The sequence below is a fragment of the Pseudonaja textilis genome, chromosome 1 (genome assembly GCF_049901715.1).
Source record: "Pseudonaja textilis isolate UNSWEBS1 chromosome 1, rPseTex1.2, whole genome shotgun sequence".
NCBI classification, from domain to species: Eukaryota; Metazoa; Chordata; class Lepidosauria; order Squamata; family Elapidae; genus Pseudonaja; species Pseudonaja textilis.
In genome coordinates, this window is record NC_141990.1 from 46,034,335 (window position 1) to 46,095,282 (window position 60,948).

Here is a 60,948-nt window from a genome sequence, read left to right on the forward strand (position 1 = left end):
CTGGGCTTGTCAACCAAAAGTTGGAAGTTCAAAACGTGAGCATCGCATCCCCCAGCTCCTATCAACTAGCAATTCAAAAGCATGCAAATGCAAGTAGATAAATAGGTACCACTTCAATGGGAAGGTAACAGCATTCTGATTGCCTTGGCAAATAGTCATGTCAGCCACATGACTCAGAAATGCCCTTGAACAATGCTGGCTCCCTCAGGAAATGGAGATAACCACTGCCCTTGGGTTGGACATGACTAGACAGGAGAAACCATTACTTTTACCTTTTTAAGAATAATAAAATAATATTCTCAAAACTGATGCATGCATTTCTATTCCAGCAACCTAATGCAAGGGAGGGAAATTCTGAAGCCTCACAATTTATTAAACTGAAGTGGTTAAACTACAGTAAAAATTATAAGCTCAAGCCTTAGAAAAATTATAAAAATATGAAATGAGAGAGCTGGAAGAAAAAAGTATCTAATTACTCAAAATTTATATTAGAAAATAGCTAATCCCAGATAGCCTGATGACCCTTTATCTATCAATGAAACAGCATCAAAAAGTTGAGCTTCACCCAGTACTCAATTTTTACATCATTTTAAAGTCATTTGTAATTACTATTCTGGATGCTATTGCAAAAATATTTATTGATGTTAGTTATCATAGAAGAAAAAAACTGACTTACTTTAAGCAATCTGTGTAGAGGAAGAAATAAATAAAAGATCAAAATGTTTCTCCTTTGGGATCTTTGCAGGGGCATCCATAGTTCTGTAGGCTATTTTCATCTCTATGATCTTGCTGAGCTTTTCTTGTGCTATTCATATTCATTTTTGACTATTTTCTCTTAGGAGAAATAATCACAGAACAGCTTTTATTGTACAGCCCAATAGAAGGTGTCTTCCTTTTGAAGATATGTTTATTGCACACAGAATGGAAAAAGCAGCAGCAACATCATTACTGTATTGGTCAAAAACGAGCATCTTTTTGGCAGCTTACTGTTTATGTCAAGAAAAGAAACCACTAAATGAGATGAGTTGGCCACCTAAACCCGTTTAATATAGTATTTGCATAATGAGATAAAAGCAGGTGTCTGCATTCTTAAATCAGAGCTGAAACTAAGCAAAGCAAGTAAACTTCCAGTTTTGCCAAATGCATCTTTAGATGTTCAAGCTTTGCATTATTCATGTATAGCCCAACAAAAAGTACCAAGACAGTTAAACTGAAAGCTAAATGAAAAATTTAATTAACTATCTTGCAGCACATTCTTATTTTACTTAGAATATTAGATTCCATCCTCATTACTTAATATGGAAAATCACCCTTAACAGAATAACAAAATAACAGGGTTGGAAGCGACCTCTTTCTTCTAGTCCAACTCCTTGATCAAGCAGGAAACTCTACATTCCAAACGTCTTCTTAAAAACTTCCAGTGTTAAGAGTATCTACAATTTCCAGAGGCAAGTCGTTCCACTGATTATTCTGTCAGGAAAGTTCTTAGTTCTAGGCCAGGGGTTTTCAGTCTTGGTGACTTCCAACTCCCAGAATTCTGGGAGATGAAGTCCACAAGTCTTAATGTTGCCAAGGTTGGAATCCCCTGTTCTAGGCTGTTTCTCTTCTTGATCGATTTCTATCACTTCTTGTCTTGCCTTCAGGAGCTTTGGAGAACAGTGTCACCTTTTTTTTGTGGCAGCCCCTTAGATGTTGGAACACTGCTACCATGTCACCTCTAGTCCTTTTCATTAGACATAACTAATTTCTGCAACTGCTCATGTTTTAATCTCGTTACTTAATCATCTGTTGCTCTTCTTTGCATTTTTTCTAGAGTCTGAACATCTTTTTTATATTGTACTGACCAAAACTGGATGCAATATCCCAAGTGTGGTCTTACTAAGGCATGATAGAGTGGTACTAACACTCATGTTGCTCTTTGTTTAGCCTAGGTTGCCCTTGACTTAGGATCACAATTGAGCCCAAAATTTCTATTGCCAAGCACCTGAATTTTGATCGTGTGACCAAGGGGATTCTACAACAGTTGCGAAAGCCTGACTGTACAGAACTGTACAATTATAGAAGTTCTGTTTAGAATACTAAGATTTAGTTTTTAGATTTAGAGTGCTGAAATAGATAGTTCTGTTTTCATATTATTTCCTGTTCTTTGGGAACTAGTTTTTGTTTATTTAAAGCATTTGTAACCTGTTCTCAGTATCTGATGTTCCTAGGTCAGTTTACATGTAAGTGGGATGGGTGTTGGGGAATTGCTCGAGTTTCATAACTGAATGGAATTAAGACTTTTCCAGATTCAAATTAATCAAATGCTGCTTGAGGCAAAGAAGAAACAGTTCTTCCCATCCTTTCATCTATCAGAGTGAATTGATAGCTGCATTTTACTCCCAGCACTGGTGGCTCCATGGCATTCTCTTTTGCATCTGAGGTAGCTTAGCAGAGGCCTTCAGGGAAGAATATGTGTCTCATAGGATTCTGTTCTTAACACAAAAAGTTATTGTTGAGATACCCTCCTCAAAATAACCTGCTTCATTGTCTTTTATGGTGGGACAGCTTGGTCTTACCCACACAAAATACAATTCATGTTACCATATGCCAGAATCAGGAATCCCATTGAAATCTTCCCATAAGTCTTGCTTACCTTCTTTCCAGCCCTATTACAGGTAATCCTCCACTTGCCACTCATTTAATGACCAAAGTTATAATGGTGCTGAAAAAAGTGATTTATGACCATTTTTCACAACTGTTGCCACATGGCCAAGTGATAATAATTCAGACGCTTGGCAATTGGCAGGTCTTTATAATGGTTGCAGTGTGCCAATGTCATGTGATCCCCTTTTGTGACCTTCTGACAAGCAAAGTCAATGAAGATTTACTTAACAACCATGTTACTAACTTAACACCTACAGTGATTCACTTAACAACAGTAGCTAGAAAGGTTATCACAGGGGGTAAAACTCACTTAACAGCTGTCTTGCTTAGCAATGGAAATTTTGAGCTCAATTGTGGTCATAACTTGAGGACTACTTGCATAGGATTCATTTGGCATCCTGTTTTTTTAAGCACTTCTTGTTCAATAAATAATTTATGTAAATAATTGTTTAATGTTACAGATTACCAGAGTTGGAGGGACCTTGTAGGTCATCCAGTCCAACCCCCTGCCCAAGCAGGAGACCTTATACCATTTCTGACAAATCTCTTCTTGAAAGCCCTGCAGTGATAAAGCTCCCACAACTTCTGAAGGCAAGCCATTGTATTGGTTGATTGTTCTGTCAGAAAATTCCTCTTTATTTCTAGGTTGAATCTCTCCTTGATCAGTTTCCATCCATTATTCCTTCCCTGGCCTTAAGATGTTTTGGGAAATAGGTTGGCCCGTTCTTCTCTGTGACAGCCCCTCAAATATTGGAACACTGCTTGTCGATGGTATACTCTGCCACAAGATGGCAAAGAGATGCTCATAGACACAATAGGTAAACTCGCCATGAGTGGGGTAGAAGTAGTACTGGAGAAATCGGAAGAATTGTTGGATCACTATCTACCAATGATGAAGGAAGAACTTGCTCAAATAGCACAATCTACACCAGAAGGGACCCCCCTGCCACTGAATCCCAAGGTTATTTTGTGCAACTTGGTTCCCTATCAACTAAACTCCAGAATTGTGCCTACAAGTATGCTGTGGTAAAAATGGAAGCCGCCAGGGAAAACATCCAGAATACATTCAGCCAGTTATGTCAAGCCATTGGACAGATAGAACATACCACGCAAGATATCCTTCAGATACCCTAGGAAGAAAAGGAAAAGCTCCAGCAGATGGAATGTCATAGCTTGGCCGTGAGTTATCACATCACTGAACAACTGTAGATTGCATACACCAACTTGATGGGAAGCACCCAAGGTCTGCCTGGTATCTTTCAGCAGAATATTGAGTTGGCTCTCCATAGCATTGAGGAACTTCAAGCTACCTTTCCCGGGGCTCAATCTTTCAAAGATCTTTCTAGCAGCCTTTATGATCCAAAGCAAGAAGACAGCCGGCATGGCCCAGACCTACACAGACGATATCTTGGACTATGTGTGCCAGAACACTCCATTATCCTGGTGTGTGGGATCTTTTGTTCCTGCACTCAAGAATACCTCAGGTGACACAGAGTCTGTAAAAACTAATGAACAGGAAGTGGAAACTCTGAAACCAGAAACTCCAAAGGAAACTCAGTGACTTAGTATTTAGTCCAGATGGTGGCATGCTATTCCTGAGATACAAAGGGAGTGTACAAACGCAGTTGTAGATTCTCAGGGGGGGAAAACTGAAATTAACATGATTGAAATATTCCTGTCTTCCAATTTGTATCACAGTGGAGTTGGGAGCACAATTATTCCAAAGGAAAGATACGTGTTAGTTGATTTTCCTAAGGACTTCACTTTGAGAAATAAAACAACTGATTCATGTTGTAGTACAACTTCATTTTTAAGCTTCCCAGGTATACTGAATGGCACCACTGTAATTCTTTGATTTGAAATAAATGTCATTGCACACACAAAAAATATTGGAACACTGCTGTCATGTCACTCCTAGCCCTTCTCTTCACTAGACTAGCCATGTCCAGTTCCTGTAACTTTTCTTCACATGTTTTAGTCTCCAGTCCCCTAATCCAGTCTCCTGGTTGTTCTCTGCATTTTTTCTAGAGTCTCAACATCTTTTTTTATAGTGTGGTGACCAAAACTGGATGCAGTATTCTAGGTGTGGTCTTACTAAGGCTCATTTATTTATTATTTTGTGAGTAAGTAATCAGTGAAAGCTTGTGACCTGATAGTTATTGAAAAGGGGGAAATTTAAGCAGAGCATTAAATTCTCACTTTAAACATTAAAAATCTTATTTGGACACTATATTATTTCTGAGATTCAGCAGCACTGCCCACACACTCCTAATCATTCTTGTGGCAACTAACCAGCTATACTTTAAAAATCAAAAGAATAAAAGAAAACAGAAGAAAAAAATCTAGGACACTAAGTTTTGTTTCTATTACTTACTATATAGAAAATGCTGAGCCGAGAACTCACTGCCCTGGTTGCTGTTGGGCTACATCTATCCGTATTCTTCAGTGCTTGCTAGGACTGCTAAAAGTAGTCATTACTCAACATCTGGCAAACCTCCCAGTCCAAGACTATGTGATAACAGCTATTCCTACTCACTAGCTGGTGGAGAGGCAAGTCAAATCTTTATTCTCAGACAAAATCCTCTCTCTATAATCTGGATGAAATCTAAGTTGGAAAAAAATGATTGAAAACTTGCACAATTTCTTTCACAGGGAAGCTTGGCCTGTGCTTTCCAAACAATGAAGTACTCATGGACATGGAAAAACATCTCCCACTGTAGTATGTTTGGTTCACCTTTACAATTTTCTATTGCTCATAACAAGAAAAAGGCCTGTTTTATAATAGAAGACATTTGCAAGACTAGATATGCCAAACACCACTTCTTTCATATTCCAATTGCTTCTTACTATATTCCTATCAATGAAAGTTGTTCATAGAAAACATACCCAAAGATTTTACTAAAAACAATTGGTGGAGATCCAGTCATCTTATTGAATATCGTGAGTTGCTGGACCCTAAGCCTTAGGGAGCAAAGAGTCCTGACATAGGTTTATTATTAGAGTGTTACTTATATGACATGTGCAGTAATAACTGTTAGGTCATATCAATTGTTACTTGTTAATGAAGGCATGATGATTTTCTAACGTCACCAAATCCTGAGTGTGAAGACATACAAAAGCGTGCTTTGGTACACATTGTTTATATTTATTAGGACATATGTGGTAAGTGTATGTTAATGTCTTTGTGGTATTTGGTCTCGCAGGACAGGAGCCTTTCTCTCAAAGAATTATGTCCTGGAATGCAGTCATGCCTACTTATACAGGCCCTACCATTTGAACATTAATCTTGCATTTAATAAAACTGTATCAATGAATATAGGAGTAGTACATATATAGTATATTATTGTGGGATCAAATACAGTATGTGTTTCTAAATTTAAAAAAATATTCAAATAGCATCTTTCTTCTGAGACCATTGTTTCTCAACTTTGGCAACTTTAAGATAGGTGGACTTCAACTCCCAGAATTTCACAGCCAGCCTGACTGAAGTATTCTGGGAGTTAATATCCATCCTTCTTAAATTGCCAAGGCTGAGATTGTTCCAGAGTCTAGACCAAGGGCGTCAAACTCAAACCATCACGACAGCATCACATAATGTATCAAGACTCGCCCCTTGGCTTAACCAGGTGTGGGTCAGGAGTTTAACAGCTCTGTTCTAGACAAATAGTAGAAGCAATTGTTATATATATATATATATATATCAAACTAGTGTCTTTTCAGTGCCAGAAACATCAGAGAGAAATCAGAGACCTACTTGATTATAATTTCCTGAAGATATTAGAGGAATCATGGATGGCAACCAATTGGCAGACAAAAGACAAAAGATTCAAAAAGCCAATATATCAGACTGCAGCAAAGCAGACTGTGTAAAATGTGAAGGCCATTCTGGTATTCTGAATTTGGAACAAGATATTCAGTATTTAAGATTTTCATCACAAGATGAAGACAAAATAAGACCTATTTGTTCCACAAAGTTTAAGTCCTAATTTTTAAAAAAGGCATCTCCAACTATGAAGAATGTATACAAACCAATTAAACAAAGAGCTGGTCCCTATCTTTCTTGCTGGTTCTAATTAAAGTAGTAATAGTAGATAGTTTTGATCCCTCAGGATACAAGCATTTGAAGCTAGCCCTACATTCCACAAAGCAGCTTCAGAGAACATAGAAGCAGGAATGTGGCACTATACTACTTTTCTGTAGCTCTCTAAAGCAGCCGTGTTGGGGGTTTGCTGACGAGGGCTACATCCGGCATTCCAGCACGGCCCTATTATTTCCCTTTCCCTTCCCTCTAATGCAGATCATGAAAGGCATTTCAATTTGTAGTTGTATAAAAGGAGATAATGCAGCATTCTGACCCTGAAAATTCAAGGGCATGCCAAGCAATTACCTGAAACACCAAGCACAAAGAGTTCTGAAATATATATATATATACACACATTGTATTGCTTTCTATGGAGTCAGCGTTATTACTGTCAAACTCATCACTTCTGGCCTAAAAATAATATTGTGCTACTCCTATGATCTGAAATTAACAAATGTTATAAGTATATAATTTCAACACAAGGTTTCAAGAACAGCAGGTGACCCAAGCAAGCAGGGATAAGGTAAAAGATCAGATATGAGCTGTACTTAATTGCATACACAGCCATGTATATATTCCTTCCTACACACTTTTTACGTTCTTAAATTGGATCATTTGGTCCTGTTGAACTCCAATGGGTTATTGCAGAATAAACAATTTAATCATATTATATTCTGGGTAGAGAAATACTTTTATTGAGTTCCTGAAACAGCTGTCTCCAGTTTCTCCTGATTCAGCCATGAAGAAGGCACAATAATCTTTGTATTTTCCACTGCAAACACTGTAGAATAAAAAGTCCAATGCAGTTTATACCGAAACACCTCAGTTGGAAGTGTCTCTTGAAATTAATGGGACATAACTAAATACCATTTTACCAAAATCACAAACATTATCCATAATGAAAGAGCCACCAGTGCTTTATAAATGCTGAATCACATTAAATAAGTAGTGCAAGATCGGAAGATGTGGAGAGACCTGGCCCACAGGATAATCAAGTCAGACACAACTGAATGGACATATCATTATCATCGTAAAGACAATAAACTAAAATTAGTGGTTAACCTACATTACACTAGCGATACCCATTTCTGTTTTAACAAGCCCTCATTCAGAATTTGTAATATTTTTCTATCAGCAATATCTGTAATGGACCAGGACTGTATTCCTGATGACTGTTTAAAAACAACAGTGAACTTGAGTGTCTACTTATTTCGTTTAAACCCAGATATTTTAGAAGTAAGTTAATCTAATGTATCTCCAGACAATGTACATCTAAACTACCATTAGTTTGTATCTATATCAACAAATGAGTCTTTTGAATTATAGCCATATCCATCTAATGAATAGCATAGATAGAACCTGTACCTATAACTTTTTTTTTTAAGGAAAATGAAACCCTCTGTTCACTTTAGAACCAGGACAAAAAGGTAAGTGCAATTAAGCTGCACTTCATAAGAATTAATTTAATGTCTTTCTTTTTCTTACATTAGTAATCAATTGATCATGTCTCAAAAATTAGTTAAAGTGTACCTTTAATACATTTGAATGACACACTAATGGTCTACTTCATCTAATTATGATGTTGAAAATATACATTATCTTAGAGTGAACTATGGATGCTGCCATAATACATAATGAAATGTATTTTAGTTTAAAATTACTATTATGTGCATGTTATGGCATTTATATAAATAATATAAAATTTGCTTTTCTGGTTGTACTTCTACCCCATTCAAAACAAAAGATAAATATAATGTGGTTTTATATTTTTATTTTATATACTACTCACCAAAGCTGGTTCTCATGAAATTTGGGAAAACAAAAACAGAACAAAAACAGAAGAATATATATCTCAAACTCAGCACAGACAACTGTTGTTGGTTTGACTTTGCTCTTAGAAAAAAAGTTACAGTCCAGAAAAGACAACATTTGGTAATTAGTGTACAGGCCTGAACGTGTAAATTAGAAACTGGTTTCTAGGAATGGTTTTGTATTATAATGATGCAGTCACACAGTATTGATGTCAAGCATTCGAAGAATGATAACACAGAATTCTTCAAAATTATTATAAAACTGTAATGTGATCACCTGAAACCCTGTTATAGTGCCAAACTGCCTCTTCAGTTAAACTCCCTATGACAGTGACATATTTCAACAAAATGACAAATTTAGTAATGCCCTTTACAGTTCAGAGAATTTTACAACAGCTCTGGATTCTAAAGCAGATTATCTTCCTTTTTTTGTTTTGTTCAGTATTCAGGTATTCTGTTTGGTGATTAAGCTAACTTCCTCTTATTCTTCCTATAAGCAAAGCATCTAGGTAGGTGCTTGGCATGTATGTACACAAACTGTCCCACACACATTTCCAGTGCTTCTTTTTCTCAGATGAAAATAAAGGCCTCTCTGAAAATTAAAAATTACAAAAAAAAAATCATTTTGCCAAATCTATGGCAACTCGTGTACTTCAATGCTGAAAATCCAGACCTTTCTGAACTGCTAATAGCTCTCCAAAATACTAGCTCTTAGAAACAGCATCTACATTTCTTTCTAGCTATGCTCTTTATCACTTTTTAAAAGTGCATTTTGAGAAAGAAAAAAAAAAGAAAGAAAAAGACAAAAAAGACATAATAACAACAGGAAACAGATCAATGACATTCCATTTCTGAAGCACCCTTTCAAGAGGATATTCACAAGAGGTTCAAATGACAAAAACATGGTAAAAATAAATTGGTCTATGAGGTATGCACAATTTTTTCAACACTTTGTGACACCACAACTCTTATTGTAGCATACTTTTCCTTTTCTTGTGTTATACAATACACGATCTCTCAGTTAGACAGTATTCAAAATATTTTTTTTTAAGGAAAAAAGCTACTAAACAGGTATCATGGGGCAATCACAATACCATAGCCAGGGCTGTGAATTATGTTAAACAGATCCAGCATAATTAATTACAATACAATTTGAGTTGTGCAGATGAAGGATCTCTACCACAAGACTTGCAGTACAGACTACTGAAGAAAGAGTTGCTGAAGATTTGGAGTTTTAACTACAGTGCTGAATACTACCGGTGATAAAAGCATTCTCTGTTACAGATATTCACCTCTGATGGCTGCATAACTGCATTTCCTGTTAAAATGCTGAATTTGCTGACATCGGTATGCTGAAGTCACCCCTTTTAAAAATATGGATAATTCTTAAAATATATCATTCGGTCACTATATTGTTGATCCTTTCTTCTAGTGGAGTTTAAAATCCTCCCCCAAAAGGAGAGAAAGTCCATCCAGTATGCTCCTTTCTACTGGCATATTCATATTTGAACACATAACATGATGCATTCTGTAAAGTACCCAAGTTCCTCATTGTGTCCTTAGGTCCATTCATTCACCTTTTAAAAAAGGCATTCATAAAAATACTGAAGAATGCAGTACCACATACCACCTGACAAAAATGCAAATAACTGTACAAGAACTAGCCACAAATTGCTAAGAGTCATCTCTCGGGAAACAACTTCGGTCTGTCCTTGCAGAGGAGGGAATGTTCCTGAAACAGAAGAAAAAACAAAAAACCCCACTTTGTGACAAATTCAATTTTTCTGGATTTTTTCTCTGTATCATGGAATTGACAAGAACTCAGGGCACACCAGATATAACCCTGGCTCTCTTTTATGATCATCAATACATTAGGAAGCGGTTGTGTTTCCTATTTGCAAACATTTTCCTATCTGGAGTAATTATTGTTTATATATCTTAGTAATGCTTACTCCACTAAGTCTAACTAGTTTTACCAACATTTTGATTTCTTATCAAATCCTAGTCAAACAATAGAAAATGAATGTATCTTTGTTTAATATCTGTTTGGGTAAGCATTGGGATTTAGCTTCAACTCTGATTAGCATCAGAGCTGAATTCCTTGACCTTGAGATAGGGTTTCCTTTTCAAAGAACCCACACAGACAAAGGAATCAGAGTAACTTCAATAGATCATTTTGCTCACAAAGCAAGATACTGCCTCAAATCTAACTGGAAGGGCTTTAGCTATTATACAGTTTAAAAGATTCTCTTTGAATTTTTCTAAAATTAAAGAAGCAAAGATGACATTTCTGCAATGAAACAGCATGGACTATTATTTAATTGTAAGATTAATGTACTATATATGCATTTATTTGAATAATAACATTGTTCAATAACTCATTCACCAAGTGTCATTGTCTCTTAACGAAACTTTAAAAGTTTATGACAGCAAGAGAGCCATAGGACAATTCTGAATAACTGTTATTTTTCTAGCCAACAGAATGTTTTTAAATAAATCTACAAGCTATGAAATAACTCGTGGTTTCTACTAGAGATTTCTTCTTTGTTCCATATATTAGGCATTGTCAACAAAAGTCTAATAGACATCAAAACTTAACAAATTTATTATACAAAAGCTTTAATCTCTATGTTACAGATGTATATTATCTCAAGAAAGAAGACTAACCCAAACACAAATCCATTGCGTGGTGGACCAACAAAATGAGAATATAAATAGGAGTTGTATATCAGGACAGCAACACCTACATGGATTAAGAAATAGTTGTTGGTGTTACACAGACAATTCTTACATAGTACCTGTCTTGTAAAAATGTGACAAAAGACCCTCCTTTTCAATGAACCGTTGATATAACCAAACAGTGAGTGCTTCAGGATCGTTGGGTACATCCTTAATTGGAAAAATTCTGCATTTAAAAAAAACCCAGAAAAGTGAATTAGATATATGAAAAAAAATTATTTTCTAAGATGAATTTCACTTTTGCTTTGAACTCCATCAGGATTTAGTACATGTTCCAATATTTACACAGCTTATTTCTTAACAACAATCTGTAACATTTATTAGTATTATTCAAGGGAAACATTTTTTAAATTATTGGGGAAGTTGAATTATCAAATGACTTCAATTTCAGGTTAAGAAAAATAGTCATTAATTCTGGCTTTCAGTTCAAACTCTAGCATCTGGCCTATATTTCACTAAAAGCTGCATTTTATTTTTTCAGAGACCTCTACATTTTGTAAACAAAAAAATGTCATTTAAATCTCTTGTCTGGATTCTGAAAAAGAGAATCAGCAATTAAATATTCACATATTGTTGTTGTTAGTTGCGAATGCGATGAGATGTCCGACTCATCACGACTCCATGGACAACGTTCCTCCAGGCCTTCCTGTCCTCCAACATCTTTTGGAGTCCATTTAAGCTCATGCCTACTGCTTCAGCTCATGCCTCCTGCTATCCAGCCGCCTCATTCTGTCGTCCCCTTCTTCTATTGCCCTCAATCTTTCCCAGCATTATGCTCTTTTCCAGTGAGTCCTTCCTTCCTGGATTATCAAAATTGATAATCTCCGAAATTATTCAAGCTCTGATTTTATTTTCTATTTGCCTCGGTCTATGAAGACAAGTACTATGAAAGAAAAATTAACATACGCAATACTATTTCCACCTAATGCTTCCATGTATGGCTTCCATTGTACAATTAGTATGTTTCAAGTCATGGTGAAACATGAAAAAATTATGCCATTTGCTACTTGTAATCTTCTGTGTTTCAAGTCATGGTGAAACATTTTTCTTTTACTTTTCTTGACAAGGATATGATGGAATAGCTACTTAATTTTATTTAAACTCAAAATCTGAGCCAATCTAATTCCAGTATTATATACAACAGGGGTGTCAAATTCAAGGCCAGCCCATGGGCTGCTTAGATCTGGCTTGCGGGGCCGCCCTGGAAACAGCAAATGACCAACCCATGGTGCCTCTGCCAGTGAAAATGGAGTTCAGGAAGATTGCGCATGGCCTCCCAAGCTCCATTTTCACTGGCAGAACATTCAGGCCACCAAAGGTGCCCCAACACAAGTGACATCGAGCTGCCCCAGCCCGCCCCGAGGTCAAACACAATCCTGATGTGTGGCCCTCAATGAAATCGAGTTTGACATCCCTGATATACATCTCTTATTCTTAATTTTTGTTAAGTAATACTGACTTGAACACAATGTTATCTTTTTAGAACAATTCTCATAGATGATTTCCTTTTGGCATCTGGCATTCCCAAACTGACCTCTCCTCTTGATTTATGGGAGATGCTTTCCTCTCGTTTTTATTGTTTTATTCCTATCTCCTTTTGTTTTACAGTATTGCTTTATTCCTCCATTTTGGTTTCCTGAAGGTAAGCAGGCTGGGAAGTAACTGAGATTCATCATCTATAGTAATTTTAGATACTTTATCTATGAATATGTATGCTTACATCATCTGCTGCTTATGCATTAGTCTCCCCTGTCTTTCTGACAAGCAGGCAGACCCTTTATCAGGTGGGGGTCTCTCTCCTATTCTTTGGAAGGAATCCCACCAGCATGTGTTGTTTAATAGGCACTTCAATAAGCCTTGATTGTTTTGGATCCTGCATTTTGATTCCAAACAAATAAAACATATTCCTTCCTTCTGTCATCAGTGTATTAAACTTTCTCCCTCAATCTACAAAGCAATGATTTCCTCTTTATTGCCTAGTAAAATACCTAAGAGTGAAAAAAAAACCTTCCATGCAATAAAAAACCAAAGTTTTTTTAGATGTTACTATAATAGCATAGTCCTCAGAGAAACAGCTTTATTACCCTAGTAGAAGAAAGCTAATTCACTGAATGAAATGTTTCTTGTTCATTTGAACCACTACATATCTGTTTTACTCATGTCACTGCCAATTTCTGATTCTCATAATTCTTGCCAGGAAGATACTGAGAAGTCATGAAGTAGCTGCTTTTGTTAGTAAGCTCTCTAACGCAAGTGCCTCTGGGCTTCTCTTATGTAAGCCTACTGCTAATAGTATATGAACTGGTGATCTAAGACTTAGGCATTCAGAAACATCTTTCATAATCAGAATCTGTTTGTACTGTCCTTTTTGTTGGTATGATTCTTTATCTCTAAAGCCTTTCTAGTCTACTTACAATTGATTAGGTTGAAAAGTTTTCAAATTATAGAATAAACTATATTAGTGCATACTGTGTTATATTCCAGATGTATCCTATTTTGGGAGGCAGTTGGAATCATAGATTTGAAGGTACCATTCATCTATTAAATCTCAATAAAAGAATTCTCATGTTAGAAAATTTTAACACAGAATCACAGAATTGGGACTTGACTAATATAGAGAGTGTTTTGTTCATTAGGCAAATAACAGGGTTGTGTGTTTACTTGTAATATAGAATCATATTTTGCTACTTAATAAAGATAACTTTGAGTTTGCTGCTATGCCAGGGACACTGCAGCACATGGTTTAGGAACCTTTAAGGGCACCGTGAACTGAGAAACTTTGGAAACCTCTGTTGTAGGATATAACAACCAAATCTTGAAAACGTGCAGATGCTTCCCTTTACACAAAAAAAGAATCAAAGTGGAGTTATTTTAAGTCTCTTTCTCATACTTCCTCCTTTCCTTCTAGTTTACTGATTCTTAATGGCTCTCCTAATAGCTCTTGCACAACCTTGACAAAACTATCTCTGCACTCCTCTACAAACATGGAGCCAAGAGACAACTAAGGGTTCACTTCAGTATTATCTACAGGTGTCACACTGGGACCATATATAATAAAATACAATATACCTAACAACTGTATTTTAAATCCTGTAAGCTCCATTTATTTATTTTCTAATGGCTAGTACTACACAGTCATGATAAGTTATGATTAACTACAATTTCAAGATCCTTTTTACATATATTGTTACTAAGCCAGTGAAATATTTGATATTTTTCCATTTGATTTATTTTTTAAGAATTTTGAATTTATTTCTATTAAATTTCACGCATCTCAGTCCACATCTCTTTCCTTAGCTAAACAACGTAATTTTGAATGCTGTTGCCATCTTCTAGATCATTAAAGTTATGCCACCCAGTTCAAACTATTAAGGAATGTGTTAAATTGTACATGACCAAAACTGTATGCTGTAATACCATCTGGAGTTTACCCCAATTTATTTCCAGAGACTCAAGCAGCTTAAAGAATGACTATATGAAAATAAAGAATAAAAATCAATCAAAACAGTACACCACCATTTGGGTTACATAATCTTATTCATTTTATCTGAAGAACCATGATTTTACAGGTCTCTGAAAACAGTGTATATTGAGGGGAGTGAGGTGATAGCTGGATATCCAGGGAAAAATTGCCCCAAAGGAGGGGATTTATTCCTAAGAGGTCAATAAAATCCCTGAAAAATGCATCTCCTTGTTGATGGTAGTCTCAGAAGGCTTTCTCTCCCACTTTTCACTGGACAGGAAAATTCAATTTAGAGAAGGCAGTCGCTGAGATACACAATTTGACAAAGAACTTGGTAATGAGCACTGGCTAAATGTTCAAGTCAGTTTAATCTATGTGCCACGACCTTACATTCAATCAGCTTGCTAATCAGGATATCATGGAAACTATAAAGGCAAGATGGATACACAAACACACACACACACGCACACACCACCTTTATTATAATAGAGGCACAGAGCTATAAAAAACAGGCAAACACCACGTCCCGCAAAGGCCATTCTAGGTGGGAGAGAAGGTCTACCTATCCACCAAGTACTTGAGGTTAAGACTCCCTAGTAAGGAGTTGGGGCCAAAGTTCATGGGACCTTTCCCCATAGTAAAGGTCATCAACCCAGTCACAGTGCAACTGAAGTTGCCCCGACTGTTAGCGAAAATATACCCAGTATTAAAACCCATGGGGGATCGACCCTGAGGCCACCACCTCATGAACCCCCAGACCCCGTGGTCATAGGGGGCCAAACCCATTTTGAGGTACAGCAAATCCTCGATTCAAGGTGGTACAGGAGACAACTCCAATATTTAATCAAGTGGAAGGGCTACCCTTTATCAGAGGCATCTTGGGGAAACAGTAGGAACGTCCAAACTGATCGCCTTAAGATGAGGTTCCATGCAGAAAACCCAACCAAACCTGGGGGAGGGTTTCGCAACCCTAAGTTCTATACCTGTAATAAATTTCTTTTCTTTTTGTGTTGTACAGGTCACCTTCAGGAAGTGAGGGGAGTTGAATGTCAACTAAAAAGATATTCTTTTTGGTCTTTTTAGCTGCCAGAAAAAGGGAGTGGAGGGAAACAAGGCATTCCTTACATGCCTAGATAATACTATTTATGCATTAAATCTCTCCCAGCTTTTTAAGATCCACTAGTATGTGCTGTTTAATAAAACACTGCAGTACACCCTGATTATTTCCTTTGGGCCCTGCGCTTGATTTCACACCAACTTTTACAAATGTTGGCAGAAGGGTGATGGAACATGCAATCCTGTATTTTACAAGACATCAGGAAGAAGACAACTATTATTTAATGTTAAGTGCTAACTAGCCTATTTTTAAATTACTGTTTTGTAAGTTGCAGAAGCTGGCAGCATTGAAAAGAAATTTAAAGAAAATAAAGACATTCACTCTTTGATATTCTCCCTATATTTTTAAATTAGCTGAGACAAAGCTGAAAAAGAGATACACCTAGAAACACAAATAGTATTTTTTTTCTTTTTTTACACAAGTAATTATTGTCATGTTATTTCAAGTTGTTTAGCTGAAAGTTATTATTGGCAGTTTATTTTGGTTAAGATTTGATTTACCATCCTCACAAACTTTGTTGCTGTTGCGATAAATGTTAAACATGTAAGAAAAAGTGACAGAAAGAGCTGTTCCAGGCAGGGTTTTAACCTGTTTGGGGTCTCCTTTTGTTTTATTCTTGTTTTATACTTATTTAACTCTTAGGAAGTTTTCTTTTTGTGTTGGTGAGCTTATCACAGATATCTTAAATATGTTTACTATTACATATGCATAAGCCTAATCATATATAAGTTTATATACACAGGGGCTTCTTCCTCAAGTCTGGACTTGGAACAGTAACTGACTAGCTGCATACTTATAGCAACCAGTATTTAAAATATACTTTCCAGCATTTCCAAATGCAAAATTGCCTGCCCGAAAAGTAAAATGCTAACTGTAAAGCTGCTTATGTTTTTATAGAATTGCATGTTCTGAGATGTCCCATGAGGAAAATTTCAAATCCAAGCCTGTTAAAATGAATTGAAGACAGAAAGTACATTTCATACCTGTAATGTACATGAGTAATTGTTGGCCGCCTGTAGCCAAGAATCCATGTCTGAATGTCTATAGGCTCAGCTTTGGGATATGCAATAGTTGTATCTATCACCCACTGAAGACCTTTCGATTTACTTTCTAAAAAAGGAAATTATAGAAGAAAGAAAACCAAAAAAAACAACACTTTTAATCACATATATCATTCTAATATAAGATTTCAATAAGGTTAACTTTCTAGTAATTCATATCTAAAAGACCAAATCCCACATATTATATTCAAAATGTTTATTTCTTAACTTGGATAACAAATGGAGAATTCTCTTATTCTGCAAAATGCTACCTACATACATTGGCTCGATATAAAAAATTGTCCTAATTTCTTAATATGCCATGAAATAAATCAACACTGCAATGTAAAAGAAAAATGCTTTAAATATATTATATGGTGATTTATGTTTTTATTATTACAGTATATTTTTAAATTTGTTTGTTGCCCATCTTGGCAGCTCAGTGTTAATGGAATTGTTCTAATATAAACTTAAATAATAATAATAAAATAGTGGCTGAAATAAGATTTTAAAAAATCCATGAGCACTGGATGTGCATTATTTGGTGTTCTAGCAACAAGTGAATGGCTAATAAGCCAAGCACTTAACTCAAGCTATAAATGCTAAGCGCTAAATGTATGTTTGTGTATTCTTTCCAGGCAAAAGAACTGACATCAGGCCAATAAGTAACTTTAAAGTGCTTGCAATTTCTAGTATCACTAGCTTAGCTCTAAAATCTATTTTCAGATCCAATTTCTACACAGGAATATACGAAGTTTGGTTCTGGTATACTAGAACATTCTTTCTCCCACTTCTGTTTGCAAGTTAATTCTTGTAATTCATGGTCCTTTAGTAAATATGCCTTTGACACACAGAATCCTTATGTTTAATAACTGTTTCACACAAAGCTGATTAATGTAAATGATACATTTCTTAATAACTATAATATTATAGTCTACATTCCACTTAAATCAGCATTTTCATCATCCCCTATATGGTAATTAGACAGAAACCTTTACTTTTTACCTACATCACCTTGCAAGTCCTAGAAGGGTAGAGTTGACCCAGAACCTGTTCTTGACCCAGAGCCTGTTGTTGGGGAAGGTATGTGTTGCAATAAAGCATTGTATACAGGTTTGCTATGATGTGATGTGTCAAGTCTTTAGAGAGCAAAGAAGCGGGGCTATAAACATTCCTCAAATTGAAATTTTCATGAATATTCTTGTCATAACATGAGTATAGTTATTTCACTACACCAGTATTGTACCATTTAGATACAGTCCGATGCATATGGGAGGATAAAGTATGTTAATATAACTGATTTAATGCCTTAACAATAGCTACAAAATCATCTATTAATCTCATTTATCAATATTGGAACTGCTACTGATTTTCTGAAAGCCTCTGTTCTTGCAGTACCCAATGACCAAAGGCCTATTCAATACAAAGGCCAACACTGGACTTGCTGAGACACTGTCTCAACTGTGCACCTTTCGGAATGTTGGCAGTGGGTAGCAGCTCAACAATACATTAGGAGGAAGAGACAGACATTATAGGAATTTGTGCAGAAATTAATTGAAATACATTACAAGTTCTCATAGGGTTATACCCACTCTAATTTAAGTATTATAACTACTTCAGAAAGTTAACTAAATAAAAATCAGTATTAGGAAATATGATGAGGAAGGATATTCAAAAATAGACTACAATTATTATCTATGGTAAAAGTTCAAGGGAATGCCAAATTGCAAGACTGGTGCCAAAACCAAGTTACATGCTTCTTTTTTTATTGCCATTAAGTTATTTGTCAACTCTTAATCACAGATAGGCCTTTTCAGGATGAGCCTAATCTGGCCTGCCAAATCTTCCAATGGTGCACCCATCACCAGTATGGTATACTTGAATCTATTAACTTTGCTTCTAGTTATCCTCTTTTTTTGTTCCATTTTTTTTTTTCAGCATTAGGACTTCTCAGGGGATCTGCATCTTTGCAAGATATGTTCAAAATATGATAATTTGACCATAATTATGTTTATCTTGGGTGAAACTCTGAATTGATTTATTCTGTGATTCATTTGTCTGATTTCTAGGGTATCCAACAGGAATCTTCTCCCACACCACAGCACTTTTTCTACCCTGCTTCTTCAAAGTCCAAATTCCATACATGATTTTGAACTTTTTTAGTGGAAACATGTCACAACATTTGAATATATTTTCAAAAGCCTTCATCATTATCCTATCAAATGCTAATTTATGACATACTTCTGGATTGCTGTTTCCTTTGCTAGTTTGTTATTGATAGTTAATCCTAAAAACAGAAATTATCCAGTATTTCAGTATCATTTGACAGTTCTACAATTGGTTGCTATAACTGTTGTAATCAGTTCAGTTTTCTTCATATTTAATTATATTCCAATTTTTTAAATGTGCTCCTTGACTTTCATTATTACAGCTTCCAGATCATTTTCAACCAGCATACTAATATCATCAACTGTAAAAGTCATTGGTGTTTTTTCCTCCAATTTTAAAACTATACTTATCTTTTTTCAATCCAGTTTCTCTCAATATATTTTCAATGCGTAAACGGAATAAATAAACCATGTCTCATTACTTTGCCAATTCAGACTTATTTTATTTCATCATCTTCTGTCTGGATTTGGTTACCTAATCTATATATAGATTTTTTAGTATTAGATATACTGAGTTTCATTTTCCTAAGGACATCCCACAGTTTGACATAAGTATTCTGTGGCTTTCTCAGTTACTAACATTTATCAGCAAAGATGTGCTTGTTCTCTTCGAACTTTACTAAAGTCATTTGGAACATATCACATCTGCCTTTCCAGGGCTCTAATCTTCATTGGATTATCCTGAGGTTTTTTTTTTTCTGTGCTAGCATGCAAAATAAGGATATTGTATGATAGAATGGACATTTGGTTAAGCTTCCTTACTTTGGTACTAGTATGTATATTAACCTCTTCCAATCTTGGCCACTGTGTTGTTGTTTTTTCAGATTTGATACCTTAGTATGATTAGAACCTTTACTAATTCTTCTATTGCCATACATCTATAGATATTCCATTAATTGCTATAGTTTTCCACTAGGCATGCCCATTCAATGTTGAAAATTCCTTTGTTGGGAGATCTTTTGGAAGTGCTTTTCTGAGTCAATTTTATGTAAGCTCCTCAGAGACGTCTGAACTGTGAAATGAGCAAATTAGACAGACAGACAGATAGAACACTTCTATCTTCAATGTTTACAGATGTTGTTTTAATTCTGTTTCTTGCCTCTTCTATTTGATCTCTGAAATTCTTTGTTAAGTTCTTTTCCATATCTTTGTCTGCTTCAGCTTCTCTTCTTGTCAATTTCCACAATTTGTTTTAGCATACAGGTTGCTTTCTTCCGTTTCTTGGTCGCTTACAAGTCTCTTTTCACACTCATCCTTCACAACTTCTTTATTTCATTCTGCAGTTCCTTTGGTTTCCTAGCAATGAGGTTTAGGGCTTCAAAGCAATTACTTAAGTTCTCCTTGAAAATGCTGGGTATATGATCAATGTCGTAGTATAAAAATGGGCTGGTTTAGGTAGATTTGGAACCTGCATAAAAACAACTTGTCATATAGTCAATTTGATTTATGCATAAATGATGTAGGCATCATTTTAGTTGTTTTGAAGACTGTGTTAGCTATGAAGAAGTGATTCGTTGACAGAAAAGAATGGCTTTCTCCTGCTTATTTTGTATTTCCTAGGCCTAATAATCCAACTACATTTTCCTTCCTACCATTTCCAACTTTGACATTCCAGTTTCCAATCATAAACAACACATGTTCTGTTAATTTCAGATTGCCCTTGACCATAAAACTAATCAACTTCCTTTTCTTCTGCATCAGTGGTAGATAAATCTTCATATGAAAAGGTTGTCTACAAAATCTAATTGATGTTATCTGGTCACTGAATGTTCTGCACCTAAGCACTGTCTTTGTTATATCTTTCCTAATATGAAAGCAACACAAGTTCTTTTGTTTTTCATGACCTGACTACTAAACAATATGCTCTTCTTGGTTCCCACTATAAAATTATGCTTGCAGTTTTTGATCTTCTTTTCCTGCATGGTAATATCTTCAACTAGACATCCAGAAGGTTTTCATCTAGCCACATCCTAAAAACTATTAGTACTCTGAAGGATCTTCAGCAATTCCTCAGAAGCATGTTGAGTGTCATCAACCTGAGAGACCCAGCAGCCAGTACTATATCATCAATAACTTTAACTTGTCTTGTGATTTCTTGTTAAAATACAGGAGTGACTTACCATCTGCCTTCTCCCACATAATATGAAATGATGCCTTAGCTGTGGTCATCAAAAGTAATAATCCAACCCCAGCATCTTCTTATGTTGCTTCTGCTTGATATAGGTTCTTGTTTGCTTTAGCTGGGCAACTAGAATAACATTATCTTGGTGTAACTCCTAACATTTTTCACTTATTCTTGTCAAGAATACCTTCCCTGCCCTGCTATGATAAGGCAACACAGTAGGATGTGAGGGTATGTGACTAATTACTATTAAATATGGTAAGGTGCTAATAGTATGAAAATATTGTCAATATTGCAAGCATCTTTCCTAACATTTGCCATATAGATACTTCAATAAAATATGGTAGATAAAATCCAGAGATTAATTAGTTTCAGGAAATAGCACAGTAATGGCTATATCTATTCAAAAAAACCATACACAAGAATGATTTCAAATCAGAATAGAGCTGGAAGGCACCTTGGAGGTCTTCTAATCTAACCACTGCTGAAGCAGGAGACTCTATAGCATTTCAGATAGGTGGCTGTCCAGTCTTTTCTTAAAAACCTCCAGTGATGAAGCACCCACAGCTTCTGAAGGCAAGCTGTTTCACTGGTTAATTCTCCTCGATGTTAGGAAATTTCTCCTTAATTTCAGGTTGCTTCTCTCCTTGTTTAGTTTCCATCCATTGTTTCTTGTCCTGCCCTCCGGTGCTTTGAAAAATAAGTTGACCCCCTCTTCGTTGTGGCAGCCCCTCAAATACTGGAATATTGCTATCATGTCACCGCTAGTCCTTCTTCTTGTGCCATATCTGTCATCGGATGTTGGTGATCATGTTGGTGATCCTATTTTTATTAACAGCTGCACGAAGAAGTGCTGCTGAGTTTTGTCCAAATCAGTCCCTTAGATTTTGAAGCCATGATGATGTTCTTCTGCCTGGACCTCATTTGCCTTCAATCTTTCCTTGGAGGATTAAGTGAAGTAAACTGTATTTTTCTGGGTGTCACATCACATGTCGGAAATATTCTAACTGTCATTTTTTAATGGTTTTGATAATTTCCCTTGGCTTTCCCAGGCAACTTATCACCTCCTCATTTCTGATTTTGTCAACCCAGCTTATATGTAACAGCCACCTGTAAATCCACATTTCAAATGTTTCTAGTTTCTTCAAGTCTCTACTCCATAGAGCAGGATAGAAAAGATGTAACATCTGACAAGCCTGATTTTCAATCTTAGGCTTATGTCGTGACTGCAGAAGACATTTTTCATTTTGAAGAATGCTGTTCGAGCTTTCTCTATCCTTGTCTTTACTTCAGTGGTCATGTCCCAGCTTTCATGTAAATTAGAACCTAGGTACGTGATCCTTTCAATTTTTTCTAGTGATACTCCTTCTGAATTTATTGGTGGTAAATTAATGGGTTGTTTGCTGACGACCATGATCTTGGTTTTTAAGGTGTTAAGCTTCAAGGCGTATTTTTCAAATATTTCTGTGACTTCGTTGATGAGGAGCTGAAGGTCCTCATCAGAAGCAGAACTATATCATCAGCATATCTTAATTGTTGATCTGAACACCGATTACTTTTAGACCAGCATTCATGTTTTCCAGTGCTTCTTTTCTCTAGACTGGGCATACCCACTCCTGCAACCTTTCCTGATATACTTTTGTCTCCAGGCCCTTAATCATCTTGGTTGCTCTTCTTTGTACTTTTCCCAATTCTCAACATCTTTTTTTGTAATGTGGTAACCAAAACTGGATGCAGTATTTCAGGTATGGTCTTAGTACGGATTTATAAAGCGATACTAATATTTCACGTGACTTTGATTCTATGTCTCTGTTTATACAATCATGGATTGTATTGGCCTTTGGGGTTGCTGCCGCACACTGCTGGCTCATGACCGTCCACTAGGATTCCAAGGGTTCTTCTCAGTTATTGTTTTTGAGCCAGGTTTTCCCTAATCTGTACTTGTACCTTTGGTATTCATATTTGGTATGTGGTATTCATACAAGTGTTCATGTTATATGAAACTATAATGAAAGCACAATTGTGGGCATCAAAAACTGGGCAAAGAACAGGCTGGGCAAGATTGCTACAACTGCTGCTGCTTCCATAATAGACGTAATCCTTGACTTACAACTGTAATTGAGCCTGGAATCATGAGGGTCATTTAGCAGGTCACCATGTGACTGCACCTGATTTTATGACCATTTTTGCTGTGTTTGTTAAGCAAACAATGCAATCATTATGCAATCCCATTTTGCAAGAAACTGGAAGTAAGCACTGTTTTCCAACAAAACATATTGTAAATCACAGTGATATGACTGCTGGGGACCGCAAATGGCCATAAATGTGGGCTCATTGCTCAATCTTGTAGAATATTCCTTTGATTCTTGAAATACTATTTCATGGTGTTGGTGGGGCATAGATCAAGTTACAAGAGATACCCCATTCTGATGATACTAGAAAAATAACTAAGTTTTCTCTTTAGCAATTATAATAGGTTTCAGCTATAATCCCAGCCTATGGAGGATCTAGAGTTTTGAATCATCTAATGACATCTCAGGAAAAAGAAAAAAGATAAGCACTTATATCTAGATGTTGCTCAAGAAAAACTCTAAATGAAGGGACTAAAATGTTTAAAAGACTCTCAGTTTTGCTACTTGAAGAAAATACAAATTTGTATCTACTTCAGAGACTGCTCCTAATAAGACTTTTACAGTTTTCAGTGTTGCTCCTCTTGAGAATTCTCCAAGTTCTTGCTTCCTCTGAAAGCAACCAAATTAGCCTATAGAGATTTGAATGGAAACCTGCAGAGTGCAGGATGCATGTATCTATTTCTCTGAACAGGTCATTTTTCTCTCATGGCTTCTTGCAGTCAGAGGCTGCCAAGAACAATAGTTTGCCTTAGTATTTCACATGAATACACCATGAAGCACAGTTGCTTTCACTCAGTATGAATACAAATCCTCACAATACCAAGCTCAAAAACAAACAAATGTTAATATTCAAGTATATTTCATCATAAAGTGTGCATGTAGCAACAAAATAGAAAATGCAAACATGCATGCTTTTGGGAAGGAAGAGAGAGTTAAACAATACAGGTAGTCCTCAACTTACAACAGTTCATTTAGTGACTGTTCAAAGTTACAACGGCACTGACCATTGAAGCATCCCTATGGTGATGTGATTTAATTCAGACGCTTGACAACTGACTCACATTTATGATGTTTGCGCCATGTGATCCCCCTTTGCAACCTGAGGACAAGCAAAATCAATGGGGACGCCAAATTCACTTAAAAACCATGTTGCTAATTTAAGAACTGCAGTGATTCACCTAACAAATGTAGCAAAAGTCGTAAAATGGGGCAAAACTCACTTAACAAATTTCTCACTTAGCAACATAAATTTTGGGCTCAATTGTGGTGGTAAGTTGAGGACTACATCTGAATATCATCATTATCAACTGCTTATCATAGAGCTTTTGGAAGACAGAAAGAATAAGTGGATTATTATAGCCAAAAATATAATTTTGCAACCACCTATTAAATTGACTTACATAGTAATCTATATACATGTAAGGAAGTATGTGATTCAATTAAGCTCCCACATTTTAATATTGCATTTAATATAATATGTATTTATTTGTTACAGTTATAAGTGTTTTATGTTTTTATGATGTACACCGACTGAAATCATGTGTCAAAATGGATGGCTGTAGAAATCAAATAAATATAATAAAATTAGACATCTACAGAAGAGTTATGAGTAGAAAAGCAACAAATGAGAAGACTAGTAGCATCATAGTATATGAGGTCCATAGAAGCCATTTATTTTTTTAAAAATGGCAAAATAAATAGATAGCTAAGGCTAGAAAGCTGTCAAACCAAATGAAAAGGTAAATTGGTTTGATCTTCACATAATTATTCTTGTGTAACTTTCCACTAAAAGTAGCCTGCTTGTTGAACAGATATGAAAACTCAGAAAATATTTGGTCTAACTAAAGGTGTGGTTACACTTGGTTCTGTGATTGTTGTTTGTATAGGACCGGTAGCAGTCAAAAGCAATGCCAATGGATTGTTTTTCAACAAATTCAAAACACATGGATCTGGTTTAATTTTTAAAAACTAAGCAATGTATTTATTATTAGTTCTTTGTTAGAATCTCTGTAGTCGCCGAAATACTGTATATATTGTTTATCAGTGCATATAGGTACAGGTAGTCCTCGACTTATAACCAGTCACATAGCAACTGTTTGATACTACTTTCCGCCCAGTTACATAATTCCAGAGTCACCCTCCCTCCCATGGTCATGTGATCGCATTTTGGGCACTCAGCAACTGGCCACTTTTACAGGTTATTTGCAGTACCTCATGGTCATGTCACTGCAATTTATGTAGTTTGCTGAAAAACAGTGTATACTTCCAATGTCTGGCACAAACCAGCCCACAGTAAACTTTAACAACTACAACTTTGTTTAATGACTGTGACATTTGTACAATAAGTGCTGCAATAAAGACTGTAAAATCAGATCAAGTTTCATGGTGATTTACTTTATGACCATCAAAATTCATGAATGTAATTGCCAGGGTCAATTATAGTCATAACTCAAGGACTACTTGTATTTTGTGGGAAATTTCGTTCCTAAGAAACTACATTGAGAATCACAGAAGGGTCCACCGAAATGTGTGAATGTCAAAAATTGATCCCAGAACTGAGACTGACAGTTTGGCGTGTTGGGCCCTGGTTGTCGTAAGCTCCACTTGAGGCTTGCTTGAATGAAAACCAGTATGAGGGACTGAGGCTACCATTGTCTGGATTCCTTTCTTCCTACAGTACTTTAATCACAGAAGATGCAGCAAGCAATGTTATAAATTTATTCCAGGCAGATTTGACTCTGCATGTAAGACTAAGATGGTCTGAACAGTTTGTGTTCTACAAGTTTGCCACTGAACCATAAGGTGTAGATGTCATTAGTTCTTGATGAATTTAAGTTCCTAAACTGACTTAATTTTATCTAAATGGAAGATTATTTTTATGGGGCCTAAGTGGAAGTATTCCGATTTTCTGATATCTGGTAACAGAAGGAAAAACCAAAGAAGCGATGCTAGCATTTGCACCAGATATATTGATATATTTTGTTAGTTCATCCTGTTCCAGTAATTGCTATATGGGCAGCCACCTTGCCTCATGGCAAAAGACGCGCTTTATAAGACCCCATGGAATTGCAACGGCCTGTCAGCAAAGACCACCTGTCTTAAAATTCAGGTCATTAACCTTCAGAAAGCAGATGCTTCCATCTGTTACCTTTCTCCATTCCCTCCATTCTCCAGAAAGACTGAGAATAATCTTTCACCCAAGAAAACAGCACTTGGAATCTTTAACTGTTATGCTGCAGATGCCAAGGGTGGTCCCTGAAGAGAGCTACATGGAGAACTGCCTTTATAAGTTCTGTTGAAGACAGAACTATTCAGATTCCAAATCTCCATGTAAGGTCACCTAGTATAAAGATGATCTTGATGGAAATATGCAAGAATCATTACCTACTCAAAAGAAGCCAAAATATTTTTCAAGTCCAGAGGAAGGTGATATCATTTGGAAGCGGCTCAGGGAGATGCCTCTTAATTAGCTGAAGTACAAAAGAGAGAGGAGGTAGAGTTCAGCCAGCCTTGAAAGATTCTGTTTATATTGCCAATCTCAGGAAAGATAGTTTTTAGCCTTCCTCTGGAGTTGGTTTTCTGATTTGGGGCTGACATTCATCTGTCAGAAAGCTTTCCTGAAATACCTTAGGAGCTACTCAAGACTTCAGAGGTCATAGCAGTAAAGAAAATTAGAATGAATTTAAAAAAGGAATTATTTGGTAGCTTGATAAGTGTTGCACAGTTTGGGGTAAATGTTAAATTTACAGCATACCACAACGCTAACTTATACATATTGTTGTATAACATGCAATACAATACAGAATAAAATCTCAGACTACTTTTAAGATTCTGATCAGATAGCAGCTATTCCATAAATATTTAAAATGTTCCATACCTGATACAGGAACCTTTTCACCCACCAAAATTCCATTTTCTTGTTGAGCTACCAGATTTTTCAGTATAACTTGGGTGGCTCCCAGTCTTGGCAGTGTGACATGTGTAAGAAATGGCAAACTGTTTTTCTTGGCAAATGCCTGACTGGTTTCTCTTCTTTTTCTAAGAAAACCACCTTCTGGAAACAATACAATCCACTTGCGACTACGGCTCCTGTAATATTTTTCTAGATGTTCATGGAGGAGTACAAGCTGTTGGTCACGATAAGCTTTTCCCTAAAGTGGAAATGACAAAAAGAATACTTAATAAATTATCTGAATAATCTCTACTTTCCTACCCTAACCAGTTATTTTTACTGAAAAACTTCAAACCAATTTGTTTCCAATAAATTGTGAATTTAGGAAATAAAGTAAACATGAAATTCATATAAATTAAAATATTTAACAGGACTTTCCTTTTTCAAAGCTAGGTTCATACATTGCAATAAGGTATAATATGCTTTGATTGGAACTCAATATGAAGTATAAACTAAGTATGTATGGATTTTTAAATAAAATATAAAATGTCATGGCTTATTACATTGTATGATGAGGGGTCCTTGATGTTCCCTGATCTTGGTTGTTTTCTTACAGATGTTTCATTATCCAAACTAGGTAACATCATCAGTGCTAGTAGGGAGTGGTCTTAGAAGTTGTTTGGTTGGGCTTAGCTTGTTTGACATTCCTTGATTGGGGTATTGTTTACTTCTTGATTGTTGGTCTGATGTTAATCTTGGTGTTAATCTATGCTCATGTGGGTGTTGATTGCTGGTGGAGAGGTATTTTGGACTTTTTGTCCCCTTTTTGATTGTCTCCCTTGCAGAATGCATAAATGTTGTTTATATCAGCGGTCGCCAACTGGTGGGCCGTGGCAAACTGGCCGTGAGAAAATTTTGGTGGGCCGCAGAGAAATCTCACCCCAGAACACCCCCCAAAGCAATTAATCCAGGCTGCGCAGGAACATAAGGCTGCACCACCCACATGGCCCTATCATTTTATAAACACACTAATCCAGTTAAAAGTAATCTTCCCAAAGAACAGGCAATTAAATTAAATTATTTGTGAATTAATCATTCTTCCATTTCTTCCTGTACCTCAACAAGGTAGACCAAATTAAAAAAACAATGCCACATAGTTCAAGATTTTTATTGTAACAGATAAATATGTCCTCCTCCATTTTTATCTTCATGTGAGTTAGGTGGGGCCTGCCTGACATATTTACTCAATCCTCTTGCTACATTGCTACAATATTGACTCTTTCTACTGCCCTATGTCCTGTATACTCTCCTATTGATATCATCTTACTTATTTGAGGATAAATCCAATCAAAATATGTTCCTGCCATTATTTCCTTTGCTGCTGGCTTTAAAATTAACTGCGGAGTCTCCCAATCTAAACAGTTTCTAGCCAAACGGAAATTAATAGTCAAAGGCTCTAAATTGTGTTCATTACTTTTCATATTTTTTCATAGAGACCTGGAGTGATCAGAAATGGAAGGAGAGAAGCAACAATCTGCTACAGAACTGAACTACATCTAAAGAAGAGCTGGAAATAGATATCAGAGTTTGCACAGCTATGATCACTCTATTTTGAATTTATGGCCTAGATCTAGGCTACTTCCATTATCCAGCTACTCTCTAAGATGGTCCATTAGGAAATGTTATTTTTCAACTCACTCTTCTTTCTCCAGGGACCATTTTTTTTGTCTTATAGCCTACACGTTCACTTTAATCCTTTTGATGTTAATATGGCTGTTTGTCCTTATCACTTTTTTCTGTCTTTCACTTTCTTTTTCTGCAAACACTGTTGAACAGCAGGAAACAAGTTTCCAAAAAGCAGAATATTGCATCTGCATCAGTAGTATTCTCTGAAATACATAGGGTTAATTGTTGGCTATCTAATAATAAATATACAGTATCTTAGAATTTGCTAAATGAATAATTAAGTAAAGGTATTTGCAAAGTTTATAAAACTACAAAAGTCACTCAATTGGGGTTCTTTGCCTACATGCCTACTATGCAGATCAAATTATAAGCTAAGAGATTTATATGATTTATAAGATAGATTTATGGAAGATGAATTTTACAGCTTAATCTGTAATTTTACAAAGAATATAATGTTTTATACATCATGGTTACATTATTACAATTTCTGTCCCCTGACATTTAAGGATGCAAAATATTCTGTTCCACTCCAGTTCCAAAGAATCATCTGTATGTGTAAAAACACTAAACTCTTAGATAAGTCTGTTTTACAGTTTTTAAAATGAGTTGCCCCGAGTTCTCTGAAAAGTGGGAGGTTATATAAATGTTTTAAATAAATAAGCATGGGACACACCTGTCATATAGAGAAGTCATTCAGACAAAGCCAAAATATGGATTGATATTTTATTTAAAAGTTTCACATTAGAATTAGAAACTTGTGGCAAACCACGTACTCCAATCCCCAAAAGCATAGTTTGCTGTAAACTGGTCTTGTATTCTAAGAGGATGAACAAAATAAATGGCACATGTCTACAGTACACCAAACCAGTATTCTTAGTAGTTACTGTGTGTTTCTCCACATTCTGTTAAATTGTTCATTAATTATTGACACTATTTTGAAATGGATTTCAATTTAATATATAGCAACAGCAACACAATAGCACTTAGACTTATATACTGCCCCTTAGTATTCTCTGGATGGTTTATAATGCCAGCATATGGCCCCAGCCATCAGGATATTCATTTTTCCAACCATGGAAGAATGGAAGACTAAATCAACATTGAGCCTGTAGGATTGAACTCCAGGCTGTGGGCAGAGTTAGCCTGCAATATTGCATTCTAACCACTGCGCCACCAAGGCTCTTTATATACACTGACAATCATAGCAAGGTACAAATAAATATTTAAGAAAGCAGATTTTACTACTAAAATACTTATAATTCTTGCCTGTCTTATAAAGAAGTCTCCATGAATCAGAGATACAACTCCAAAATTTGTGTATTTAAATATATGATCCATCAGCCACATCATCCGACGAACAACCTGGGAAAATTGAGATAAGAAATAGTGTGCATTCTGCATATAAACAAAACAAAAATCAGAGATAGGTTTTCTGTTCCATAGAAACAAATATATAAAAATACAAAGATATTTGCTATTAAATAGAAAACTGAATTAAATTGCATCCTGATAATGTTCATGTAAATGTTTTTACTAAAAGCTTATTAACTTTCACGAAGTATTTACTAAAGCAACATTTTCACAGTATATTTCTCCTTCTTTCTAAAATCCTCACTTTCGCTTTATATACAATCGATAGCTATTTCTTCAATATCTTGGATAAATCATAATTTAAAATCCAGTTTCATAAATTAACATTTTTAATTTTTTTCTTTCAGGAAAGAAAAAGCAAGAGAATACGAAGCAAACATATAGATGGCAAATGGGATTTGGAAAACTATATTGATTATTCAAAGATATACCCAATAATCCTTTTTAAGCTCTTTAAACCTTTCTATTTTAGAAAGCATTCATTTGCAATGTTGACTTAATTTTTACATTTTTTGTAGATGTACAAAGTTGATAAAGTTAAACTAATTCTTGCATTATACCAATCACATTCATTTTAAACATGCCATTATATGTTCGTTATCTTATTTGTCCCATTTTGAATGATATGCTTTCTTATGCTACAAAAATGAGATAAGAAAAAAAGAGGACCAAATTAAAGTATCTAATTGCCATTGCCTGTTTCCAATTTAAAAATTTCAACAGCAATTGGGACTGGGATTGCTGTTGCTAAGCAATGTGAATATAATGCATGTCACATGACCACATCATTTAGCAATGGCAATCCAGTTAGTCGCAGTTGCCACTATAACCTCAAGATGCGTAAGATATGTAAGAGTTGAAAGCATAGAATCACTCATTCACTCAAGAGAAGAACGCTTAGCAACACGCTTTGAAACAACTATGCAAGCAAGCCTAATCTCTCTTGAAAAAAAAAATACAGCACAGATAAGTGAGTACCTATCAGCTCAAAATCAAATCCCACAACAACCACAACCACTACCTCAACTATAATCACAACTACAATCAAAAATAACCACCAAACCACAACCACAAACAATTACTATCCCTTCAAACAATTCCACAAATAATATCTCCTTACTCATCAGAGACACCATGGAACGTGAACAGAAATGTCCAAATGCCATCTTGTTTGGTCTTGAAGACACCAACGAATCGGACGACATCACCAAAGTTCATGACATCATAAGCAACTCAGATACAACTAACATCTCTCCTGAAGATATCATTGAAATAACCAGAGATGGCCCTGGGTACAAATACAATGATGGCTCTATGGCCCCAAGATTTTGTAGAGTTGTATGCAAAAATGAGTCCAGCAAATGCATATTCATTCGTACAATAAATGCCATTGCAAAAACCAATCCCAACCACAAAAAACTTCGCTCAAGACCAGACTTATCCATACTGCAAAGAATCTGCCCCCGTGAACTCTGCGCAGAACTCAAAAACCATCTAGACAATGGAGAAAAGGACCTATACATTGACAACTGAGCTGATTGCATCAAAAGAAAGTCACATAACCTAGAACTCCACATCCAACCCCACCCCATCCAATCCAAGTTGAGAAAGTCCAGAAATATTTCACAAGAAGAGTTCTCCATTCCTCTACTCGTTGCAGAATACCTTATGCCACCAGACTCGAAATTCTAGACCTAGAAAACCTAGAACTACGCAGCCTTCGGTCCGATCTAAGTATAGTATATAAAATCATATATTGCAATGTCAGACCTGTCAATGAATACTTCAGCTTCAACCATAACAACACAAGAACTAACAACAGATACAAACTCATGGTTAATTGCATCAAACTTGATTGCAGGAAATACAACTTCAGCAACAGAGTGGTCAATGTCTGGAATACTCTACCTGATTCTGTGGTTTCTTCCCCAAACCCCAAAAACTTTCTTAGACTGTCTACTATTGACCTCACTCCTTTCCTAAGAGGTCTGTAGGGGGCGTGCATAAGCGCACCAACGTGCCTACCATTCCTGTCCTATTGTTTCTTTTATTTTTTTTATTTTTCTTTTATGTATCCATGTATTCATAACTATGTTTTTACTTATACTTATTATCTTGTAAGCAATTGACAAAAATAAATAAATAAATAAATAAAATAAAATAAAGTTGTGAAGCAGAGAAGCTATATCACACTGATGATACTCAACTTTATGACTTTCTATAATTAAATTCAATCAGTACTTTTGAATTTTCTTAAGTTCAAAAACGGGCTGGGTGAAAGAAAAAAACCTAGTTGAATTAGATAAAGATAAGATGAAAAGATCGTAAACAGGACTCAGGGACTGAGGATCAACCTCTTGGATAAAATTGCATTCCAGAAGGCCCATGTGGGAATATTTCTTGAACCTCAGCTGTGAGTGTATTCTTTAGTGACAGCAACAGGCAGAAAGGAGGATTTTGCACAACCCCATCTAGCGTACCAGCTGCATCCTTCCTGAGACAGTCAAACTTGACTGTTTATTCATGCCTCATTACATCTCATCTTGAGCACTGAAATATGCTCTACTGGGAGCTACAATATCCTTGAAAAGTATTTGAAAATTTAAGTTAATAGAAAATTCTATGTGCAAGATAGGGATTCAAATTATGCCTCTGCTGAAAGATTTGTACTGATGGTCATTTCTTTACTGGGCACAATTTAAGGTGTAGTCAATCAACTTTACAGTTTTTAAAAGTAAAACTCTGGTTACCTGAGGGACAAATTTCTTCTATTACAAATTTGTTATACTTGTAAGATCAGAAATATAGGTCCTCTTAAATACATCTATACTATCAAAGGCTCATATTTTTGGCACGTGGGAGTGACTCTTCTCTTGCTATGGCATTCACTCACTTGCATTTAAACCTGGCCTTAATTCTCTCAGGGTTTAGCAAATTTGTGAAGATCCATCCATGCCTTCCATCAGACCTTTAACTGTCCAATGATTTGATTATTTTGTTCTTTAAATGTCTATTTTAACTTCAATACAGGTAATCCTGGAGTTATGAACATAACTGAGCCCAACATTTCCATTGCTAAGCAAGAAAGTTGTTAAGTAAGTTTTGGCTCAATTTACAAACTTTCTTGTTAAGTGAATCACTGCAATTTAGCTAATAACAAGATTGTTAAGTGAATCTGCCTTTCCCATTGACTTTGCTTATCAGAAGGTTGTAAAAGGTGATCACATGACACCGGGAAACTGCAATCATCATAAATATACGTCAGTTGCCTATCATCTGAATTTTGATCACATGACCATGGGGATGCTGCAATGGTCGTGTGAGAAATGATCAGAAGTTACTTTTTTCAATGCCATTTCTAACGTCAGTCATGAGTGGTTGTAAGTTGAGGACTACATGTATTCAAATTTTTATTTTTTTTATTGTGATGGCTATACATCAGAGCAGGTAGGTAGGCAGGTAGGGATAAACAGACAGAAAGACAGAAATGCTGCCTGCCTGACCTGAACACTTGTGTGTCCCACTTCTATAGCACAGGCATGTAAATAATATAAGTTGAGAAGATATAAAAAATATAAAATATTAAAGTATTGGATGGATATTTATGCATTAGTTCTCTGATGTTATATTTCTGAAAAAATTACTCTGACTGTTCAACAAGTACAATATATCAACAATATCTATCAAAGTAGCATACCGTGCCTTTGTCTTGAAGGCACATCATTAGAGTGCAAATATCTCCGGTTGCTTGATGGTTCACCAGCATCAAAGCTTCATCTTCTGAAACTGTTCTAATATCATCTCCCCATTCCATGACTGTCCAAAAGCAGAAGGAAAAAACAGACTGAATTAAAATAACGGTCACTTATACAAATTTAGAATAGATGAAAATAACTTATGTTTCTCAGGTATTCCAACATTGATTGGTAAATTTGCATTACTTCAAATATAATACACAAAATATAAAAATGAAGTAATAAAAATGAGGCAAAACTAAAATGTAGTAATCTTGCAGTAAAACTTATAAATCCAGGAACAAACACTAGATTTTCCATTTTAAAATTTGTAAATTATATATACTACCTATTGAACATGTATGTGAAAAACTATCTTTGAAAATAAGTAAAACAATGACAAGGCAAAAAAAATGAAGGCTTATAAAAATGAGGCAAAATTAAAATGTAGCAATCTGATAGGTAAATGTCTAAATCCAGAAACAAATACCCTAGGTTTTCTATTTTTAAATTTGTAAATTATTATGTATTGTTTATTGAATATGTATGTTGAAACTATCTTTGAAAATAAGTAAAACAATGATAAGACAAAGTCTCTTTCAAAGTGAACTCAACACCTGGTGATTTCATGATTATGCCTTTGAAATTTTCAAAAACTTGAAATGATTTACCATTGCATTCTTCTATTATTATTTCCTTAATTTTTTACGCCTGATATTTTCCATAAATCTCCCAATCGCATACCAATTCAGCCTGGACAAAGATGGCAAGGATGTTACAGTGCTTCAGTTTTTAATTCAAGCATTCATATTCTGATACCAAATAGTTAAAACTTTAAAAACATTGATGAATGACAAAGACCTGCATATAGTGAAACTTTTTCCTTCACAGGGATATAAAAGTGTCTACAAACAATACTGAATCAAAGAAAAATACAGTGTATCATAAAATTCCAATTCACACAAATTCAGCCAAGATGTATATTATGGTAACACCCCCAAAATGGGTCAACTTTTGTTAACCATGGGTAAATGTCATGTGATGATAGCCCATGACTGAGTAGAACAAGGAGAGCTGCAAAAGTACCATGGGGCAATTATGGGTTGTTTTTATTTTCAGCATTTAAAATCCACTCCCTGATGATGGACATACTTTGTGGTTTTCCTATGAGCATACTGATACTAACACTGATCCAATACCGTACTGAAGCTGGCTACTTTTCTTGCAGGGTAGACAGAATGATGCTTGAACAATTCTGAGTATCCATTTGTGAATTTTTCCATATGAACCATCTGCTGTTGTAAATATTACTGAACTATTAACTTCATATGTAATCATTAAGGAAAGGAAAGAACCCTGAAATATAGTCAGTCACCCAATAGTCACCTAGAAATGTAGAATGATCTCCACGAAGAGTTCCAATAAGTTCCAGTAATAATGTAAAGCTCAGTTATCTAGGAAAGCTCAGTAATGTCAATTCCTAAATATTACTCTATAAAATAACCTGAACTAATTTTAACTACACTCTGGAATTTTAACATAGAATTTTCTCACTACAATATATCCTACAGTTGCCTCGATTCCCTTAATATTTAATTTTATTATCTGTTCAGTATAAGGTTACATGCAACACATTGGAGGCTACAAAATGTTCCTAAGAAAAAATACAGTATGGAAAAGAATCATAATTATGCTGTTCCAAAAAAATTAGATTAAGTTTTAAGACTGAAAAATATTACTACTCTTAATTTTTATAAAATTGATAGATATAAGGAAATATATCTGTAAATAATTATCACATTTTTTTTGATATGTAATTAAGAGTTCTAAATTTTTAAAGCTTGCTATGGAGGAATAGCCATCCTGAGAGAACATAAATGTCTTCTACCAATTATCTTCAAAGCCTCTGTAAAAAGCAAAACTAACAGTCTCTTATTCTTATGCAGTTGACAAGACTAGTCAGAATCTAAATTTTATCATGTTCAAAATACACATACACATTTTCAAACATAAAAATGTTCAAGTGGCAAGGTCAGGTTAAGGTGATGTTAGCTAGTAGACGTGTCATAACTCCTAAAATATGTAAGTTCACATACAAACATAAAAAGATATATCTATACCTATTCGTAACCAGAAAAAATTAAGGTATTCCTAAAGCAATTTTAAATATTTTTGTACTTAACAAATCTGAAGATCCTAAGCTTTTCTTAAGAAAACCCCTGTTTTATTATTTTTATATCATGTACAATAAAAAACTACTGAAAAAAAGCATATACGAAAAACAAAGAATATATGTAAAAAATAAAGCCCTATAGGAGTTCCATCTCTCTCAAATGTTGAAATTAGGGGAAGAATATCAAATGCAGCACCCCCCTGGAAGAAAGATAACATCAGATAACAAAGATGCTGCATCAAGGCAGGAGGAAGAACTACCATCTGTGTCAATGGTAGGTTTCTGGGACGGAAGGCTTGAGACAACCAATATTTCATCTAATGAGGTTACCCCTCTACAGGTATTACAACTGTATTTTGTGCCTTTTAATAATAACTCAGCACATTATCCAAATCAGTCATATTCTGTGATCAAGCTGTAAGTCACTTTGATAATTGAGAAATATTTTGAAAACAAAGTCTTCACATTTCCTTTTGAGAAATAAAAATGTACTTAAAAATTAGAAGATACTAAAGCCTAAAGACGATACAATCCATGAATTGTGCATGTAGCCAGCTACAAAAGTGAAACTTCAAAAAACATAATATTTGGGTATTTTGAAGATAATTTCAAGGATGAGAAAGAACAACATATTCAAGATAATCACTGGTTCAGCATAGTCCACTACACATTATTTGCTTTCTGTATTCTTTTATTATCTTTTCATCAGAAAGCACTAGTAGAATTACAGTATTATTTTAAAATATTCTCACAAAAGATTTGCTCAGTAAACACACAAAAAACAGGATCATCAGACTTTAAGCTAAGTACAATAAATATTACAAGGTCTTTTTTCCTTCCCTCCTGAAACAGAAGGTATTCAAAGTAATTACTGAATACTAGATTGCCATTTCTATCAACTGGTGGAGAATAACATTGGAAGTTTTTAGAAAAGAACTGGTGAAATTACACAAATTGGCTACTATTGAAATGAAGGACAATTTTTAAAAATAAATGTGGAAATGAAATTAATAGTCTGAAATATTTTAGATTACCAGAAACCATCTTTGAGAAGCAGCATATTTATCCCATTATTCATTTGATTTTCATTCAGATTAACAATTGTATAACAGGGTAGAAGAATATGCTAGCAAACTAACTCACTGTCCCTTAACTATAAAAACAAATTTAACAATTGAAATAACATTTTCATCAGTTGGTTGCATAAGAATTTTCTGTGAGTAGCATAGAAATATCTGATATTTTTTTAAAAGTTCCACTGAAATAAATCATAAATTTTGTATTTGACTGGAAGGTAGATAAAGAAAGATTTCTGCTGTTTCCTTGCATGAAGCCAAAAGTCTCGCTCTCTCTTCCCCTGAGAATGGAGCTGGAGACGGTATCCTGTGATCCCAAAAATAAAGAATGATTGATCCGTAGGAAAACAGGGTGGGGAATATTCCTGCAGACTTTTTTTTTTTTGGGGGTTCCCAGGGTTTTTGGTCTGTGGGATTTAAATTTATGAGTTTGGTGGTCCCTGAGGTCCAAAAGGTTAGATAGAGACCGATAGATCTAATCAAATAAAACTACTTCCAAAGAGTTTGGACTCTATCAGGCCACTGTCAGGCAGACCATGGAGGTAATTCAACCTCATTGTTACCCTTCCCAGGAGTGATCAACCAAGATCAAATCACGAAAATGAGGCAAGTAATACTCCAGGTGAACTAAAGTCCTCTCTTGTATTGGTAAGTGTCGATGTTCATAAGACTATCCTCAAGAAAACTACAACAACATATTGTCCATGACAAGGGTTACAAAAAAAAAGCCACTGCTGATAAAGAGAGAATATCTGTAGCCTCAGGGTTGAACTGAGGGGTCGTTGATGCTCTCTGAGCTTGACTGTTTTGCTGCAAACGTTTCATTACCAAACTGGGTAATATCAGTGCTAATAAGGAAGTAGGGTTTGCTCTGATTTGATTTGACAGTGTTAGTGGGGATGGTCTTGGTGGTTCCTTGACTGAGCTATTGTTTACTTTTGGCTTGTTTGCCTGAGTTGGTAGTTTGATTGGGGTGGGGTATTGTTTGCTTCTTGACTGTTGGTCCATGCAGGTCTGTCAAACTGGTGGCTCACAAGTTGGGTACGGCCCACACTGGCCATGCCCACCCCAGCTTTGCAAAGGCAAAAATCATCCCATTACATCACAATACAGCCCATGATGCGATTGGGCTTGACACACCTGGTCTAGTGTTAATCTCTGATCATCCAATTGATGGCTGGTATTTAGGGGTTTTTTGTTTCTTTTTTGGCTTTTTGATTGTCTCTTGAATGGTATGTAGAAGTTTTTCTCTATGCTTATCTTTATCTTTAATCAGTCATAAATAAGCACACCTGATGTCAAACAACCTAACCATTTCTTTTTCAGAAATGTGCCCTATTTCCATCAGAAAATGCAACACAATATCCTACAGAAACATTGTGATTCATATGGACAAGAGATTGTGGAAAGTCAGCAATCTGCAGGGCTTCATCTAGCCTGCTGAAGAACTGTTCCCTTCCATCCAGTTACAGCCACTGTTCCTCCAAGATCATTTATATGTATACGTTAGACAAAAGAACAGAGAAGAGAAGCAGTTAAAGATATTCATTACATTTTTAAAAATTTGATCCTATTTCTACAGTGGGAGCGCATTCTCTGGAGTCAATTTTAAAACCTATAAGTGGAAGATGCAAACTATCAGCTCTGGGTTTCTCAATTACATTTAAAGTTGAAGGAAAACAGCTAAATATATGTTCTTCCACAGGTGATGAATTTTTACTACCCGTAGAAAATGTAGATATAATAGACATTATCTCAACTATCACAGTTCAAACAGTTTTAGCAAATAGCTATAAAAAAATGTTGACACCTGGGAAAGTCAAATGCTTCCATAATAGATAGCAGATGATATAACTGTAAAGCACATGATACAAATGTAAGGAAAGAATTAAAGGACGGCAGCAGGATGTTCAATTTTTTCCCCCCTGCCAGGGCAGTTTTATGTATCTCATACATGAAATTTGATGCTTGTTTTCTTCTAGGCAGAGGAGCATTGAAGAATCTAGTTATTATTGACTTTTCATTACTTCAGACTTATTAAATTCTTTAAACAGATAGATTCATTATGCATTAAAGAGAAAAATCACTGTACTGATATTGTTTCTTAATTCTACTGTCAGTTTGTATAACTCTATTGTAAATTCAAGAATTCTTAAACTTTGTAAGAGAAATGACCAGTCCAAATGCCATAGATCTTTTACAATTTCAAAGATACCAAACATTCAGAAACATCTTTTGAAAAAGAACCAGGGAACCAACATAATCTTCAGAAGCAAGCATATGCAGGTAGTCCTCAACTTACAACAGGTCATTTGGTGACCTTTCAAAATACAACAAGACTGAAAACAGGACTTACAACAGTTTTTCATGCTTACAACTGTTGCACCATCCCCATGATCACGTGAACAAAATTTGGATGCTTGTGACTCACATTCATGATAGTTACACTGTCTCAGGGTCACATAATCATCTTTTGCAACCTTCTGACAAGCACAGTCAATGGGGAAGCCAGATTCACTTAACAACCATGTTACTAGCTTAACAACTGCAGTGATTCACTTAGCAACTATGGTCAGAATGATTGGGCCAAAGCTCACTTAACTTCTCACTTAGCAACAGAAATTTTGGCCTCAACTGTGGTCATATGTCAAGAACTACCTGTACCACTATAAAGCAATTTTATAAAAACTCTTTTTCCTTAGCAAATTATGACTTCCACATATAGCAGCACTGCTCTCAGAATTCTTCCTTTATAAGCTTGACATAATTACAGTTAACAAAAGTGTAATATAAAACCCACTTCCTTTTGTTTTAAACAGCTTTAAGCAGCTTTCTTAATTATGCTTGGAAGTTTCAAATAAAGGCTGAAATACTCTGCGACTCTTTTTGAGTAAGCATTTTTTAAAATTAAACCTGAAAACAAGCTATACCTTAGTAACAACTATAACAATTCCAAATAACTCAAATAGACTAATTTACAGGTAGTCCTTGATTTACAACAGTTTGTTTAGTGACCATTCAAAGTTACAACAATACTGAAAGTGATTTATCACAGTTTTTCTACACTTACCATCATCGCAGTATCACCATGGTTACATGATCAAAATTTAAATGTTTGGCAACTGACTATGTTTATGATGGATGCAGTGTCCCAGAGTCATGTGATCATCTTTTGACACCTTCTGACAACCAAAGTCAATGAGGAAGCAGCATCATTTCACAACTGTTACTAACTTAACAACTGCAGTGATTTACTTAGCAATTGTGGCAAAAAAGGTTGTAAAATGGGGCAAAATTCACTTAACAAATATCTCACTTAGCAACAAAAAAGTTGGGCTCAATAGTGGTAAATTGAGGACTACCTCGAATGTTCAATCATAAAAGAGCACAAACACACATCCTTGATTCACACCCAAGAGGTTTACTTTGTCTGGCTGAATTCACACATCACACTACTGTAAGGCAAAATGTGATCTATATGTCTGTGCTTTTAGACTGTTATATGAACTCAACCTTCATACCTTGTAAAACTTGGTTTATGGCCTAGCATCGTGTTGTCATTTAATCAATAAGCCAAAAACAAATACCTCTTACAGAACTTGTGAACTAGGTCTAATTACAACTTGGGAAATCCAAGATACAATAAATGCCTTACATTCATTTGATTAACTAATTAAAGCATTGTGTGAAATCATTTCACCTTGAAGAATGAATGATCAGAATTTTATGATAAACAGAGATCACTTTACAGCCTTAAGGTTGCAATGGATATGTTATATTCAATCTCCACACCCAATTTTTGTGATCCCAAGCACCCTTTAGTTGTGTCACTGAATATATTGAACAACAAAGATTTGAAGTGTATCTTAAAGAGATTTTTAGCTGCTAATCACAAAAATAACCCTCAGTTTAACCTATCACATATCATTTTATAGAAAGCTTCTGTTTTTACACAATGGCAATGTCCACACTTCATATCTATTGGCTATGTTATACACATTAAAAAAAACATAAAAACATGGAACAGTTGTTGAAGCCCTTCCAGTGTACCAAGTACAACTGGAATAGCTAAGATCTAAAAGTAGCAGGTCTGGCTACTTGGAATGCAGCTTAGATGTACCAAGTTCTATTGTTACATATGCGAATGGGACAGCCATGCAAGAGAGTCACATTGCATTAAACCAATGGCCACTCTGAAATAATTTGTTTCCAAGACAGAAAAACAAACCATTCATTTAACCTGACAAAATTTTTTGCCTCTGCTTCACTTGAAATTCAGACTAATTAAGAATGTTGTGAAAGCAATGAACAAGTGGAGGTGGTTTTTGTTATTTGAGACAGATGTTTCCAAGAATAACTGATACCAATATTAAAGAAGGCATTATTGTTGGTCCACAGATCAGATGTCATCAATGACAAGCAGTCCAAGGATCCATTAGTGTGGCCAGAGAAAATCACTTGGAAACCATCCAAGGATGTAGTTGAGAAAGTTCTTGGCAACTCCAGAGCACCAAACTACATTCAGTTGGTTGATAAACTTCTTATAGTATACAAGAGAATGAAATTCACATGTCATTGTAGATTCATTTTCTGCATTCACACTTGGGACTTCTAGGTGCAGCAGTGATAAACACGGTGAAAGGTTTCACCAGGACATTGCCACAATGGAAAAATATTATCAGGACAACTGGAATCCACCAATGCTGGCCAATTTTTGGTGACACTTCAGCAAGATACATCATACATCGGGTACAAACAAAAATCAGCAGCAAAATGCTGTTAGCCCAATTGAACTCATGCAGCATGTCAGAAACATTATGCAATTAAAAACAATATAGTCATTAAAAATTAACTTCATATTTCTCAAGATTTCCACATGATATAATCATTCAAACTAGGTTCAGTTTGAAGGAGTCTTCATAATAATCAAACATTTTTCAAGAAGCAAAACTTGAAAAAAAATATTGTCCATTGATAATGACATTTCTACCAAAAAAGCTAACAGTGCAGTTTCCCGTAATTTTGAAATAAGAAATAAAAAACATTTTTAAACTCTCATGAGTTGTTTGATGACCGCTATATATGTGGCAATATACAAGTATTTAAAAACTTAATCCCAGACAATCCTATCATGTTATACTGTAGCAGTGGTGTGCCCATACTATTTTGCCATCAAAAGCCTGTCTGCACCTGCAGCAAAATATTCAGTTGAAATGTTTACTAAAGGTATGTAGTAACAAGAATAGTAAAAAAAAGATTTTAGAGAATATCTTCTAATACAAACTTCAAATAATTTTACCACCGGTTCGCCGAAAATGAGTGTGTGGGGCATCCGCACATGCGTATGCACATGGCTTCTGCCACGTGGCGAGGCTCGACTGAGAAGCCTTTCGGAGCCCGCTCCCCTCCATCTCTGGTTCTTCGAGGCAGCGGCTGTTTCTCTCCACATTGCTGGGAGAGCGCCTTGTGCAATTTAGCAGCTTTCAAACGCCGCTCTCTTCTAAGTCACATCCAGAAATCTGTGCAGCACAGAGAAGCAGCAGCCATGTTGAAAGCCTCAGCCGCAGTGCTTTCCGGATGGGACTTAGAAGAAAGTGGTGGCTCATAGCTGCTAAATTGCACAAGATGCTCTACCAGCAAGAGCAGCAGCAGAGAGAAGCAGCTGCCAACCCAGACAGCACATGTACCATCTCCGCAAGCAACCAAGACTCGGCAAGGGACAGAAGAAGTGGCTGCAAGATCTCCACTGCAGTGCTTTCCGGGTGGGACTTCTTACAGGTAAGAAGAACTGTCCAGTCCATTCCCAAATTGCTTCAGCCCTCCTGAGCCCACACCGCCTGCCCCCCATGGCCTTTCAGCCTAGCGCAGCATGCCACAGGCCGAATAAATTGCTTTGGCCCTGGTGGGCATAGTTTGAGGCCAGAGGGGGGCAGAGGCAGGTAGGCAGAGGCCCAGGGCAAGGCCGGAGCAGGGGAATGGCATGTTCCCCAACCCAGCTGAGGCAAATGGCAAGCAGGCAGAGGCTCTGGGGCAAGGCCGGAGCCAGAGAATGGCGCATTCCCCGACCAGGTCGAGGTGAACGACGAGCAGTGGCATGCTTACCTTTGGTGAGCAGAGCGGGCAAGGCGTGGAGGCGAGGCAATTAGCTGGGTCGCATGGCAAAGGCAAGATATATAGGGCAGGGTGGGGTGGGACAGGTGGTGCAATTTTCCAGTTCTCCAAACTGTGCAGAATCATTACTACTGGTTAGATAGAACCAGTCCGAACTGGATGAATGCCACCTCTGATTTACATCATGCTTAACTAATGCTGTCATTTGAACTCAATAGTCTGGACATTTCCAGGTTTGAAAATGGAAATTTATATCCAAGGTTTTACCCACATGCATCCAAGGTTAGTTACTAGTACTTTTACAAAGAGGGCATTTTGAGGCTATTTATCCCTCTCAGTTTCTAAACCCAGAGAAAATAATTACCATAGAATATCCATCATACAACATAGGCTTCTCCTATTGTGTGATCTCCTTTCTTCTCTCCTTCAAAAACTTATGAGGAACTGGAACTGTGACAGAAGGTGAGTAGAATAAGTCATTGCCAATCCTATCTCTGGTGGCTCCATCTGATCAATTTCTGTGAATTTTATGTTTTAAATTATATGGAAGAAAGTTATTGTGAACAATCTACTACATACTTAGGTGGAAGGCTGTCCAAAATAGCTCCTCCACAGCAAATTAAGACTGTCATGTTTCTTGGTATATGTCACTAAAGTAAGAAACTTACTCATTGTTCGTATCAGATTCAGTTGAGCATTTTCAAACTGAATTGATATGAAGTGCAAACCAAAATATCCTAGATATATATGACCGAATATTTGTGACATATTGTTATGTCATATTGTTAACATTCTTGTTCGTGTTACAAATAGTATAAATCTGCAAAATTAATTTAAAGAACAGCAATACACTGGCAGACTGCCTTAGACAATACAGTATTATAAAAACTCATTTTTAATTATTAACATTTTCTGGCAACTTTTTATTAGAATAAACTTAGACAACTTTTGGGTGGCATGAACTATACTTAATTGCTTTGAAAATAGCACAGCCACATTTTAGGTTTCTGCAACAGTTTTTAAAATTTTCTATCTTAAACTGCACTGCTGAAATTCAATAACTTGAACTGCTAAAATTAATACAGGTTGCATAAGGTTGCATTTTATAAATCCCTGTATTGTATATTAGCCCAAAATTGTAAGATGAAAAGCACCTACAACTTATTTTAAAATGTCCGGATATCAGAGAAAAAAACAGATAGACTCACAGATAAGAGTTATGTATTTCCCTTCAAATATTTTTAAAACACACCCTTTATTTTAAAAATTAGTTGTCTTAAGCATGAAGAACTATTACCTACAGATCATACCAACCGCAATGCTGCATCTACAGAGGAATTTCTCTTCATCAATTACTTACTATCAGAAGTTATACAGATTTCTTTCATGAAAGCAGCATCTACTGATCATTCATGAATTGTGTTGATTATATTTGTGTATATAATTCACAAACATAATTATTAGCATGATCCAGTAATTAAATATGACCTGGATGGGATGTAAATTATGTGGATTTAGAGCAGGTATCAAAATCATACAGAATGTGTGCTTATCAACAGATAAGCATCTGAAATACGATAGAATTTGGTCATCCTCACGTTTTTAAATATTTTTATTTCAGGCTTAATTCAGACAAAAGAGAATACTTATTATAGGTCCAGCTGACCCATAAATGATGGAACAACTTATATGCTAGAAGACAGAAACAATTAACAATGGGTGGCATGGGATGGCAATGGGATTTATAAGTGGGCTGAAAATAATAATTTTAAATAGGGAGCAGAAACCAAATGTACAGATACGAACTTGGGAATATCTTTCAATAGTGCACAGGTGTCAAACTCACAGTGTCATGTTGTCATCATGTGACATTTCACTTTGTTTTCCCTCTTTGCGGAGCTGGGGTGGGCATGGCTTGCACATGATGCATCCGACCCATGGGCTGCCAGTTTGACACCCCTGCAATAGTGATTTGAATCACAAGTGCAATGTGACTGCCAAAAAGGCAAATGCAATTTTTGAATATATCAACAGAAATACAGCTTCCAAATCTTAAGAATCAATAATTCTACTTCAGTACTACTTATTAGTTGTCACCAGAATTCTGTCGTCTCCAAGCATCATACTTTACAGAATTAGCCAAACTGGATCAAGTTCAAAAAACAGCAATGAAAATGATCATGAGATTAGAAGGATAGACAGAAGGAATTAGATATGTTTTGCCATTAAGACAACTGAGAGAGGATATGAGAATACTTTTCTAAGCGCCAGAAAGGGTACAACACTGAACATCAAGATCTGTTCTCCATCAACCCAAAAAGATACAGAATTATGAATTTAGGTTACAAGACAGCAAATTTCAACTGAATGTTAAGAAGAAAATCCTAACAGAAAGAGGACAACCACTTATTCAAAGAAGCACTTTTGATTCCCCCAAAAGTGGATGAGTTTAGCAGAAGCAGATGTATACAACCAATTTATCACTGTTTTCATAAGAATTCTTCCTTTGAACAGAGAATTGACCTTCATGGTTTAAAGCAGAGCTGTCAAACTCCTGGCCCGCAGGTTGGATGCATCACGTTCTGGCCAAGCCAAGTTTAGCAAAGGGGAAAAAGTCCCAATATGTCATGTGGTGCAGCTGTGTCCGTGAGTTTGACACCCCTGGTTTGAAGGGTATCTTTCAATTCCATTATTATGAGTATCTTTTCCTGTAACTATTCAAAATAGCATTCGTGATGGTCATTATAAAAAAAATAGTATTAACTTCAGCATTCACTATGGCTGATTTCATGTACTAGTCTGTCATATTTTAACTGTGATTTATTGAACAAACCTGATTAAATTCACACAGCTCATACACTATAGTTGTCAAATCACTACAGCTGACTTTGTACAATATGATAAGCTACAAATGCAAACAGACCACCTTTTGGTTTAATGTGCTGAATAAGCTCTATAAGTTTCCAACCCACAAATTTCAATGCAACCCAAATAACAGTATCTAGGATAACATGCAGATTCAATATAACCTGCTCTTTTGCAAAAAATGGAAGTTTTTTGTAAACTACTTGCAAACGAATCTGACTTCAATACAACTTTTTTTTCTCTTCAAAATCAATTTACCTTTTAAAAAGTATTAAATAAAAGCATGCTTACGAATGCCTCTGAGGCAAGAGTAGACTAAATAAACTTCAGAACTCATTTATATATAGTTAATAGAATCATTTTGGTACTGGGTTCTTTAGCTGCCATGTATACTTTACATTACTTTAAACAAGGTACAACAATGTGGACAAGACAACTTAATTTGTAATATTTTTGTACCTGTGCAAAAACACATGAAAATAGTTTAAGAATATACTAATATATGTAAACATAGTTGCTGTTTGTACAATATTCTTAACTGAACTATGGTTTAATCAATTAACCAAAATGTATGGTTTGCATAGCAAATTAAAATAACAGCATATGTAAGGTTCATATATCATGTTAGCCTAAATGTGGTTGAATATATCATGTAATCACTGCCAGTGACTTATTCCTGTATATATAAATGTTTCATATCAAGAAAATGTTCTTACCTGTATATCCTGCCCACCAGCCCCAGGATGCCACCATGGCTAAAAGCCATTTAAATAAAACTCCTTCGATATACCAAAAACATTTACTATCCAACAATCGAAGAGGTTGCAGTACTATCATGTACAGAATATAGGATGGAATAGCAACAAGGTTATTTGCAACCATGAAGCTAAATCTTAACATTGCTTTCAGAAATATATAGCCTGCCCTTTGGGCCTTCTCCACAGTTATAGCCATTCTTTTCACACAGAAGTTTGTAGTCTTTTCCTACAGGACAAGAAAGAGAAAAATTACTCAGCACAAAGTACACAACTTCTTGTTTTTTAGAAAATCCTTCTTGATCAAAAAGGTTTTCATCTAAAAATATTGTAATATATTTTGCAAGTATTTTCATATTTTTTTTAATTTTCTAGATTACTACATTAAGGATCATTCTCAAATACTTTTTTAAAACCATAATAAAATTTACTGCAGGCTAATAATGAGAATTATTAATCTTTATTGTTGTTATATTCACAACTGTTAGAAGAAATCTTACAAAACTATTCCTCATACCGCTCATACTATTCCTCATACCGCTAGGGTTTATGTTTTACAAGAATATACATTTTACAAGATTATACATGTATAAGGATATGTTTTATCTCTCAATAAGATGCTTGCATATGAAGTATATTTTCATTTTCAATGTCTTAAGTATGCCACAGCAAGCGTACTAAAGAAATGTTCATTCTATTTGGTAACACAGAAAACCTAATTATGATGTACAAAGGGCAGATATTTTGAGACAAACAATTCCCTTTGCTTTTCCTCCATAAAAATTGTAATTGTCCTTTATTCTGCAAGAGGAAATATAGGTAAAGGAAAAAAATGAAAACGTGCAGATTATTATGCTTTTAAGTGTATGCCTTGAGATTTTATTTTAGTATGAAGCACTATAGAAATGCTTTCTTCTAAATGATTTTTAAAATGACAAACCCATTAATTAGTAACATGATTTAAATTATCTCAACTCCTAAAGTACAAGAAGGAAACAGTGAAATAAAAATCCAAAAGGAAGCATCAATTTAAATGACAAATAGGGAGGAAAGGGGAACAAAGACTAGAGACTCCATCCCAAAGGACTTATCTTGGGGTAGGACTTACTAAATTCAACCCTTGTATTTGGAGTATGTAGAATAAATACTAAAGGGTTGGGGAAGAATAGAAGAAAGGCAGGCTCAGCCCACACTATTTACTGGATCACTCACCTTCTGCTGCGCAGAGGAAAGGGAACAGGAGGGCCCAGAGAAGTGGGCCTGATGGCCTTAGCAATAGAGGGGGGTGCCTTGATCGGTGGCTGCCAGTGAAGAAGGAAGTGGAGGCAGTGGCTGCAACTCTGGCGGGATAACGGCGGTCTCATGGACATGGAGGTTGCTGGCCTGGACCCAACGGAATGGGCTGGGAACACTCCCTATTTCCTTTGCACTTCTCTGAGGGGGTAAAACAAACAAACAACGGAGGTAGAGCCCGAAAAGAGCACAAATGCCGGAGACAGCCACGTTACAAGGGAAGGCGCCGTCCAGTGGACCTATCGCACCCTAACAACGTTTGCACAATATTCGGGGCCTAGGGCGATTCGCGCGCCTTCCCCAAGAGAAGAGGCAGAATTCCACCGCGAATCACCCCGGTTGGCGTATCCGCTTCTCCTCCCGGGAGGAAGAGGGCAGCAAGCGCAACTCCCGCACCTGTTGGGATATCGGAGCGCCTTAAGGCAGGAAAAAGACGCGGAGGATCTCTTAAATCTCAGCCGCCGCGGTCGAATATTTCGGATCACGGGAGATAGGCTCGAGCTCTTTGGACATGCCCAAGTTTGCAAGGGTTTCAAAGAAAAGAGGAGCTCTATTCGTGCCCAGGCCAAACAGAGAACTAAGCGTGTGCTCAGAAGCATTTACGCTGTTTAAGTAACGGAAGAGAAGGTCTTTTCGAAAGCATCGAGAGCGACCCATTCACCTATATGAAGTCCCTTGAAATACACTATTACCTGATATTCACTAGAAAAAGAAGAAAAAAAACTGGAATTCCCCCTGGCGTCCTCTAATGGCGCGGGGAGTTGGAATCTTCAACCTTTGTTCCAATTCAGGGCCAACAGAAAGGATCCTAGCGGGAACAAAGTACATTCCGGGTGAAACCCGGCCACAAACTTTATAAAGGTTGGGAATGGGTCTCTCCCAGGAACTTGAATTGGCTCCTTCCTCCCGGTTGAGAACTTCTTTCAAGGGCACTAACGGTGCGCCTCCTCAGCCTCTCAAGTGGAGGGACCTTTCGCAAACAGCACCGTTGCCAACCTAGGACACTCGTGGGTCGCTCGCCTCCTCCGACCGACCTCCGTCGTCTCCCGCCCGCCCGCCCGGAATGAAAGCCCTGAAAGGGTCATGTTCCCCAAGGCAACTCCCCGCTTTGCCCAAAACGAGCCCAGGAAGGCAGCCGTGGACATGACGTCCCTTTTCAAGTTCAACCTCGGGCTCCAGGGCAGCTTCCTCAAGGGCGACAGCCGCCCTCCTCCTCCTCCATCACCGCCGCCACGCCGCGCTGCTCACCCAGAAGCAAGGGGAGGATCTGAAGAGAGCGCCAATGAGAAGGAAGTGCCCCGACCTCGCCTCGGGCGGCAAGGAGTGGGGGGTCCCTTCAAGGGCGCCAAGAGCCTGTCCCCAGCTTCTCCCCCAGGAGGGGCTGTTTCCCGAAGAGCCCCTGGGAAGCCAGGGCGACAGTAGCTTTGAGGCTCCCTCACTCATCTCGCGCCCCCTTCCCTTCTCGAGAGGTGCCGCTCGCGGGCAAAGGATGGGTGGGGACTTTCCTACCTCCGACCAGGCGGCTTTCCTTCCAGGGCCGTTTCTGAGGAGCCCGTCGGATTCATAACGGTGGCAACCGTGGCCGCCAGGGCCCTCGCCCACCTCGACTGCCGCGAAGAGGCTGCGCCGTGACCCCTCGACGCCGCCTCTTTCTCCTGCGGCTAATTCGGCTCGCCGGCAAGTTTCGCTGGCTCTCGAGGAGGTGGAAGCGAAGGCAGGAGCAGGTCGCTCGCTGCAGCAAGCCCCGCTGTCTCCGGCCGATAGCTCCCTCTAACGAGCCGAAGCTTAGCAGTCCGGCTTCGTCCGTCCCTCCGCCCGCCAGTCAGCCAAACTCCCGGCGGGCTGGGCCTCAGCAGGCCGCCTCCCTCGCAGCTCCCCTCCCCGGTCCCGGAAGAGGCAGCGAAAGCGCGTCCTTCTTCCCTCTAAAAGGAACGCGAAAGTCAGAATAGCGGAGAAACGGCGACAAGAATTGCAGCCAGTAAAAAATGCAAAGAGATTTAGCAGCCCTTCCCGTTGTCCTCAGGCTTGAAAGGCTGTACCGGCAGCAAGAAGAGGATATGAATGGGCGACCTGACAGTGCCACGGCCTTTTGTACACTTCGTGGCTAGCGAGTCTTGAACTTAAAAAGTCGCGTTAGGAGATTAAGATTGGTGGTGCAAAAAAACAGCCGTACCACCCCATATCTCACTGGGGTGAAGGCCTGGAGAGGCTGCAAGAGAAAACTTGAGCCAGGGCCTATTGAAAGTAAAACTGTTGTAGGCAGGAATAGGCTGAGGACTGGAAAAAGGATAACCAAGTACGGGTCTGAGAGGAGGCCTTCAAAGGAAATTTTTAAAAAATGATGTTGAGTGGTAAGGAATAAAACTTCACTGAGTTTAAAGACAGAAACTGAATGAAAGAGTTCAGCCTGGTAATCCAGCAAGTGAAATGGGACTAAAAAGCGTACAGTACAGTTTCAGATATACCTGTAACACCTTTCTACTCTAATTTCCACTGTTGTTGAAGACTGTTGGATGCATGCATATCTGTGGTGACCTGCATTTTTAGCTAAAAATAGTTATAGTTGCATTACTTTTACTTCTGTTTATTATTGTATTTTTCTAAGCATTTGCATATAAGTAGACTGGCTTGTCTACAAAGAAGAGATAACGCCAAGGAACTGCTGCAAAGTCTGCAAAAATTTAAACTTTATAAAAACACTAAAATAGGATATTCTGCAATGACTCAGAGAAGTATTGATGTGCCAACAGTTGTTTAGGGACAAAACATAAAGACGTTCTGACAGGAACAACTAGCTGGAGCTCTGAATGTATTCTGTATTACAATTTTATATTGTTTTCTCTGAATCGATATGTAACTAAAACCACATAACACAAAACAACATAATTGCATGATATATCTTGGAACCATGATAAACTGAACTAAAGGCATCTTATGCAATATGCCATTGATTTACATCTATATTTTCTTACGAGACATTGGGAGAAGAAAAATAAGAGTTGGCTGAATTAAGGTGATTTGAACTGAAATTTGTAGTGACTTTTAGGAGGAGCTCTGGTTTCAACTAAGGCTTGCAGGAGCACATGTGACCCGGGAGTCTCAATATACATACATACATACATACATACATACATACATACATACATACACATTTGATTAGAATATATCTTCAAGAATATATTCTTCAATTAGTTATTTAGGCAGATAGTATAGTACTAATTTGACCAGATGTACTTTGTACAAATATTTAAATTTATACTGTTTGTCATTTCAGCAAAGCTAAATATTTAATGCTTCAAGCTTTAATAATCATTTGGTCTGGATCCATTACCTCACTGAAATTTCAAATATGTTTAAGATCAACTCCACTCACTGTTAAGTGAGGCAACTCTGAAGTCAAGCTTTATCTTGAATTGCAAAATCTGCAAATGAATTAAGTGAGACATTAAATTTTATATAATTTATATAAATATTGTTTGGACAAACTTTGTAATCAAATCCTTATTAAAGCCACAAATATGTGACTGATGTTCATCCATAATTTCTAACTATCTAAACATTATTAATCTCTTCAATAGAATTCATGGTGCTAAATCACTGTTATACTATTGCAGGCCTGTCAAACTGGAGGCCTATCACATGCAGGCCATGATCGAGTTTGACATCTGTGTACTATTGTGTACACTTCCACAGAGGCTATGTTCTAATAATACTATTTGTTCATTTATTGAAAACATCTCAGTTGACTGGGATTAAGCCATTTTCTGTGCAATAAACAGTTATTTACAGTCACAGCATCTGAGTTTACACAGCATCCCAGCAAAACAAAGCAACCAAATTTTTTGGTTTAGAATTTACATGTGAACCATTACACAGAATCCCATTTATTCAATAATCCCTGTCTAAAATAAAGCATATCTTAGAACTTTATGCACTTTCAACTATTTTTATCATTCCTATAATTAGTCATTAACAAAGTTTATTCAGCAAATCTAAATACCATAGAACATAATCATTTTAGTAGGCATATATAGGAATACACTATGACTTCAAAACAACCGTGTTTACATAAGCAATGCAATTTTCTACTTCAATCACAAATGGCTGTCATTCCATGCAAATATCTATAATTAAATCTTCGGTGTCTTTAGAAAGATTTATTTCTAATATATACAACATTCCTGAGTATAAACATGGAACCATTACTGATCAGTACAAACAGAACTGTGCTAAGTGAACTGATTATCTGAATTTGTATAAGATATGGTACATTCCTAACAGAAATACTACTGTGTGATTAAGTTAACAGTTTGCTCCACCTCTGGAAGCCGCCAACACTAAGACATCATTGAAACTTTCTACTTCCCCTATGACTGACTATTTGGCACACATTAAATGACAATTTTCAGTTGCAGCTAAAAGTGTCAACTTTATATTCCACAACGCTGATCTTAATAGACCTTGTATATTTAATACTTCAGCCAATTTTTTTGAATTAAAAATAAGATTATTATCTACATAGAGTAAAACCATCCATTTGTATCATATAGGATAATGTGTTAATTTCTTCTACATTTCAGTTTTCAGTAAGTGAGGATATTTATCTTTGAAGAAGATAGGTATCACAGGACACCATTTGACATGAACGTTGCTTATTTGTGACCTGTCAGTAGTTTCAGATTATTTAATACTTGATAGTTAACTTATTTTTTCTAATATTTTGAGTCAAATCACGTTATTCAAGAGATTTCAAATTACGGTACAATATGCTACAGCTAACATATTTGATACTTTTTTATTCCTGTCTTGTTAAAACTTCCTCTTGATTACAAGATGATGATCTTTTCCATTAACTCAGCTGTTCCATTATGCCATTGAAAAAAGGTTTATTTTGCTACAAATAATGAGACACCAGTTTGAGCCAATGAGTCAACATCTGAACACAGAAGAACAAAATCCATAACCTTTGTCTATCTCTTTATGCAAGATTGTGGATCGGCTTTCATTTAGTTGCTCTCGGTCCCAAATTCCAATGCATAAAATAAAAATAAATATTACTCAATTACTCCTATAAAATTTGCCCTTTGTGTTGTTCACTTTCCTACTCAAATTCTACATCACAGGCAGTAGGAGAGTTGATAGAGAAAAAAAACCTTGACATCTTACCAAGTCTTTCATTTTTGCACATTGCATGAGAAAAGAGGGAAGTAAAATACAAAAGCTATTTCAGCAACAGTCCTAAATCTTCAGCAAAATTTAATTTTGAGTTTTCCAACTTGTTGAACTCCAGATGTGCTTAACTTTAATTCTCCAAAATTCCAGCCAGTATAGGTATCACAGGACATTATTAATCTGGGAGGAAGCAAGTTGGGAAAGGCTGATCTAGTTTAACTCACAGTTTTACAAATCTGACATAAGCAGGAAAATACACTTTCCATAATTAGACAATCATTAATGAAACATCAAATAGGTATTGAAATTTACTGATGATAATAATACAGAAGACCAGTTGGTATTGGTCAAATTGGCACAAATATACACTAAGACTTAATTCAGGAAGTAATTTTATTCAGTGAGCAAGACACCAGCATGAAACAGTTATTAGATTTGTTTACTGAAAGTTAATTACACAGTTGCTGAAGTACAAGTTCCAGCTTGTTAATCTTTTTAAAAGAGAGAGAGAGAGTGCATAATGCAAAAGTACTCAAGTAGTCATTTGTATGTAGATTAAATCTAAATCTCACTCAAAAGATTGTGGAAATCCTATAGTCAGAGAGATTGGTTTATAACTTTCTAAGTTTTAGCACTTTTGAATGGCAGGAGCCTATTTTTATATGAAAAGAAAGAGTCAGGCCTTACCACATGCCTGTTAATTATTCACATGTTTATTGTGAGTTTATACATATTAACCAGGGAGACAAATTATTATTTATGTAATGCTATTTTCAAGATTTTATCTTTTGTTATAAGTCAGACAGTTAAGTCAGAATGGTAAATGATAATAATGGTACTAAAGACAATGTTTTCCAGTAAAATAGATTTATGACAGAAAAATGTGAAGTATTTGAAAGAAGTTAACTCCTTCAACAAGGAAATGCTTTTTTGGTCTATTGGTCTTCTGCAAACTGAAGTAGGGTCTTTTATGGGAGACTTGTGAAAAAAAGTCCCATATGGCATTGGATTCTTAGTCTGATCTACTTTCAAAGGGCTGACAGTACCAAGAAATAGTGCAGAGATAAAAAGTTTCACAAGTAATATTTAATATTTCAAAAAGTCACTCTCCTAAAAAATATTTAGACTCTCTCTAAAAAAATCAATCGAGTAAAAGCTAAAGGTATAGAAAACAGTACGGAATATTGTATGGAAAATTATATAAAACTTAATGAAATTTCTGGAATCTTGAATAGGGAGCATTTATATTTTGTTGTATATCATTCTGGTTAATATTAAACATGCTGTGTGATACTGATTTACTCAGAGCTGTTCCTACCTGCTGCAAAATCAGTTGGTCTTATCTTCAGTCTTTGTACTCTAGAAGGAAGTCATTTTCTTAAGCTTTTCACAAACATACAAATTGCATTTCAGAAAAGTCCAAGAGTCCCAGCATGAACACAGCTCTTAGAGGGTAGTAGTGATATCAAGAGTTTTTAATGAATGATTTTCTGCAAATCTTGGCTTTTCCCACACTCCTGTTCTGTCACTATGACATCAATTGACTTTATAAATCTCCCGTGTGGAATGTTGGATCAGCAGTCTTCCCAGTGGTATTGAGATTTGGCTTGTGTTCAAAAGCTTGAGGGAATGGGATATCAACAATTGCTATACTTCCTGGCAAAGAACCATTGCCCTGAGTGATTCTTTTTGAGGAATGAAACAGAAATAGCAATACAGTAGCCAGTTTTCATTCCAGGTAAGATTACAGTGCATCAGATACATAATATACACCAAAAAAATGAAGAACATTTCAAAAGCCACCCCTCCACCAGACTGTCAAGTATCTGGAAGCCTGCACTCTCAAACAAAAAAATCTCCACACCACAGGCCAAGCAAACACCTGGGCACAAACAGATTCCCCCCCCACAATACCTCCAGCTCAAACACACCCCAACCAGGCACCCAGATGAAACCTAGCTTCCTAATAAATGATAGCCATCCGTTTACTCGGAACCAAGCCACACTAAAAGCCTCCAATACAGGAAACACAATATTGCCAGCCAATCAAGGGGGAAAAAAGGTTACAAAACAGACAGAAGATATTAGAAACACCAATCAAGCAGAACACAGCAAACTCCAAGACCAATAAACACAGTCCAAGACTCCCAACTAATCAGGATGAAGAAAAAACCATTCTGGCACAGCAGTAGGCTAGCACCAAATTTAAAACAGAAACGGCTGTGAAAGCCTGACTCACAGATGAACACAATACACAAGCCTGGTGATGGCAGATGAGATTCTGCCAAAACGTTGCTACAACTTTAAAAGCACAACTATAATGACGTGGGAAAATACCCGAACAAAGCTGAATACCATACATGTAAGTACCTGTGAAAACTTAAGAAAATATATATATGGATCTTTGGTTATTTGGGTTTTCTCCTGCATAAAATTGGAAGTATCTAGGTGATGTTTTGATGAAGTCTCATTCATCATCTTCAGGCTTGTGTCTTCGGCTTTGTGCTTCTTGGAGTAATGTGACCTTGTAGCTGCTTCTTCCTTTTAACTGCTAGTGGGGGGGTGACTTGATTGGGTGGGGGCTTGGCTGTGTTCTGATTGGGTGGGGGTGTGTTCTTATTGGTTGGGGGTTTGGCTGTGTTCTGATTGGTTGGGGGTTTGGCTGTGTTCTGATTGGCTGGGGGTGTGTTCTGTTCAGATGGGGGCTTGGTTGTGCTCAGGTTAGTCTTAGTTGCTGTGGGATTTGATCCTGGTGAGCTGTGATCCTGCTGTTTGGCTTCGCGTTCGTGGTCGTGCCACATCTTCATGGTGGGCATCAGTTCGCTTCATGTATGGCTCGGACGGGTTTGAAGCGGGTAGTGATGCAGCTGTGGTACGGCTTCTGGTCCATGGTCGTGTCTCATCTTCTGTGTGTGAGTCTGCTTTCTACGTGGAAGTGTGGTGGTAGCATCTTGTGTGGCCCTCGTGCGTGTGGGTCTGGTGTCATTTTTCATGTTAGGTACTTGTTTGTTCATGAGGGTGGGTTTCCAAATGGCTGGTAGGCGGGAGGTATCATCTCATTTATTCATGCTGTGTGGGCGTTTTTCTATCTCTATGGCTTCTCTGATTATTCTGTTGTTGAAGTGTTTGGTTTTGGCGATAGTTCTGGTATTTTTAAAGTCAATCTCATGTCCTGTGGCTTTGAGGTGTTGGACCAGGGAAGAGGTTGGTTCTTCTTTTTTGATTGAATTCTTGTGTTCTTCAATGCATGCACTTATTCTTCTGTTAGTTTGTCCGATGTATGTGGTGGGTCAGGCGGTGCAAGGGATTTCATATACTCCTTGGTTTTCTAACTCAATTTTGTCTTTAGGGTTTCTTAGGATGGTGGATATTTTTCTGTTTGTGCAGAATGCTGTTTTAATGTTGTGTTTTTGGAGGATCTTGCTGATTTTGTCTGTAGTGCCTTTTATATATGGGAGGAGGGCTTTGCCGTTCCCTTGTTCTCTGTCTTGGATTTTGGTTGGGGTTTCTTTTTGGATTAGGTGGGTAATCTTCTTTCTTTGGAATCCATTGGCTGTTAGTACGTTAGTGAGAGTGTGTAGTTTGGTTTTTAGGTGTTGTTCATCAGCTAAGCATTTTGTTCTGGAGATGAGTGTCTCGGCTACGGAATTGATCTGTGCTGGGTGGAGGTGTGAGAGTGCGTGTAGATAGCGGTTTGTATGTGTTTTCTTCTGGTAGATGGTGTGTCCTAGGGAGCCATTGGAATTTTTGTATACTAAGACATCTAGGAAGGGAAGTTGATTGTTAGCTTCTGTTTCCATGGTGAATTGTATTTTGGGGTGTAGGCTGTTGACGTGTGTGAGGAAGTTGTTCAGTTTTTCTTTCCCATGTGGCCAGATTATGAAGGTGTCATCTACGTATCTGAGCCAGAGTTTGGGTTTGTGATCATATTTTTCTAGAGCTTGTGTTTCAAAGTGTTCCATGTAGAGGTTTGTGATGACAGGTGAGAGGGGTGACCCCATGGGTGCTCCTTCTATTTGTTTGTATTTTTGTCCATTGTAGGTGAAGTATATATTGGATAGGCAGTGGTTGGTCAGATCTAGGATGTGCTTGGGGGGGTTGTATTTGTTTTGGATTGCTATCAAGGCTTCTTTTATTGGCACTTGGGTGAAGAGGAATATGACATTGAAGCTCACTAGTAGGTCGCTGGTTTGTAAGTTTTGTTTCATGATCTCTATGAAGTGGAATGAGTTTCTTACATGTGACTTGATGGATTCTGCATAGGGCTGTAGTTGTTTGGCGAGAAATTTGGCTAGGTTTTAGAGGTGAGCCTATGGAGCTGACTATTGGTCTAAGTGGGGTTCCTTCTTTGTGTATGGATGATTTCTGGATGATTTCTCTCTGGGTATGATTCTTTGCTGGATTTCTTCGCTTGTGGGGGAGGCTTTTATTTTGGATCTTGTGGTTTTTTTCTAGGTAGGTGGTGGGGTCTGTGTTTAGGGGTTTGTATGTGGGATCTTGGAGTACGTTGGTTAGCTTGGTTTGGTAGTCAGATGTGTTCATAACCACTGTCGCGTTGCCCTTGTCTGCTGGTAGGATTATTATGCTGGTGTCTTCTTTCAGGTTAAGTAGTGCAGTTTGTTCTTCTTTGGATAAGTTGCTTTTGGGTGGTTTGCTAGTGCAGAGGATGTTGGTGATTTCGAGTCTGATTCTATTAGCATCATCAGGGTTGGTTTTGGTCAGGCTGGTTTCAACTCCGCATATGATGGTTTCTGTGGGGATGTGTTTGGGAGCGACAGCAAAGTTGAATCCTTTCGAAAGGACATTGGTTTCGGCTTCGGTGGGGATCTTGTCTGAGATGTTTTGCACTGTTTGTTTCATGTGTGGCTGTGAGTGGGGAGGAGTTTGTTTCTGGCGTTGTTGTAGTTTTGTGAGTTTGTTGGTGTGTGTGTTTGTCTTGAGGGTGGTCTGTGTTTCGGCTCTCCAGACAGCGAGTTGTTTGGATTTGTCCCAAAGTGCGGGGTGAATCTTGTTGCTGAGTCTGAGGTGAAGTGTGAGGAGACCTTTGTTGATTTGGTCTAAGAGGAATCTTTTTGTGTGAAGTTCATTTCTAATGAAAATAAAAATATAGAAGGCGACCCCCTACAGAGTGAGCCCAACTACCTTAGGCCAATTATGGAAGGCCAAAATGCAACGGCTTTTTTGCTGCAGTCCTAAAAACAAAGCCAGAAATCTGGACCTACATCAGTATTTCTAAGTATCAGTAGCTTGAAGATGTATGGACTACAATTCTCAAAATTCTGATTGGGAAATTTCCCAAATTTTATTCTCTTCTGAGACTCGGAATCAGACTGTTAAGCCAAATGGAATGACAAATAATTGTAATGACACTAGTGTCTATCAGTTTATAACAGAAAAATATGAAATATTTGAATCAAAAGTCCACATATATTACAGTTGCCCAGGTTAAGAAACACTGACCTAGACATTTACATCGAGCCTTACTTCTTACCAATAGGTAGAACTGATTTTGATCTAAATTCTTGTCTAGGTCAATACATCTGAATATGATTATCCGTATATATATGGATACACACATACACACACACACTCCTTCCTCTAGTACCTTACAGTTTTTTAAATAGTATTTCAAGAAACCCTTTCCCCACTTTCCACAGCCATGTTCCTTCTATTTTAAAAAAAGAAACATCCCCAGTCAGCACACTTTAAGGTTACATAATCTCAAAAATGATTTAGAAGTAAATGCTTCTGATCTCACATACAAGCAACACTTCTCCTTCTATTCTTTTGTTCCTTTTATTCCTTTCATTGACTGTTTGGACACACAGAAAATAGATTTTTGTAGCACTCAACCTACAGTTGTTCTTTATGAGTAGACTTCAGGATCTAAGGTTTTTGCAGTCAGATGATGAATTGAACACCTGGAAGTTGATTACTTTTATCTAAGTTGACGATCATAACATAGCCTATGTGAAAATAAAGTTCAGCCAAGCCTCATTTCTTAATTGCTTTTGGAATTAATTTTTACTACTTTTCAAATATTAAGAACATTCAGAACAACACGTTTTATGGCAATTAAGGACTACAGTCAAATTCAACTTGGTAACACAGAATGGAACAAAATACTATAACATTGCATCTCTTGAAGGCTATTTGTGAATGGACTCAAGTTCATTTTAAGAACATAGTCATTTACATGTACTGGTAAATGATATTATGGAAGTGGAACAAGTCGTACCCGGCAAGATTGTAATTGATTTGAATGTGGAATTAAAAATGACGCACTACAAGTATCTAGAAAAAATGATATACTAGACATACAAATGAAACCTGATGTCCTAATAATTAAAAGGGACATTCAAATAACAAAACAGAAAAATGACTTGGATAATTTCCCTATATTGGATTTACAAAACAGATCTATTTAAGCTCTTAAGGATTTATTGAAAAGGGAACAAAAAAAGAGGAAAAGATATCAAATTGAAAGACATGACCTGAAGAAATTAAAGACCAAGATAGTTAAAAATAAGGGAATATAAAAGTGGTTTATTTGAACAAGGTTAAAACATGTTATTTCTGGTAACCTTTAATGGACTTTTCCTGATCATATCAGCCCTCCTAGGTAAACCAGACAGGAAACACCACAAGATGAACTAATTCTACTTTATTGTAAGGCTATCTTGCAAGTCCAAAGGTACAAACTTCCAATCTCCACTTTTAACTGCTTGATCCATTAGGATGAATACTTCCTAAGTTTCATTCTCTGACCACTAAGTGATTACAGGCTTCTGCCTCTCTTGTTTGAGGCAGCATCTCTTCCGCTTTTTCCTCAAGATAATTCATCCATTCCATTATAGATCAGGACTGAATGAGGAGGTTTTAAGGATCTGTTTATAAGTAAGAGATGCTTGTTCTATTTTTAGAGAAGGTGATAAATTGTTAAAATTGTCTATACTTTTTGTGACATATGAAAAAGCTACTTCTCTATCTTCTATTTTTATTTTTTAATCTTACCCTTTGTATCCTTTTCTTTTCTGTACTGTTATTTCTTTTTAACTTTTTTGTAGTTTTTATTAGTTTTATCTGTACAACCGTAATGCTTAATACAGTTACTAAATACTCTTCATTTGTCTGGACTTTAAACCCAGAATTCTCCATTGCTGATAATCCTAGGATTTCAAGTTACATTTGGTGGATGCTCAGGAAAGAGAAGTCTGCTTAAAACTGCATGTGGAACTGTGCACAGATATGTCTCAACAACCAGCATGAAGGAGATAGATCTCAAGAAATGGAGAAAAACCTTCAAATAATTGGAATACTAAATGGAGTACTTCATTTCTAAAAGTTGCCCGTTCTGGAGCTGCAGCATGTTCCCCCATACCATACAGCTGACTTTTCAGAAAAACCAAAGCATATAGGAATTAGGAATTAGAGTTTATATTTAAAAATATGACAAAAAAGAGGTATACAGTAGTGAGTTAAAAACAGCCATAATTCAACA

At 36.6% G+C, this 60,948-nt stretch overlaps 1 protein-coding gene across 2 annotated transcripts; it reads right to left on the reverse strand.

Moving 5' to 3' along the window:
• Window positions 1-8,481: 8,481 nt before the first annotated feature.
• LPGAT1 (lysophosphatidylglycerol acyltransferase 1) lies at window positions 8,482-50,119 on the reverse strand. 2 transcript variants are annotated; one of them, XM_026695789.2, is made up of 9 exons: window positions 49,785-50,119; window positions 48,195-48,416; window positions 46,944-47,211; window positions 33,966-34,084; window positions 30,164-30,259; window positions 27,197-27,470; window positions 16,841-16,967; window positions 11,337-11,443; window positions 8,482-10,270 (listed from the first exon to the last, which is right to left on the reverse strand). In XM_026695789.2, exons 3-9 carry the CDS (start codon window positions 47,179-47,181, stop codon window positions 10,119-10,121), a joined length of 1,113 nt encoding a protein of 370 aa, XP_026551574.1. In that variant the 5' UTR covers window positions 47,182-47,211; window positions 48,195-48,416; window positions 49,785-50,119; the 3' UTR covers window positions 8,482-10,118. The 2 variants fall into 2 exon arrangements, with proteins under 2 accessions (XP_026551574.1, XP_087789216.1); XM_087933090.1 differs by lacking the exon at window positions 49,785-50,119 and adding an exon at window positions 48,968-49,528.
• Window positions 50,120-60,948: the final 10,829 nt, after the last annotated feature.

What these genes read in the sequence shown, in the direction of transcription:
- LPGAT1 (XM_026695789.2), bottom strand. Translation starts at nt 47,181, where the DNA reads ATGGCTATAACTGTGGAGAAGGCCCAAAGGGCAGGCTATATATTTCTG. An exon ending in ATTACTCATGTACATTACAG is followed by an intron (nt 11,444 to 16,840) that starts GTATGAAATGTA and finishes TTTTAAATGCAG; the next exon opens with AATTTTTCCAATTAAGGATG. An exon ending in GTCACATTTTTACAAGACAG is followed by an intron (nt 10,271 to 11,336) that starts GTACTATGTAAG and finishes CTTCTGTTTCAG; the next exon opens with GAACATTCCCTCCTCTGCAA.